The 66,424-nt window shown below is 52.9% G+C and overlaps 1 protein-coding gene across 2 annotated transcripts; it reads left to right on the top strand.

Annotated features, from left to right (window-relative positions):
• The first annotated feature begins 47,343 nt into the window (after positions 1-47,343).
• Positions 47,344-66,177, top strand: CD5 (CD5 molecule). 2 transcript variants are annotated; one of them, XM_053899653.1, is made up of 12 exons: positions 47,350-47,522; positions 56,582-56,620; positions 58,845-59,156; positions 59,656-59,718; positions 59,980-60,312; positions 61,928-61,992; positions 62,152-62,218; positions 62,859-62,984; positions 63,717-63,770; positions 64,645-64,764; positions 65,349-65,440; positions 65,778-66,177. In XM_053899653.1, the coding sequence occupies exons 1-11, from the start codon at positions 47,471-47,473 to the stop codon at positions 65,435-65,437; spliced, it is 1,320 nt and encodes a 439-aa protein (XP_053755628.1). In that variant the 5' UTR covers positions 47,350-47,470; the 3' UTR covers positions 65,438-65,440; positions 65,778-66,177. The 2 variants fall into 2 exon arrangements, with proteins under 2 accessions (XP_053755627.1, XP_053755628.1); XM_053899652.1 differs by having other exon boundaries at positions 47,344-47,522; positions 61,928-62,218.
• The last annotated feature ends 247 nt before the right edge of the window (positions 66,178-66,424 follow it).

The following is a 66,424-nucleotide window of genomic DNA, read 5'->3' as shown; positions in this document are numbered from 1 at the left end:
CCCTCACACGTGGGGCCTGGAAAGAAACCCGAAAGATGCTTCCAGGTCGTCTGGTGCAAAGATCGCATTGTCCAGCAAAAGTGGAAGCTGGGGGGACCAGATGACTTTCCCGGGGCCGCAGAGCTAGTCACAGGCCATCACTCTCTTCCCTTTCAAACAAGCCTGGCGGTGGCAAACGGTGCTGCGTGGCCTGGCACGTGACATGTGCCAAATTAATGCTTGCCTAACTGCCAGAGGGCGGCTCCGGGCGCCTCACACGCCTCTGTTAACCTCGGCCCATTCTGCAGCCGGCGGCGGGAGGCCTCCGAGACTGTGCTGGGCGTGGAAAGCCAACACCGAGCTGTATATGGTAAAAATGTAAGTTGACACTTCCCTTCTTTTGAAATGTGGCAGTGTCTCTCCCCTGTGGGGATATAAAGCTGTCCTCTCACCGTAGGTTCTGGAAGCCCCGAGGCTCAGTACACGTCCTAGGGCCCTGCAGGGCTGAGGGAAATTTAGGGAACATTTAGGGATGATCCCGCCGGCAGGAGCAGGGACTGCTTGGCCCTGAGGAACCCCGGTTGTACAGCTTCTAGCCTTGTGGCCCTCCTTTGGGCCTCTGGAGTGATAGGCATAATCTGGGCACAGTGAGGGGGTCAGGGGCCAGGGTTCCCTGGAGGGGGAACAGTGGCAGAAGCCTCCAAGCTAAAGAAAGTTGATTGGAGAGACCTACTCACTTTATTTAAAGCTCAAGAAAAAGAAAGAAAGAAAGAAAGAAAGAAAGAAAGAAAGAAAGAAAGAAAGCAAGCGGGAAGGGAAATATGAAAAGCAAACAACCTTTAGGCACATCAGAGATAATGCCTTGGAGGGGAGGGGCCCCGGCTTCTGGGAAAGGGCCTAGAAATTTCTGTGCACAGAGCCCCATACAGTGGGGGTGGGTGCCAGTTCTGGTGAAAACAGAAAACACCCTAAACACTATCACGAGGAGATGGCTTACTCAGTTACGGCACACCCCACCGTGGAATGTTCTCTGAAGAACGATTTACTGGTTTAGAGAGGAGACCTCAGCATGTTTTTGAGGGAAAAAATAAATTTAAAAACAGCGTCCTCAGTGAGATCCCATTTATGTAAAGTAGTGTCACACACACACACACACACACACACACACACACACGGGTGTCTGAGAGTTTCTGAAAAATCAGAAAACAGAACCAGGGTCGGCCTCATGTGCAGGACCTGTGCAGGGTCCCACACCCAGAGGGGCGCTAGGCATGCTTTACTGGTCTGCTGCCCCCTTCTTAATTATGTAGCTGGCTCTGCATAGAATGAATTCACTTTTTAAAAAATCAACCTTGCGGAGGTATAATTTACATACCACAGAATGCATGCATTTGAAGCGGACAGGTGAACAAATGTTCACAAATGTATTCACGTAACCACCACCACAGTCAAGACAGAGAACATCTCCATCACCCCCCAGAAAGTTGCCTCCTGGGGCACTTGTCAGGATGAGCACTGGGTGTTGTATGTTACCGATGAATCCCTGGATTCTACTTCTGAAAGCAAGACTGCACTGTATGTTAACTAATTTGAGATAAATAAAATAAATAATAAAGATGGAAAGACGAAAGAAAGAAAGAAAGAAAGAAAGAAAGAAAGAAAGAAAGAAAAGAGAGAGAGAAAGGGAGGGAGAAAGAAAGAAAGAGAGAGGGAGGGAGGGAAGGAAGGAGAAAGACAGAAGAAAGAAAGAAAGAAAGAAAGAAAGAAAGAAAGAAAGAAAGAAGAAAGAAAGAAAGAGAAAAAGAAAGGAGGAAAAGAAAGAAAGAAAGAAACATCCCTCCTGGCCTGCCTGGTCACGCCCTCCATCCCAGACCCAGGCAACCACCCAGAGGCTTTCTGTCCCTCTGGCTGACTTTGTCATTTCCAGACTCCTATAAAAATAGAATTGTACAATATGCACTCCTGCGTCTGCTTTTCCCCCTCAGTGCCATGTTCTGAGGTCCATCCTGCGGTAGTGTTATCGCTGTCTGTCCTTTTTTATTGTTACAATGACGTGTGGATATATACCAGTTCTGTCCCTCTACCTGTTGATGGGCATGTGGGCAGTTTCCAGCTTGGAGCTGTGATGAGCGGTGCTGCTGGGAACATTCATGGACAAGCCGTGTCTGGACGCAGCTTTCATTTCTCCCGGGTAAACACCCAGAAGGGGAATTATTGTGCTGTCTGTCATGTGAGCGTTTAACTGTATGCAACACCGTCAAACTGTCTTCCAAAGTGTGTATTTCCATGTGCATAGTTCCACCAGCGAAAGTCGTTTGTAAACAGCATGTTAAATTTTCAAATACTCTGCTAGATGTCCTCAGGTGCTACAGAGGGTCCAGAAAGTCTCCGAAAGCAAAGCGATTATTTATTGAACTTTTTTTTCCACACTAACGATTGGACACATTGTTTCAAGTTTACAGGTATTTCAGGAGAAAAAGCATCTAGAGGTGGAAGATTGGAAATGTAACTAACAATGGTTTAAAGTAAGTTTATACTGTTTCCTGGGATTGTGAACACCCTGAGCATGCAAAAATCGCTAGGGGCGGTGGGGGGGTCACCTAGACGTTCTAGACGTTCTATAATACCAGCTGTGGTTCACTTCCTGGCCATGAAAGCTACACTTATTTTATAGAAAATTCAGAAAATATAAAAAAGAACAAAAATATAGCTCAAAATCCTCATCATCGACATGCCAGAATTACTTCCTGCGTGTTTTGCTAGACGGCTGTGTGGGCGTTCGATGATGCTAATTGTGCTTTGTTAACTTCCTAAAACAGCTCCTTATTTACAAAAGCACTACCTCCTCCTAGCAAAAATTCAAAAACAAAATACTGGTTGTAAAAGAGAAAGAAGAGGTCTCCCCCAAAGCCAACAACCGGCTGTGCATCTTGCCCACATGTATCACTTCTGTTCAGCCCTTTGCATACACACACGTATAGGAACACTGCGTGCTTTTAAAGACGTATAATTTAAAAATTCATAGGATTTTTACATCCTAACGTTTTCTTCACCTAGTAATATGTCATTAAAATTCCTTAGAAAACAAAGTTTTTAACGTCTACTTAAAGTCCACATACAGATGCACCTTAATTTATTCAACTATTATTCAAATGTTGAGCACCTTGATGAGACCCTTTCTGTGTGTGTGTGTGTGTGTGTGTGTGTGTGTGTGTGTGTGTGACAGAGAGAGAGAGAGAGAGAGAGAGAGAGAGAGAGAGAGAGAGAGAATGCCATAATAATCATCCTTTTCAGTAAATCTTGCCTGCATCTCTGATTCATTCATCTTGCTTAAGATAAAGTCTCAGAGTTAGAATTTCTAGAATTTCACATATTTTTTTAATAATTAAAAAAAACCCTATTATATCTAAAATGTTTTCACCAGTCTCCTCTTCAACAGATCAAAACTCAATTGAATTGTTCTAAAACATTTAAACTATTTTTAGAGTGCAAAGTTATGCCTCGTTGTTGGCTTAACTTGCAGGTTCATGATGCTCAGGCTCGGTGTTTAAAATCTGCTGATCGTCCGTTACTATCTTTTCCTTTGCAAATCGCTTTTATGTTCACCTACTTTTCTGTTAAAGTCTCATCTTTTTCTTATGGAACTATGAAAGTATTTCATGTATTTGTGAATCTCCAGCATTGATAACAATGCCTCAACCATCATAAGCACTCAGTAAATGTGAAGCAAATGAATAAATCCCAGGGATAGTAGTCTTTTTTCCTACATGTTGCAAATATGTGCTCTCAGTTATCAGCCTAAATTTTTGCTCACGATGCTCTTTGGTTGTGCTTTTTGTTTATATTACCTCTCTTATTTTGAAATAGATTGACTCGTTAGCTATTGCCCAAGTAGAGTCCCTGTGGGCCATTCAAGCTCTCCCCAGTAATAGTCTCTTAGATAACCAGGATATGTTGTCAACAGTGGGAAAATATCAGTGCAATATCATTAACTTCAATACAGTGTATGACTACTTTTTATTATCATTGTACAATATCTGACACATAATTAGCTCCACATCGACATTTTAAAATATTGATCGGATGAGAATATGGAGGAATCCTATTTTAATCTAAATGTCTTCGTCTGTGAAAGTCCAAGACTGTTGGACAAAATGCCTCCACTGGTATTTTTCTTTTTTTGATTCCCGTCACCCGTTTCGCCCACCCCCACCCTCACCCCACCCCACCCCCTCCTCTGGCAACTGTTCTCTGTGTTTATGATCTTGGGGGGGTTTTTCTCTTTTTTTTAGATTCCACCTATAAGTGAGATCATACAGTATTTGTCTTTTTCTGCCTGACTCATGTCACTTAGCATAGTGCCCTTAAGGTCCATCCATGTGGTCACAAATGGCCAGATTTCATTCTTTCTTATGGCTGAATAATATTCCATTAGATATATATAGATATATATATATATATATATATATATATTCAGTATATAATGTATATATATTCAGTATATAATGTATATATATTCAGTGTATATATATATATTCAGTATATATATATAATTCAGTATATATATATATACACCATTATTTCTTTATGTTTTCATCCATTGATGACACTTAGATTTTTTTCCACATCCTGGCTGTTATAAATAATCCTGCAATGCACATGGTGGTGCAGGTGCCTATGACACGTAGTGTTTTCATTCTTTGGATGTATACCCTACAGTGGGATTTCTGGATCATGGGGTATTTCTATTGTTAATTCTTTGAAGAACCTCCATAGCAGCATTCCATTACATGTTGCAAATACGTGCTTAGTTATCAGATAGCTTACATTTTTGTCCACAATGCGTATTTATTTACAGAACTTTAAAATCTATTTCCGTTTTCCCTTTGTGTGTTTTCTTTTTCATTATTGGGTGTTTAGCAAGTCTTTGCTTTGTCCTTGAATCAGATAAACATTGCCCTGTATCACCTTCTTCTTCTCTTTTTGTAGAATACTAAAAGCTTAAGAATTAGAAAGGCGAGCTTTCTTTCACCACTCTCATTCTTGAAAAATGTCCCTGGTAACTCTCATCAGTTTATCCTTTACGTGAACTTGAAAACGAGTTAAGTCCACCCTCCCTGCCATCACACACACATCAAGATTGTTTGGGTTTGGGGAGAATTGCCTTGAGCCTGCAAGTTATGACCCTCGGTCTTTCCATCCAATATTTCGGGATGCCTTTGTGACAACCCTCCCTTCATGTCCTTTGATGTTTGTTGGATCAAACTGGAAGGGATGCAGGAGGTCGTGAAGCCGACTGTAGGTACACCCACAGCACCCGGGAGCTCTGCCCTGGCCTCCCGATTTTCAGCCTGCGCAAAGATGACTAATTTAGCAAATATTTTTAAAAGACGGCTCGCAAGTTGGAATGTAAATTGATAGGCGGCTTTTTAAAGCAATTGGGAAATACTTGCCGAGAGTAGAAATGCCTGTGCTTCTGCACAGGAGACCCACGTGTAGGAGCCGCTAAGAACACCGTGTGGATGAACGTATATGCACAGGCATGTCCTTTAGCATCTGTATCGCAAGGAAAAACTAGAACCAGGTGCCCACCATCTAGGAGAACCATTCAGTCAACTCTGGTGTGCAGATCAGATAGAATTTGAGGCCGCTTTCAGAAGTGATTCTTTTTATAAATTCCAGCAAACGATGGACAGCAAACAAGGATTACCCATGATACTCTGGGTGGTAGGGCTGGCTGGGATTCTTGTTTCTTTCTATTTAAAAAAAAAAGTTTTGGGGGCGCGCTGGGTGCCCCAGTTGGTTAAACATCGAACTTCGGCTCTGGTTATGATCTCACAGTTCGTGAGTTCGAGCCCCGCATCGGGCTCTGTGCTGACAGCTCGGAGCCTGGAGCCTGCTTCGGATTCTGTGTCTCCTTCTCTCTCTGCTCCTCCCTGGCCCGCGCTCTGTCTCTCTCTCTCTCTCTCAAAAATAAAATAAAAACACCAAAAAAAAGCCAAAAAACAGTTTTCCAGGGCACCTGGGTGGTTCAGTCAGTTAAGCATCCAACTTGATTTCGACTCAGGTCATGATTTCACAGATCGTGGGTTCAAGCCCCATGTCTGGCTTTGCGCTGACAGTGCAGAGCCTGCTTGGATCCCTCTGTCTCCCTCTCTCTCTCCCTAGCCTGGCTTATACTCTCTTCCTCACTCTCTTAAAATAAATAAACTTAAAAAAAAATAGTTTTCCATGATGTATTTCTTAGATGATTTTTAAAACCTTTTATTGGGGCGCCTGGGTGGCTCAGTCGGTTAAGCGTCCGACTTCGGCTCAGGTCACGATCTCGCGGTCCGCGGGTTCGAGCCCCGCGTCGGGCTCTGGGCTGATGGCTTGGAGCCTGCTTCCAATTCTGTGTTTCCCTCTCTCTCTGCCCCTCCCCCATTCATGCTGTGTCTCTCTCTGTCTGAAAAATAAATAAACATTAAAAAAAAAATTAAAAAAAAAAAAGCTTTTATTTTTTTTGAAGTTTATTCATTTTTGAGAGAGAGAGAGAGAGAGAGAGTGTGAGCAGGGGAGGGGCAGAGAGAGGGAAACACGAATCTGAAGCAGGCTCCAGGCTCCGAGCTGTCAGCACAGAGCCCAACGAGGGGCTCGAACTCATGAACCGTGAGATCGTGACCTGAGCCAAAGTTGGACACTTAACCAACTGAGCCACCCAGGCGTCCCTCAAACCTATTTTAAATGAGCCATTAACGGTTTTCAAAATTAATACACTTTTATCGTAACAAATCTATACATGGGGTACCTGGGTGGCTCAGTTGGTTGAGCACCCGACTTCGGCTCAGGTCATGATCTCACAGTTTGTGAGTTGGAGCCCCATGTCGGGCTCTATGCTGACGGCTCAGAGCCTGGAGCCTGCTTTGGATTCTGTGTCTCCCTCTCTCTCTGCTCCTCTCCTCGCGCTCTGTCTCTCTCTCAAAAAATAAATAAACATTTAAAAAAATCTATACTCATTGAAAGGAAAAAGGCTAAATGCTGCACAAAACTTATAGAAGAAAATGAAAATAATCTAGAATCTTACCACAGGGAGAGACTCACTTCTAACATTTTGTTGTACAATAACAGAGACATACAGACAGATGGATAGATAGATAAATAGATAGACAGATAGATAGACAGGGGTGTCTGGGTGGCTCAACAGGGGAGCCTGCTTCGGATTCTGTGTCTCCCTTTCTGTCTGCCCCTCCCCTGCTCACATTCTGTCTCTCTCAAGAATAAGAAACATTAAAAAATTTTTTTAAATAGATAGATATTACACACACACACACACACACACACACACACACATACACACACACACACACAAATTCTGTTTTGCAAACTGCTTCTTCCGCTCATCAATACATCATGGACATCCTTCCACATCCATAAATGTCAATCTACTTCATTCTTTTTTTGATGGTCTGCATTAAAATGTTCCCACCCAGGCATCTTGTTGGTGAACGTGCCATTATTTATTTCACTAATGCCCCTGCTGATGCACATGCAGGTTGTTGGCAATGTTTCCCTTAGCAATTAGCGTATCAGTAAGTGAGCTGGACTGGGAGTCAGCCTCCGGGCTAGTTTTGTCACATCTACTGTGAATTCACTATCCCCCATCATGTCCTCAGTCTCTCCTTGGCAACACGAAGATGTGGAGGACATCAGATGAATTCTGAGACGCCTCAGCTGCAGCAGTCTGATCTCCTGGGATGGCAGCTGATTTTTCAAGAACACGAAGTGCTCAGTGTAATTTCGAATAAATGGCACAACTCAAAATAGGGTTCCTCTCTCAGATGATACTGTGAAGGGCCCCAGATCCTTGCCAGGCTTACTTCCTGATCCAGAGAGTGGCTGGAAAGTGACTTCCAAAGCCCATCTTGGGCCACAAACCCTCGGGAATGCAGCCCTGTCTTCAACCAGGCAGAAGCCGTGCGACGGTGATACAGCCCCGTGCTGCCCGCCCCGTCACCCGCAGACCCCTCTCAGTCCCCCTCTTCTTCCCTGCATCTCTCCCTGAACCTCAAAAATGCACGCATTAGGGTGCCTTGAGTTCGGTGTTTGCTCTGCAGCAAATCTCTCAATAATCCCCCTGCCAGCATCACCAGACCCTCTCCAGACGCTCTCGAAATGAGCCTCTCCTTTGCAAAGAGCTTCTGATGTTGCATAGCAAGCACGAGAGTGCTCTTCGACTGGGCACGACCGCGCTGGCCCAACGGCAACAGCGGAACAGCCTAACTGAGCACCTACTACGCGCCAGACACTGCTCTAAGCACAGCTCATGCATCACTTTATTTCTGAGGCCTGGGCAGTTCCTGAGACCCTGAGGGAAAACCCTCGCCAAGAATCCCAGCTTTACACAGTGTCTCTGACCCTCAAAACCAAGCCTTAACAATAATCAAGGCCTCTTCTGAGAGCATGTGTTTGCTTTGGCCCCTGACGAATTGCTTTCACCGAATTGTGCTTTGGGGCAGACCTTTCGGCCTTGAGGGAGTTCATGAGAAAGAGCCCCATGAAACTTCCTGTCCACTGCTCATGTTGGCTATGAGAACTTCTTTAAAGGCAGTAGAGATGGCCCTCAGGCCACTGGGTTTACCTCTTTGCTTTGGCCACCAGAAAACTCAGAAGCAAACAAATGGTTCCCCACCTGTCAGATGGACAGACCTTTCAGCACTGGTGGATCATGGGGACAAATTCATCTTATGTTCTAGCCTTCTTTTCCTATCATGCAGGTTTTTATTTTTCTTTTTTTTTAATTTTTTAATGTTTTTATTTATTTTGAGACAGAGAGAGACAGAGCATGAGCAGGGGAGGGACAGAGAGAGAGGGAGACACAGAATCCGAAACAGGCTCCGGGCTCCGAGCTGTCAGCACAGAGCCCGACACGGGGCTCAAACTCACAGACTGTGAGATCATGACCTGAGCCAAAGTCGGACGTTCAACCGACTGAGCCACCCAGGTGCCCTATGCAGGTTTTTCTAATTTTTCATCCCATTCCCTTTTATCCACTGCTGCCTCATATTCTTGGGGGAACGAGAAGGGAAGTAACTGAATGTCAGAAGTCAGGGGCAGGACAGAGGACCGGTCACCCCATGATTGACTCAATGATTGGGTCACCCGAGGAGGAGGGTGTCCTCTTATCAGTCATACACTGATCTGAGTCACAACTAGTCGATAACTTCAGAACAAAGGGCGTCACCGGCCCTTTCTACGGTTTCTTCAGCCATCCAAACAGACCTGCTCTCCTTGCCCACCAGGTAAAGCCACAAAGTCAGGCAATCAAAATTGCCCTTGAAGGGCCACCTGTGGCTCCAGAACTCTAAACCAGTGACCTACCTGGTTCTAAGGTGGCTGAGAAAAAGTCTCAGTTAAAAACACAAAAGAGGAGCGCCTGGGTGGCTCAGTCGGTTTGAGCGTCCGACTTTGGCTCAGGTCATGATCTCACCGTTCGTGGGTTCGAGCCCCACGTCGGGCTCTGTGCTCACAGCTCGGAGCCTGGAGCCTGCTTCAGATTCTGTGTCTCCCTCTCTCTCTGCCCCTCCCCGACTCACTCTCTCTCTCTCTCAAATAAATACACATTAAAAATTCTTTTAAATAAATAAAAAATAAAAACACAAAACAAAAGGAACAACACCCTTTCCCCTCTAAAGCTCCCGCACTTCTGCAGAAGAGCAAGTAAGACACTCAACTCAGGGTGGACGTCTGCCCGGCCCCGAACAAACAGCCCCCTCCTGGCGCTCGTTAAGCTGTCCTGCTGGCTGTCTCCCGAACCTGGCATGCCCTCCCTCGGGCCCAGCCACCAGGTGAGGCCCCAGAGTGCGCCCTCCTCCCCCACGAAGCCTCCCCGACCCCTCCAGGCCCCGTGGGCCCTCTCTTTTTTCTTCCACCTATTGTAGGCTCAGCACAGTTGAGCAGGTCATTGCTTCCAACTCCCAACCTCGAACTCCAGGCAGCCAGGGCTGGTGGGGGCGGGGGGGGGGGGTCGCTTTTTCTGGAACCCAGCAGCTGCCTGATCTTAAAATGCTAGCATGGTTTGAAGTGACTTCATAGAAAGCTACCTGCCTGGCTCATTGCCACCTGTTCTTTGTATCTAAATCTCAAAGCTGTCCTTAAGACCTGGCCTCGGCAAAGAGGGAGTCAATGCTCCACACTGCAGGGTCTGTCGGGGTCGAGGTTGGGACGAACCCCAACACGCAGCCAAGCATCACAGAACAGTGCTTCTAAAGAAACGCTCCACACTACCACATGTCCCCGGCCACACACTCATTCACTCATGCCACCGACGGGACAGCCAGAGCACCTCTGACCTTGAGCTATGGCTTTGCCCGCTTGGGCTTCTAACTTCTCACCCAGTGAAACATGGGTAATCATGGCGCCCACCTCACATGACTAACTGGCAGTTTACTTCCCTTCTCGGTCTGTTTCCTCAGCTCCCTGGGAGGTTGTGCTTCTAAGTGAGCTGGGGCGTGAGAGGCCCTCAAGGACAGCGCTTGCATCCAGCAGTGACGGTGACAGCGGCCATCTGGGACAATGTGGCAGCTCAGTGCCCGGCAGATAGTAAGTGCTCAATAAATCCTAGCTGTTGGTGCTCGGCGGTTATTACTACTTCTAAGTTTTCAAAGCCCTTGAAATGTGTTTTTCACACACTCTCACAGCCCGTTCAGCTGAATTCTGTTTTCTTTGAATAACCAACCACCGCAGTTTCACCCCCGGGGGAAGAGGATGCTTTTCTTCACTAGTCTTTTATATTTGTTAATGAAACAGGGCTTTGTGATGGAAAATCATTCCTTTAATTTGATTTTCTTTGTTGTCCTTTTTAAAATGAATTGACGGAGGCTCTTCCGAGTTTTACAGCCACGGTGAGGCCTGCGCCGCAGGAGTCCAAAGCAGAGAGAAGCCACCGAAGCCCGCTCTGTGTCCCCCAGAGGCCACTTCGCCCTGAGCCTGGTCCCTCTGGTGCTGCTCCGTGGAACTCTTTCCCCACACGGCCCCACTGGGTTCTGCCTCATGTCGCATCCTGTCACATCCCAGGACCTTCCCCGGCTGCCTTACCACCACCCAGCTGTCTTGTTCTTGTTAATCTTTTAAATGTTGATTTATTTTTTGAGAGGGAGACAGAGCACCCGCAGGGAAGGGGCAGAGAGAGACACACACACACAGAATCCGAAGCAGGGTCCAGGCTCTGAACTGTCAGCACAGAGCCAACGTGGGGCTCGAACTCACGAACCGTGAGATCACGACCTGAGCTGAAGTCAGACGCTTAACCGACTGAGCCACCCAGCACCCCAGCCTGTTGTTTTTAATGGCTGCTTAATCTGAGCGGCTTTTCAGGCCTTCCATTAGTCACATGTTAAGGGGCACGTTGGTTTTCCTACCCGGTAGGCAAGTCCATTGTGGACATTTAAACACATGGATCTTTCTCTTTTGGATCGCGTCCTTAAAGTTAGCACATTTAGGGGCGCCTGGGTGGCGCAGTCGGTTAAGCGTCCGACTTCAGCCAGGTCACGATCTCGCGGTCCGTGAGTTCGAGCCCCGCGTCAGGCTCTGGGCTGATGGCTCGGAGCCTGGAGCCTGTTTCCGATTCTGTGTCTCCCTCTCTCTCTGCCCCTCCCCCGTTCATGCTCTGTCTCTCTCTGTCCCAAAAATAAATAAAAAACGTTGAAAAAAAAAATTAAAAAAAAAAAAAAGCACATTTAAAACAAGAAATGTAACCACATGTATCCTGATTTAAAGGTAATATAGGGGCACCTGGGTGGCTCAGTCGGTTAAGCATCCCACTTTGGCTCAGGTCGTGATCTCATGGTCTGTGAGTTTGAGTCCCCACGTCGGGCTCTGTGCAGACAGCTCAGAGCCTGGAGCCTGCTTTGGACTCTGTGTCTCCCTCTCTCTGCCCCTCCCCTGCTTGTACTCTATCTCTCTCTCAAAAGTAAACATTTTTAAAATTTTTTAAAAATAAAGGTAATATACGGTAAAGGGAGATGGGAGCATACCTCCCCAAAGTAAGCCACTTTGGCGTAAGGATCATTTTGAGCTGAAAGCAATTGTCTCCCCGCCCTCCACTTTTCTGTCTGAAAGCAGGGCATACATTTCCTGTTGTAGAGGTAACATAAATTCCCACCTGTAAAGGTGTCTCCCTCTCCCATACAGGGAAGAGGACGGTGACTCTTAATCACCAGAGACGGGTCTTATCAACGACAAAGCCACCAACTTGACCCCGGATTACAAACCTTACTAAGTAATCCTTATCTTCCATTAGTTTCCCTCATAGACTTACCTTCCCACAGCTAACCTCCCTAGAAGCCCTTCCTTTTGTCTAGTTACTTCTCCGCAGTTTATCACCTTTTGTCAAAATGGTGTATAAGCTCCTGAGTCTAACTTCTGTGGGTTTTCACCTCTTTCCTGTCAAGCCCTCAGATCCATGCAAAATAAACCTTCTCTCCTATTAATCTTTCTTTTCTCCTGATTCACATGCCTCCGGGACAGAACCTAAGAGGGTAAAGGAAAGTTTTTGTTGTTGTTTTTTTTTTTTTTTTGCCTCCCCTGCATAGTCTTATGTTGACATTTAGAAGGTGCACAAACATCTAAAACCAAAACCAAAATTGCCCATAAGGAACCTCTCCACCGCTGAGACAATGAGTGCTCCCACATAGACATCGCTTTTTTCTAGCCTTCCCACCCCCTTTCTGCATCAACGCACATGAAAGTGTGTGTCTATAGAACAGCGTCAAGATCAGGGGAGTTGGAGTCGCAGAGACCCGGGCACTACTGCTCCTGTGACATCACCTCCTAGCCATGCGACCTTGGGCGTCTCCTCACCTTCTTAAAGCTCATGTTCTCATCCGTGAGATGGGGCAGAGAAGATTTGCCTCACAAGGTTGCGAGGATTGTACAAGACAGGACGCAGCTTCAAGGGCTGATTAACAGCGCCTGGCACACGGTGAGGGCCCCCTACGAAGGCTGTTTCCCACCCAGGCTCCCTTCAGCCTCATTAAAGTCTTGACGAAAGTGGCTTTCCGCGCATTTGGGCCCTTGATTTATAATCACCAGCTAAAATGAACAAACCATCCCCTAGAGGAAATAACACAAATTTCAGCACCAACTGCTTACACAGAACTGTCCTCCTCCTCTTCTTCCTCCGGGCCCTGCAGGCACCCACAGTTACCATTTCCTGGGGCCTGGGATAGAACCCCCCCAAAACGAGAGGCCCAGGCAGGCCACACTGCAATCATGAAATGTCTCAGGCTCGAGCGGGCCGGGTGCTCGAAACTCCCTGGGGCGTTGGTTCCCATTCTACAGGTGTGGACGCTGAGGCTCAGAAGGGTGAACTACTTGGACCCGGGTCACGAGGGCAGCGACAGAGCCAGGATTCCACGAGATCTGGCCAGGCACCCTGTCCTATGCCCTCCCCTACCCCACGAAGAGATGAATATCCTCCCAAGAGAGCTTTGAGACAGGAGCTCGGTACAGCCAGTGCACGGAGGTCAGGGCTTGAGAGCCCTCGTCAACACCCACACTGCTGATCCTGACCGGGGCCCTCCCTGCCAAGACCGCAAAGCCAACACTCAAACACCAGGTGGAACCGCACGTTGGACCGTTGGACCGTCTCTCATCTGGGGGTGGCTCCAGGCAGGCCCTTGTTCCCACCCAATCCTGCCTCCCTGGAACAGATCTTCCAACCCTGGGGGGATGAGGCGAGCCTAGGCTTTGCCCCCCAGGGATCTGGGCCGAATGGCGGACCCACAGATGGGGACCCCTGCTCTGCCCCATCTCCCCAGCCGTGGCCTGATCCCTGGACCCCGGAAGGGTCCTGCCCTGGGGGGCCAGAGACCTGGGTAGGTAGATGTCCTGGGCGCAGTGCTGGCACGAGCAGTCAGTCCCCAGCATGGCCAGCACGACGCCCCCAACACCGTGGAAGGGGAAACAGAGACCCGAAAATGCCGTCCATATGCCCTAAAGCGGCTCGCTTCTGGGTTTAGTTTCTCAGCACCTGAGAGCTTTACAGATGAACACCAAAGAGCCGCAGTGTCTCGTGCGCTTCTCGCTCTCCTACCTGGGGGAGCTGGGTCAAGCCCCAGCCACACATCACCGTCCCCCTTCCCGCTGCAGGAAATGAGCTCTGTCTCTCTGCAGGGAGGGAACCGCTATTCAATTGAAATTGATTTCCAGGCCTCAGCAACCTCAGGAAATGGCTGGCCTGGCCGAGGCTGCCCCTGGTGGCAAAGTTAGGGGGGAGGAGGAGGGGAAGGGGGGGAAGAGGGGGAGGAGGGGGAGAGAGAGGAGCGGGAGAGGAGGAGAGGGAGGGGAGGAGGGGGAGAGGGAGGAGGGGGAGGAGGAAGGAGAGGAGAGGGAGAGGAGGAGGGGGGAGGAAAGGAGGGGGAGGAGAGGAGGAGGAGGAGGGGGAGGAGAGGGAGGGGAGGAGGGGAAGGAGGAGGGAGGAGGAGGAGAGGGAGGAGGGGGAGAGGGAGGAGGGGGAGAGGGGGAGAGGGAGGAGCGGGAGAGGAGGAGAGGGAGTGGAGGAGGGGGAGAAGGAGGAGGGGGAGGAGGAAGGAGAAGAGAGGGAGGGGAAGAGGGGAAGGAGAGGAGGGGGAGGAGAGGAGGGGGAGGAGGAGGGAGAGGAGAGGGAGGGGAGGAGGGGGAAGAGGAGGGAGAGGAGAGGGAGGGGAGGAGGAAGGAGAAGAGAGGGAGGGGAAGAGGGGGAGGAGAGGAGGGGGAGGAGAGGAGGGGGAGGAGAGGAGGGGGGAGGAGGAGGGAGAGGAGAGGGAGGGGAGGAGGGGGAGGAGGGGGAGGGGAGGAGGAGGAGGGAGAGGGGGAGGAGGGAGAAGAGGAAGGAGAGGAGGAAGAGGGGGAGAAGGAGGGGGAGGAGGAGGGGGAGGGGAGGAGGGAGGGGAGGAGGGGGAGAGGGGAAAGGACTTTGAAAATCAAATGGGGAAACAGCTGCGAGGCTTGCTGCTGGAGCGAGGGGTTTTCGGAACGGGTTCAGCACTGGGCCGACAGATTTCGAGTCCGGCTCTGACACTTCTACCAGGTTAGCCAGCAAGACTTCAGCTGTACAATTGGGACAGTCACAACCCTTGGCCCTCAGCTTCCTCTGCGGAGGAATGTCATGGTGACAGAGAGGGAAACTGGTGGCAAGATTGGATCGGTGGCGGCCTGGAGCCGGTGGGCACAAGGGATCTTCTGGGGGTGACGGAGACGCCGTGAACCTGGATCGTGGCGATGGCGGCACAGCCTTGCAAGTTTGCTGAAGTTTATTGAATTGTGCAGGTAACGCAAGTGGGTTTTGTACCACACTCGTCAGACCTCAGTAGAGCGGTTTTTAAAAAGCGCCCGGGGATAGAGCGTCAGAAGGTAAGGATTCAGTTCGGAGACCGAGACCGCGTTCAGAAGTGCGGTGAGACTGTACCGCGCCGTGGAGATGCCGGTCCTGTTGTAGCAATAAGACCGCAGCAGAGTGAGTCTAACCACAGCAGACCGGGACCCCGCGCGGGGGGCTTACGAGCCGGGCCTCCGCTCCTTCGTGTCTAGAACGAGGACAGGAGCAGTTTCGGGGGCTGACGGGCCGATGAAATGAGCGCAAGGTGAAAGTACGCGGCTGGCAAATGGCCACGTGCTCAGGAACTGGCAGCTCATGACCACCTCATCCTCGCTCTTAGGATCCCAGCCGCTCAGAGGAGGCCCCCCAGGACCAGGGCTCGAGACAAGTTCCCTTCCTCGCAGCGTCCCTGCTGCAGCTCATGGCCACTTGCCCCGTCCCTTGGGCTTGGGATTAGACTCGGTCCTTCATCCCGAACTTCCTCACGGCCACACATCAGCCCAGAGCCAGGCTCTGCTCACCACAGTACTGTTCCCCAAGGGCTGGCCATGTGGGGTCTCCGGGGGTGGAGGGGGGTGGGGGGAGGGTGGGGTCCCTGGGAGGGTGCGGAGGCTGGCTCGGACACCAGGGAGAAGCCTCAGGCCGAGTGGCCTGGAGCCCAGGTAGGCACACAGAAATGTCCCCGTACCTGAGCAGTCGCCCTACAGTCAAGAAAACCGGGGTTCAGAGGGATAGGACACCTGCGAGACAGCGGTAAGCATGGGTCACACCTGCTCTGTTTACACCAAAGCCCAAGTACCAACGCCCAAAAGAGATGGAAAATACGAAGGGAAGGAAAGGAGGGAGTGGGGGCTCCGCTCGCCTCCCCTGCCATACACTGAGCTGTAGAAATCATTCAGAGAACACTCGTGCGAATGCAGGTTCCCGGGCCCCACCCCCAGCTAACTGAAACACAGAACCGGCGTTTTAAAAAGCGTCCCCAGGCAATGCGGATGAGGAGAACCACCAGCCGCAAATAATACAGGGAAACAGAAATGCAAATAGAGAAAGATCCATAAGTCAGCAGAGCGCGAGTTCTCTGTGGCAACGGTAATAAAGGCTTTGGAGGCATGCAGCTCAGATGCTGCAAAGTGCATGGCCGAGCAGAAGCCTTGCACCGACCCCTCACGCTGGCAGGCGCGCAGATCCCCAAGCGCAAAGGAGGAAACTGAGGCCTGGACTGGGGAAGCCACATGGCTGGCGGCCGACAGCCCTGAGCCGTGGGCCACGTGAAGCCAGTCACCACACCCTTGGGCTGCAAGTTCGAGCCAGTGCAAACCCCAAACCCCAGACCAGCATCACGAAGACCCCAAAAGTGCTTTTCCTCATCTCATCGAGGTTCCATTACCCCCACGTGTGACCAGACGCAGGGGAGCAAATACACGATGAGTAAACACGGAGGCAGGGTGCCCGGTTAGGCTCATTTGTCAAACGAGCGCTGCCCTGAGGTCCTGGAGGCTGCACAGACGGACCGACCTCATGCCTGCACGGCCCCTGGTGGCTCACACCGTGCTTTTCCAGCGTTATCCGCATGTGCTCGCAATAAGAATTCACAGTCCCGGTACGAATGGGGTTGGACCCTAATTTGCAGAATGGGGGCTGAGCTCCTAGCGCCCCGGACCCTGATGTCTGTGGTCACGCAGGAATGCTGACTTAGCTGGTCTAGGGTGCAGCCTGGACAGAGGGGTTTTTAAGCTCTTGGCAGGGTTCTGGGTACTTGGCCCTGGGCTGCTTGGAGAACTCCCTCCAACCCGCACATCCCATGGGCCCTGAGGCCCTGGCAAGCCCCCCTGCTCCCGCCCTTCCTTGCCCCCCGCCCCTCCTGTCCTGTCTGTGCCCTGACAGTGACAGCGGTCCTTGGGGAAACACATCATCGCTGGATCCCAAAGTGTGCCCCAGTCAATTCTCCGCCTCCTGCTGCAACAGTGAAAGTCGAAACCTGCCTCCTTAGGGAGACAAGCAGCGTCACAAAGATCTGCGTGGGCCTCTCGCCTCCCCCACTGCACCCAGCGCCCAAGGATGTGGGGCAGCGCAGGGCTTCAGGCCCCAAAAGCAGATCAGGCCGTCACTCCTCACCACCGGGCGGTGACGGATTTGGCCATGAACTGCACCAACACTTGTCGACAGCCCCGTAGTAATTAATGATGTCACCGCAAGCCACGAGCTGAGCGGTTTCCATGCATCCTGTCAGTTAATCTCCAGCCCGAGGCTGTGAAGTAGCCGTTATTGTCAGCCCCCTTTTACAGATGTGGAAACTGAGGCTTGTGCAGGTAAGTAGCAGAATCTGGATTCGAACCCGGGTCAGACAGGGGCCAGGGTGGGCGCTGTTCTTAACAGCTGCACTGCCCCGCCTCTCCCCAGGGTTCATATCAGCACCCACATCACTGTCCCCCTGCTGTGGAGACGGCAGAGGAGAGAGCTCCAGACAGGAATCAGGACTGCTTGGCCAGGTGCTGGCCATGTTGTCTCAGAAGGTCAAGGAAAATGGCCAAGTCCATAGCCCACGGGGACCTTACGGCTAGTGCGTGATTAATCCCCTGAGTCAGGGCACTTTGTGGAGTAAAAGGGGCTATTCATGATGACAGTGGGACAATAACGATGGTCAGGACTGTCCGGTGCAAGCAGGGCTTAACGGTCACCCAACATGGAACCGAAGTTGGCTACTCTGCACTTCAGTCCCCTCACATTTAAAGTGAGGATGTTACGGGGCGTCTGGGTGGCTCAGACGGTTAGGCGTCCGACCTTGGCTCAGGTCATGATCTCACAGCTCTTGGATTCCAGCCCCACGTCAGGCTCTGTGCCGACAGCTCCGAGCCTGTAGCCTGCTTCGGATTCTGTCTCCCTCTCTCTCTGCCCCTCCCCTGCTCATGCTCTGTCTCTCTCCCTCTCTCAAAAATAAATAAACACTAAAAATGTTGTAAAAAAATAAAGTGAGAATATTATGAGGACGCATTAAAATAATTTGTGTGACCACACTCAATACCTTATGTGCAGTGAAGGTGTTTTGTTTTGTTTTGTTTTAGTTTGCAAGACAACGCTTGTGTTCGTGAATTTATTTGTGGTCTGCCCCTAAAGACCTCCCTCCCCCTGGTGGTGTAGTGAAGAGGTCTGGCCACATTCGAGCTGTGGACCGATGACACATGAGCCAAACGTGCTCCGTGTGACAAGTTTTGTTCGGTCAGCGCAAGGTACTGACGTTTTTGAATTCGAACCCCACAGCCCTGCCAGTCCCTGTTGGCTTATTCCTGGCCTGATTCCCGTGGCGTGGCCACCTGCCCAGCCCCTGTGGGCATCTGAGTTTGCCAGCCTGGGACTGGACACATCCAGGAGCCCGTTCCGGTCCTGACATTCTAGGTCCTTCCTCACCTGGGTCTCTAGCACGGATATAAACTCTAATGGAAGCTCTGTAGGTAGGCTGATTGCCGCTGACATCCGACATTACCCTACTGGACAGGCAATGTGCAGCATTAATCAGAATATAAGAAGACCGCCCCTCACACCATGCCAAATGCTTAAGCCAACCGTCAACTGGGAAAAAGAGAATCGCAAAATCAAAGGGGCAGTCACCACGTCTCACGTGGGCAGTTTGGTTTTCCACCACTTGAACCACTGCCAACCTCTTCGGGTTAACCGTGAGCCAGACAATGGCGGAGAGAGGGGGAGGGGAGGGGAGCGCCCCTGAGTTCAGTCTCCTGTTTCCCCCCCTGGAGAGTAATGGGCTCCCGGGTGGGCTGAGAGGACGTGGTGACCCCACCAGGCACGGAGCGCGGCACACAAGCCCCCACAGTAGGTAGTTAAAGCGGGGTCACTCTCTAGAAAGAGCAGGTCCTGGTCAGCAAATCCCCCCTGGTCTTTCGTAGGTGCAGCTTCCTGGAGAAGCAACAAGGCAGCAGGTGAAAACCCTGTATTTGGAGTTTCGATAACGCATTTGAATGTTGCTATGCTTCTCAGCGGCAGCGTGACCTTGAAAGAGCTCCTTGACCCCTTTTGGTGTGTTTGTGCACCTGCTAAAAGGGAATAATGACCCCTGTCCTGCCCACCTCACGGCCCCCTGAAACCCTACCTGTGAGGTCTGTCACTGGGCCACGTGTGTGTTAATAGTCACTGTCAGCAGACAAACTCCTCAGGGAGAACCAGACCCTGCACACCTCCTACCCTCTCCACCACTGAGCTAAAGGAGTATCATGTCCAGCCTCTCACTTTCCAGCCAGGACTGTCCGCCATTATTATTGACACAGGTTGGCTGGTCCCCGGGGCTCTGATTCTCCTTTGGGGTATTAAGTAAGTACTTTTCATAACAACCACAGACAAGATGCACAAAGAGGTCAGTAGCTGGATCCCTATCTACAGATGAGGCCAAGATTCTAACACAGAGACAACAGACACCATCCTGCGTTATTCGTGTCCCGGGATCAGGGATGGACCCAGGTTTTCTTGGGCCTGAAGTTTACACAGTTTGGGAGGGCCCTCTTTGAAAAGGATCCAACAGCACACAAATAAAATCAGGTAAAAGGCCGTGGAAGAATCGGGAGCCAGCCCCGAGGCTGACCTTCCCCAGCTTCTATGGGCTGAGCTGCCTGGAGAGTGGGGAGGGACTCAAGGGCATCAGTGATGGCAACCACACTTCACCCTCTCCGTCCCAGAACCCCTCTGCACATCGGCCCTCTAATTTCTTCCCACTGGTCCTGTATCACACGCGCATTATTATTTTTTTTATAAAATGTTTTTAATGTTTATTTATTTTTGAGAGACAGAGCACAAGCCGGGGAGGGACAGAGAAAGAGGGAGACACACACAGGATCCGAAGCAGACTCCGGGCTCTGAGCTGTGAGCACAGAGCCGGATGTGGGGCTTGAACCCACGAACTGGGAGATCATGACCCGAGCCGAGGTCGGACGCTTAACCCACTGAGCCACCCAGGCGCCCCTACACGTGCATTATTAAAGATACAGACTCAAGCTCCGGGAGGTCGTCCAGGAAGAACCAGACCCCACATCCCATGTTCTTTCAGCCACACCACACAGCTCCGGAACACATATTTCCCACATGGTGTGGGTAACAGGCCACCATGAATGGAACACAAATTTGGGGCAAGTTTCAAGTTCAGCCCATCCATCCCTCACCCGACTCCTACCAGAACTCCTGAATATCACAGACATTCAGCCAGCACCCCCCCACACCCCCCCACAAAAAAAAGTCCCGGGTCATAACCGTATCAGAGTCATGGAAAATGAGACAATGGAAAACCTCCATCATTCCCAGCAAAGACCTGACCGTGCCCTCACAGGGCTCCACCTCGTCCCCACTGAGGCAGCTTCCGGCAAGTGCCTGTTTGTACGAGCAGCGAGAAACAGAACTTGTGCTGATCTGAATGTCTTACCCCCACTCGCTTGGCTCTCCTGTGACAGACAGCTCGGCTGAGTTTCGCAGCATCCCCGAAACGTGCCAGAGTGGGCTGGGCGAGACTCTCGGGGCTCAGAGTCTGTCATCACATCTTGGTTGCGACCACAGAGGGGTTTTTGTTTTTTGTTGTTTTTTTTTTTTCTTTTAGACGCCAGCTCAAGGGCAGAAGAATTAGTCACGGCTCAGAGGTTGAGGAACGCTACTGTATGGGACCATAACATCACCGTCAGGCCCCACAGCTGGGAGCCCAGAAAACTCCCAGGTACTTTACCAGACCCAGATAGCAACGTCCTGTTTGGGACACAGTCATCTGGCGCTAAAAGTTCTCAACCCATGGTAACAGTGCTTCACACTTTTGAAACTGAAAGATGCATCCAAAAAATCTCGATGGCACACCATGACTCCCCATGCACCGCCCCCCCACCCGGAAGGGGGAGGCTCAGTCCCTTTCATTCACGTCTGAAGTGAAACCAAGTTGGTCAGCGTCTGTCAATTTCACTTCCTGTTTCCTGGCTTCCACCAGCGAGTGAGGGGAGGGGGGTACTGGGGGGATGGTGTCACATCACCCAGGGGCCACACAAGCCCACCTGCCGTGCCCCCAGAAGAAGCACATCCTTGGCCCAGCACTCAAGGACAACGTTCCCCCAGGGGAAGACGGAGAAGGCAGAGAGGCCGACAGACCGTCAGTGCAGCGAGATGGGATGGGGTGGGGGCCACGGGCGCTACAGGATCCAGGCGGGTGGGGATGTCTGTCCCTGGGGAGTCCTCGAAGATGTCTCCGACAAGACCGCCAAGAGAAGGATGATCGATTAATGACGATGACAATGTTAGCGGACACTGGCTTAGCACCTATAACACGCCAAGCACTTTCTAACACGTGGCGTTCATCAGCTCACGCAGTCTTCCTTCCCAGGGAGCCTTTGAGACAGCTCCCATGATACGTTTACCTTACGGAGGAGGGAACAGAGGAACCAAGATGTTAAGTCACTGGCCCAAAGTCCCACCTCTGGCATGAGGACAAGTTGACCTGCCAGACAGAGCAGGGATCGGGACGCGGGAAGTCGCAGAGATGAAAGAACGTGACATTTAGGGACCGCCACCGACGTCTTGTGAACGTGTAGCGATAGGGCAAAGGTCACAACACGTGGGTATCCGGCCCACAGAAAATGCTTTGTGAGTGGCCCACGTGGCACTTTTTAAAAAGTATAGGGGCGCCTGGGTGGCTCAGTCGGTTAAGCGTCTGGCTTCTGTTCCGGTCATGATCTCACGGTTGGTGGGTTCGAGTCCCACGTCGGGCTCGGTGCTGACAGTTCAGAGCCCGGAGCCTGCTTCGGATTTCTCTCTGCCCCTCCCCAGCTCAAGCTCTGTCTCTCTCTCTCTCCTTCAAAAATAAATAAAAACATTAAAAAAAATTAAAAAGTGTAAAGCAACCTTTGAAAATTGGGAGATTTCACATAAACACCCAGATTTCCCAGGTTGTGTCGAGAAATCGGGACCTGGGAACACGGAGCCCGTATTCTTCTATGACAACAGAGTTGGGATGGTCCCCCTTAGATGGGGTGCGGCCACCCTCCTCCATCCAGTTCACTGCAGCCCCCCCACACACACCCCCTTGTGTCTCCCCTGCCCGGCATTACCTGCGTGCTGACCAAGGGGCTCAAGATCTGGGGAATAAAGATCTGGGAATAAGTCGGGGGGAAGGCAGGGTGCCTGGGTGGCTCAGTCGGTTGAGCATCTGATTTCAGCTCAGGGCATGATCTCATGGTTTGTGGGTTTGAGGAGCCAGCTTTGGATTCTGTCTCTCTCTCTCTCTCTCTCTGCCCCTCCCTCACTTGTGCACACACGCTCTCTCTCTCTCTCTCTGTCTCTCTCTCTCCTTCCCTCTCTCTCTCAAAAATAAACATTAAATATTTAATGTAAATAAACATTAAATATTCCCTGTAAATAAATAAACATTAAAGAAGGTTTAAGTCGGGGGAGGGCACAGTGGCATGACCAGATTTCTGTCATCCAGAGAGCACTCCAGCGGCTCTGGGGAAAAGGGATTGGTCGAGCACCTGATGGGAGGTAGGCAGAGGATTCGTGAGCCTAGTGCTGCCCACACAGGATCCAGATCAGGAGAGGTGTTAATAGAGGTCCTGCCCCTCTGCTGAACTCGTCTGGGGAGAATCTCTGCTGAGAACCTTTTCTCTGTCTTCTCCCTGGGGGCTCAGGATATAAGTCTCATTTCGAAAGCAATGTATTCCCGTATGGAAGCCTGAGGTCCACAGAGTACCTACCAAAATAACTCAAAGTCAAATGGGGAAATAAGGAGGGTGCTCTGGGGAGCTAAGCCCAAGGGAACTGCAGCATTTAATAAGGTGACTGTCCCCAGGGCTAAAGCAAACCAGCGGCAGAGGCCAGGTCGACCGCGTGCTTCACTCCCAAGCCCCAACACCTCTCCTGCCTATGTTTTCAACTTGAAGCAGCATGTAACCAGGGAGCAGGGTCTGGAAAGCCAGGGGTAAACGGAGGAGAGGATCCCAAGTCACTTCCCACAAGAAGGACGATGAGGGGTGCCAGGGGAGGGGGAGGGGCGCTCAGTCGGTCAAGTGTCCAACTTCGGCTCAGGTCATGATCTCATTGTTTGTGAGTTTGGGCCCCGTGTCGGGCTCTCTGCTGTCAGCGCAAAGCCTGCTTTGGATCCTCTGTCCCCCTCTCTCTCTCTGCCCCTCCCCTGCTCATTCTCTCTCTCTCTCTCTCTCTCTCTCTCAAAAATAAACAAAATAAAACAAAATGAGGACAGTGATACTTTTCGGGGTGGATGGAGTTAGTGTCCGGGAGAGCCCCTCATGACTATAACATGACCTACAGACTCAAAAGGCACATGGCCGTTGTGACGTACATCATCGCTGGCACCTGTGGGTTCGTGAATCCCCAGCTCGCTCCGACTCAAGGGAAGGATGCCAAGACAGTCAAGCCCTCCGCCTTTCTTCCTCTCCCTTCCCGAAGTCCCCACCTCTGATGTCCCAAGACCCTAGATCCTCCCCCTTTCTGGAGTGGTCCTGTGTGTGCTGTGCATTTGCTACCAGTGTAGACGGAATACGTAGCCTCTTCATTGGGACTCACCCAGGTGTTCAGACCGCGTCGAGCCAGCCTTGGTGCATGAAGGCAGAAGGTCTGGGGCCTGCGGGAAGAACCCTCCCCTGCACAGAGGGCCTGGTTGTAACAACCCGCCGAACATTTACTCCATCATCCACCGCACTTTGTTTTCTATTGAAAGCACCCTGTCATCTTTCATGTTTCCACCCAGGAAACAGCGACCACGGAGCAGAAAATCGAGATCCCATTCACCTTGATGGATTCATTTCGATACAACTTCACTCAACAGCTAGCCGCTTCCTGATTTCACATTTCACCATCAAAGACGACGGCCAGGGCCGGGCGGGGAGGGGGGTGGGGGGGGCACGGTCTTATCGGCAGCACACCCTGGCCGAACAACAGCTTCCCGCCTGGAGGATTCTGGGACAGCGGCTTTGGACCCCAGAGGCCAACAGAGCTGAAACGTCCCCACTTGTCCCACCCTGCAGGCTGCCACAGCCAAGCGGGGCAGCAGTGGACGGAGGTCCCGAGAGAACCCAGAACGAGGCACAGTCAGGCTGCCCGTACAAATGAAGGAAGCAAGGCCCAGAGAGGGTACTGGTGTGGCCGCGGTCACACAGCAAGGCCTCAGCAGCCAGTCTCCTCACACTGGCTTAGATATGTCACCGGGGCAGCACGCATTGCCTCAGGGATGTAGGGATGGGTCTCCACCCCCCACCTTGGGGACCAAGGGATCACATCAGGGGCTCACGCGACCTCAGAACCAGGATCGTAATGAGGTGGTGGTCTGCTATGGGCTTGATGGAGGAGAGGACATGCCCTCCATAGCATAGTGTGGGGAGGGACGACGACTGTGGACTCTGGGTCCTCCCCAGAGGTTTTCCTGAGCAACTACTTGGCCCCTGATAGGTAACCCAGCACGGCTGAGAGACCATCCAAGGCTGAGGCGACCACGCACTGTGTGGCTCGCGTGCAGACCTGTCTAACGTCCCCCGAAGAGAATGGTGATCCGTTCGCTTATCGGACTAACTCGGTGCCAGGCTGTGTGCCTACGAGGCTGAAACGGACACAGCGTCTAGGGCCTCACGCTGCTTAGAGCAAAACCATCGACCCGAAACAAAATCGGTATTCGAACGGCGGAATGCAACGCGGCAACACAAAGGCACAACCGGCTGCTGCGCTCAGGCCCGTGGATGGATTTCACGGGCAGAACGATGAGTGAAAGAGACCAGACACACTCGGATTCCGTTTACGGGACGCCCCAGGGGAGGCAGAGCTAATTGCTAGTGACGCAAGTCAGGACCGGGCTTGGTCCTTGCTGGGAGGCAGCTGCTGTGGGCAAGAGGCACCGAGCAGCCTTCCAGGGCGGATGGAAACGCTCCACATCCTGAGCTGGGCAGCGGCCACATGGGCGCGTGCGCGCGCGTGGGTGGGTGTCGTGCCTCACTGTACGTTTTTTTTCAAATGTCTGTTTAGCCATCTGTTTCAGAGCTAACCCGCTATCTGCTATAGGCTTGATCAAAAGGGAAAAGGCTCAGCCAAAGACAGTCTTGCCTGAGCCTGGATCCTTCCTGTGAAATAGGACACCAGGGGCGCAGCCGCCCTCCTGCTCCTTCCGGGGAGCAAGTCTGGCCGCGGAACTGCAATGAACACAAGGCCTCTTCCCACGGCAGACGTTTGGAACCCGCCTTCTGAGCTCCAGTGAGGCGGCCCGAGCCCAGACGGCACTTGCTGGGAGCGGGGCCACACGAGTCTCGGATCGCTGACAGATATGGCTGGGGCCCAGGGCGTGGAGGCCCCGGGCTCCGCAGTGACCTCGTTTTGGAGCGAGCTGGGTCTGGCATTGATGTCCTCGGAAGCTCTTTGCTCTGTGGGGTGGGGGTGGAGGGAACCCAAAATAGCAACCCCCTCCACAACCCACACAGAGACAGCAGGTGCCTGAAAAAAGAAGTGTCGGGTGAGGAGTGGCTGACGGGCACGGCCAGGGGGGCACCAGGTGGGACTTCGGGCTCCCTTCTCTGAGGCACAAATGAGGGGTAGAGGAAGGCCGGGCAATGGCTTCACGTGACCGCTGCCCTCCCCCTCACAACCACGGCGATGACACGGGTATGTCCCCAGCCTGGACCTCTCTTAGGCCCCACATTCAAACCTCCCACGTCCCACTGCCCACTCAGCAACCCCATGTGGGGGCTCGACGCCATCTCCAAAGCAAACCCCTGAGAGTCCCCAGCTCAGAACAGGACTCCTCCAGCCTTCCGGAAGCCCTGGCCAAAACCCCACGGTGTCACTCCTGGCTCCTCTTTCTCTCACGTCCTACGTGCAAGCCACCCAGAAATCCTGCCGTTTCCACCTGCAACGAGTAGGCAAACCCTGACCACTTCTCTTACCCCCTCGGCGACCAGCCTGGGCCACGCCCCCATCATGTCTCACCTCCTCCCCTGTTCCCTGCCTTTACGACCTTCAGGACATTCTCCCGGCGCCCCAATACCCTGGCTTTTTAACTGTACATCCCTGTGGCCCCATAATCCCACACCTAGAGATCTACCTGAGGACATCACACTGGGACTGCACAGGGGTACAGTCCCGGAAAATGGGAACCGTCTGAGTGTCCCCAGCAGGGGATGGGAGCAATAAATCATGACTTCCTGAAAACAGTCAGTGGGATCTACGTCTCCTGACTGGGAGAGACAGCCGTGCCACGAAGCGGGAAACCATGTGTCACAAGAGCCCATTCTTGTTTCCTAAAACGGACACGCGTTTGCACAGAAAAGTATCTAGAATGTATCTAGAAGAGTACCTGTGAATGTATGCACAGAAAAGTATCTAGAAAGACGTGTACCAAGAGCAACAACAGCTGTGGTCTCTAGGTAGCGAGCCCAGGGGTAGCCTACTCTTTTTTTAATTCTCTTCTGTATTCTATGAATAATTTACAATTAGCACATATCAATATCCTTACTAGGTAAGACAGGAAAAAGTGTATCCATTTTAGGGAACAAGAGCACTAAAAACTCCAAAAGCTTCCCCCAAGTGCCCAGCACATCGGCGTCACCTCTGCGGCTGGACCTGGGCACCCACCGGTGCAGGGCGATCCGAGCAGAGACCCTGTCCCGCTGGCCCCCGCTTCTCCTCCCCATGGCGCTAAGCCCCTGCGTGTGACTGAAGAGGGGGAAGCAGAGAGAAAAGAACCACTTCCTGCAGAGCTGGTGGTGGGAGCAGCTCTGGGGGGGAGGAGAGTTGTCCACCTTAGGTGAGAACCAGAAGCTCGCTTAGGAAATGCTGAACATGACCCTGGGGGCCGCCCTGATTCACGAGGGCAGTGCAGCTCTCCGGGGGCGACCACAGGCCGAGCAGATCATAGGTAAGAGGTGGCCGGCAGCACTGTGGGTCCCGTGGAGACACTGCGCCCAGCCGTGCCGTAGGGAATATGGTCTGAAGCCAGTGCGAGCCCAAGGCCACAGGCAATGGAAGCCCCCACTGGTCTCCAGAGCCTCCGGGTGGGATGCTGACTCCAAAGAGCACTTGGGCTTGTCCCCGGCAGCCTGGGGGGAAGCTGACCAAACCCCCTCCTGCCACCAGCAAGGGGAAAGCATTCATCCAGGTGGGATCCGAATTGGTGAATTTGACTGTGTTCCATCCACCTTCATAGACAGGGTGCCCAGCCCAGGCCAGCTGCTTGGTGCATACTTATTCAATGAAGGTATGAATGAATGAATGAATGAATAGAATGAGCCATCCACAAAGACATCACTGCTTGGAAAATAAACATCTCAGTTCACGAGCTTCTCAGGGTTGGAAGTGCATCTATGTCGTGAAGAAAAAAGCTGCCTTTAAAGAGAGAGAAGATTAAGGACCCAGACCTGGAGTCACGGGGCCCGGTTACAGGAATGGGGCCAGAGGACTTCACCTACCTCACCGTGGAGGGGGAGTGGGAGTCGGCTTCTGGGAAAAAATGGGGCCTCACCTGGGGCAGTCCCAGAGGAGGGAGGTGATGATGACAGAGCAAGGCCCCAGCTTCCTGCCTTTAGCGGGTGAGGGACAGTCCACGGGGCTTCAGGATAATTAAGCCCAAGCCCCATTCTCCGTAGGCCATCCACCCAGCACCCAGCCCAGCAGACTCTGGGCTCCTCTGCCTAGACTTGGGAGTGGGGGCTTTCAGGCTTTCTGTGAGCCCTTGCCCGGGGCGGAAGGGGCAGCGATTGAACTCAGGTGGTCTTTCCCTGCGTTGGGAATCAGAGAGGCAGATTCCAGAGAGCTTGGTGCCATCGGGGAGATGGGCCACCTGGTGCATCGAGATGGCCTCTCCGTGACCGTGAGTGTGCGGCTGTCACAACCCTCCGACCCCAAATGTCATCAACACACCAGTACCTACTTCGGTCACTGCCCCCCACCGTCCCCCAGCACACACGGCCTGACCTCCGTCACACTCAGGCCAGCAGGATGGGTACACAGAGTCGCAGACCCCAGCTATGGTAGAGACGCTGAAGAATACAGAAAAGCCAGCCCCAGGCCCCCGAGGGAAACCCACAGAGCCTTCCCCGGATTCTCCTGGCTCCAGTTAACTGTGGGACTCCGGCCGAGTCCCTTCCCCTCTCTGGGACTTTTCCTGGTCAACGTGATAAAGATGTTGGTCTCTGAGGTCCCATCTGATTCTGAGAAGCTGTGAGTGTCCGAGCCTGGACACATGCTTCCTGTGTCCGAGCAAAACAGCCCGTCACAAACCAGCTGGTTACTAAAAGCAGAAAGGTACCCAAACAGGTAGGCAGGTGCCTGGAAACTTAGATACAGGCACCACTGCTAATTTTTTTTTTTTTTTTTTTGCCTGAAATATCGCTAAAAATAGTGGACATTTGCGCCATAGGCAAAACATTCCCAAGGGGGTTATCGACCAGTGGAGTCCACAGCTCCCTCCATCCGTGTATTTATTTTTTTTCTTTTATTGACTTTTGTCCGTGAATCTAGAATGCATTAATTTCGCCTCCTGCCCGTAATTTCTTGCGCCTGCTGAACCTCCCCTTCGGTGAAAAGCCCCCGGAGGAACAGGATTTTGTCCCCTCCATCTTTGTGGGCCCTGGTGCCCAGCGTGACACTTTAGGCTCTAAAAATGCTATTATCACTGTTGCTGTTTCCAGTTACAGAACATGAAGAAACCTTCACCTCTAACCCAATCTTCTCTCTACAAACGGACAGCCTGAGGACCAGCGCATAAACTTGACTTAGTCTAACACCAGAGCCTCGACAGGGCGAGGGCCACGTTATTATGCTAATTCTACTTCAATCAATGCGTACGTTCACTGAAATTTAAGCCTAGTGGGATTTCTCAGGGGTGGGAGACTTGACACGTGTATTTGAAAATGAGGGAGGATAAGAAACGTTTGAGAAGGAGAACGTCCTTCCACATACCGAGAGAATGTGTATCTACAGATTTGCAGGCATTAAAACTGTGTGTATCATTTTGGGAAATAGATCAATTGATGGGAAATAAGAAAGAACTCCCCCCTCCCTCAAAAGACCCAAATTTATAAGGAAATTCAAGAACACAGTAGTGTTTCTCATCAGTTGGGGGGAACACGCAGTTTTCTTTTTTAATTTTTTTTTATGTTTTTATTTTATTATTGACAGAGAGAGAGAGAGCAAGCAGGGGAGGGGCAGAGAGAGAGGGAGACACAGACTCCAAAGCAGGTTCCAGGCTCTGAGCTGTCAGTGCAGGGCCCGATGCGGGGCTTGAACGCACGAACCCGAGAGATCATGACCTGAGCCGAAATCGGACGCTTCACCGACTGAGCCACCTCGGGGCCCCTGTAATTTTCAAACAGTAGTGACAACAACTGCTTTTCTTCGGGGGGGAAAAATAAAATGTAAAACCTTTCAAGATGATTTTGAATAATTAAAACCAAACTCAAAACCAATGCAGGTGGGCTAAAGGTGTCGGCATAATAAAACAAAACAATACCGGAAGGAAATATAGAGGAAAATTTTTATAAGTTCAGTGTGGAAAAAGTTCTTTCTCAGCACGACCTAAAAACCAGACACCATAAAGAGAAAGAAAAAGAGTTTTGACCACATAAAAACTTAAAGTTATGAATAGTCTAAGATACCATAGAACTAAATTGTTGCAAACAAAAGAGCAGGCTGGGACACAATACTTGCAACATGTGTAACAAACAAAGAATTAATATCCATTATATTAAAGAGCTCCTAAGAATCAACCAGGAAAAGGCAGACAACCCTGAAGAAAACCAGGCCAAGAATATGAATAGATAAATAAGCAATGAAGAAATACAAATGTTCACAAAACATATGAAAAAGGGTTCACTTTCCCTGATAATTAAAGACATCAAATTGTAAAACCCAATCAGACATTTTATACCTGTCATCGCCGTAAAAGTTAAAACAGGTCAATAGCATCCAGAGCTGAGGATGTCAGGGGTGATGAGAGTTTCTACCTGGACAGTAATCGTGTATGTCCACCTGTTCTGCTGTCTTAAAGGAACCCCTTGGGCATTGGCTTTCAAAATTGTAAATGTTCATGTGCACGAAGGAATGCCGCCTCTGGAAATCCATCCTAAAAAATAACTAACACCCGCCTAAAGATGTGTTTGCTGTGCTCTCCTTGTAGCAGGGGACCAGACAGATGTTGATGGAGAGAAGGATAAGAGAAATCATGGCACGTTCCGATGGCAGAGGACTGAGCAGATGTTACTGAGAATGACACAATCCGCGTGTCCTGTCGTGGAAAGTCACTCACAATTTATTGGGGAGGAAAAGGAAGCAATTTTATAGTCGTAAGTAGATTGTGACCCCGTTTGGTAAAGTAAACAAATGAATAAAGATTCAGACCAAACTTCTAGCCCTGGTGACACGTGGGCAGCGGGCTTGGTGGAAAATGATAGAGCTGACCATGAATGTTGTTTTTTAAAAATTTAGGGGCTCCTGGGTGGCTCAGCTGAGTGTCCAACTTCAGCTCAGGTCATGATCTCACAGCTCGTGAGTTCGAGCCCCGCATCAGGCTCTGTGCTGACAGCTCAGAGCCTGGAGCCTGCTTCGGATTCTGGGTCTCCCTCTCTGTCTCTGCCCCTCCCCTGCTTGCACTCTGTCTCTCTCTGTCTCTCAAATATAAATAAACACTAAAACACATTTTTTTTTTTTTAAGAAAAATTATGTTGGTGCTCTTTGAATGTGTTTCAGTGGTACGTGTGACTTTGCACATATGTGTACTGTGTGTGTGTGTATGTGTGCATGTGTGTGTGAGAGAGAGAGAGAGACAGAGAGAAAGAGAGGGCTTATTTATTTATTTTGAGAGAGAAAGCAAGCACAAAGGGGGGAGGGGCCGAGAGAAGGAGAGACAGAATCCCAAGCAGGCTCCTTGCCACCAGTGCCGAGCCCGATGGGTGGCTCAGACTCACCAACTGTGAAATCATGACCTGAGCCCAGATCAAGAGTTGGATGCTTAACCGACTGAGCCACTTAGGCACCCCCAGTTTTTATTTTAGAGATGAGAAAACAGCTCTGGGCTATGTCACAAGCTACGAATGCTATAAAGGAGTTCGCTCCCAGCTTGTGTGAACCGAGAGCCAGGGAGGACCCTTTCCCCACCAGTGCCCACCCATCCTCAACCAGACCATGTGAATTTTGTCTTGGCAGACGGAGGCTGCGGTAGCTAGAGGCGGCAAATGGTGGCACATTGTTTCTTCAAGTGTTGTATTTAACGTTTCTTTAAAAAAAATTTTTTTTAATATTTATTTCTGAGAGAGAGACAGAGCATAGTGGGGGAGGGGCAGAGCGAGAGGGAGACACAGAATCCGAAGCAGGCTCCAGGCTCTGAGCTGTCAGCACAGACCCCCACTCGGGGCTCGAACTCACGGACCGTGAGATTATGACCTGAGCCAAAGTTGGTCGCTCAACCGACTGAGCCACCCAGGTGCCCCTGTATATAACATTTCTGACCATTCAAGTAGTGGAGTCAGTACTTGGTATAGAAATGTTAAGAAGCAGAAAACAAAACAAAAAAAAAAAAAACAAAAAAAAAAAAACAAAAAACAAAAAACAACCACCAGTAATTGTTATCAATATTTTGTAATATTTCTTCCAAAACGTTCACCCTACCTTTTAAAAACATAGTTGATATTACATTGTAGGTTATGATTTTGTATCTTTCCTAGAAAATAACATTGTATCAGAGGCATTTTCTTATGTCACTAAGATCTTCATAAACATCACAATCTAAAAACATATCAATGTTTTAAATAGCGGTGTTTTACCCACTATTTAATTTCACCCTGCTAAAACCTAACCCCCACCCACCCAACCTAACTTACAGGCACCAGAGTGCCTCATCTGAGATAAAATGTATTGAGTATATATTCTACGCCAGGCACAGAGATGACTAAAACACACCATACCACATAACACACAGGCAAAATTATTCTGGGTGGATTAAAGAGCTAAAGGAAAAAAAAATCACAGAAAGACTTGAATAAATTTGATGAGAGAATTTATCAAACCTTCGTGAGGGGGAGGACTTTCAAAGCCTAAAGCTATGGAGAAACCACAAAAGAAAAAGATCACGAGATTTGGCTACCTAACATTTTGATACTCTGTAAACAATATGAACAAAAAAGTAAATGTCAAGTAGCAACCTGGGGAAATTATCTGCAACAAAAACAACAAAAGATTAATAGCCGTAATATATAAAGAGCTCATACAAATCAATACAAAACATCCACTGGGACTCCAGTATATAACTAGGGAAAGGCTTAGATCTGTGCTATCCAATATGGTAGCCACTAACCACATGTGGTTATTTAAATTTAGATTTAAAGTAATTTAGATTTAAATGAAGTCCTTAAACTAAATTAAATCTAGATTTCGATTACATTAAATTAAAAACTCAGTTTCTCAGTCAAGGTAGCCTCACGTCAAGGGCTCAGTACCCACTTTTGGCTAGTGGGTATCCCACTGGACACTGCAGATAATGTCCATTTCTATCCTCATGCAAAAAAAGTTCGATGGCAAAGCACTTAGACAATTCACAAAAGAAGACATACAAGTGGCCAACCAACACATGAAAAAAATTCAACTTCATCAGGAAGAAAAGGAAAGCAAAGTAAACAAAAGTAGTATTTTATGTCATTTGTCTAGAAGTGGATGCTGTTAATTGAAGAGAGACCACCTGTAAAATAATTTGGTATAGAAATTAGGAGTGATAAAAACCCTTGCACCCAGTAATTCAGTTTCCGGGACTGTATCCTAAAAACATAGAAATGCAGGAACCGTTTTATGCAGAAAGTTAGTTATCTCTGGGCTCTAGGTAAATTCAGAAAGAGAACCCAACCTGTAAGTCCAGCTTCCAGGAAGTGATTACATCCACTAAAGCCCTCACTCAAGGGGTACCTGGGTGGCTCAGTCGGTTAAACGTTTGACTCTTGATTTCAGCTCAGGTCATGATCTAACGATCACGATCACGGGGCTCTGCGCTGACAGCAGGGCGCCTGCTTGGGATCGTTTCGCTTCCTCTCTCTCTCTCTCCCCCTCCCCTGCTCACACACACACTCTCTCTCTCTGTCAAAATAAATAAATTAATAAACTTTAAAAGACCCCCACTCGATGGACTGATAGGCATCAATAAAATTTTGCTTTTTTCAAGAGGGTCTGATGACTTGGGAAACTCAAGATTTTTTTTTTTTTAATCCTTCAAAACTGGCCAGCTAGGATAATATCTGTTATAAAAATACGGGGACTATATAGGCACCAAATGCTGACAGATGTCAGAAGTAAACATTACAGTGCGATGGGATTCTGAATATTTTTTATGCTGTTCAGAAATTTCTGACTCGTTAACGAGGATCATTTGCTGCTTTTCTATAGAACTAGAAACATTATTAAAAATTTAGAGGAAGAGACAGAATGTAGTGATTAAGAACACAGACCTCGGGGCAGGGGGGCTAGCTCTCTAGCCTCAGACAAGGTCACCTCCGTCTCCTCCTCTGAAATTAACAACAGCCCCTGCCTCAAAAGGTCATGAGAAAATTAAGCGAGCTGTTGCCTGCACGTGCTGGGCAAAGTCTGAGCACACAACAGAGCACATAAGCCACTGCTTTTATTAACATGAGAAACGGTTATTCACACTGCTGCAGGACAGACCTGGACCTAAAATCTTCTACATAACACGCTCTCAGCTGCAGAAACATACACCTTCAACACATGCTTTTAAAAATATCCAAAAAGATGAGAAGGAGCTATTCCAGACAAATAGCGGTCACATCGGGGCGGTGGGATTATGAGTTTTCTTTCTTTGCTAAAGAAGCAAAAAAAAAAAAAAAAAATATATATATATATGCATATATATGTGTGTATGTATATATATATATTTACTTTCTGTGCTTCTCAGATTTTCCTCAATGAGCATGCAAATTTTACAATAATAAAAATGCCCTAAGAACAAAGAGCAACACTGAAATAAATACGTTTAACTAGCTATGCTAAGGGGGTCAGATTTAAGATTTAAGCTGGGGGTGGTCAAGTGCACAGAAATGACAGCTTGGGCCAGGGGGCATGGGGGGGGGGTCTGCTGCCACTGGAGGGGACCATGGGGGTCTCTGAGAGATGGGATTCTGGGAGGTGATTTAAAGTTGCTTTCTATGTATTTCATGCGTCTTCCAATCTTTGTAGAAGGGGTCTTGAATGTAGGAAGTTTTCTGATCACATAAAAAGGTAGTTAAAAAAAGAAAACCAAGTTCTCTGACCTCAATTGGGGAAGGAAACTGAGTCAGAAAGAGACTGGTGCTGAGGGGTGGGGCTTGAGTGTTAGGAGGGAGGGTGGCACAGGGACCAGGGACACTCGAGAGGGTCCCATGCTGCTGGGTCTGCGGCTGGGGGCTGGACCTTGGACCCTGGAACACCGCACAGCTGCAGACACGCCCAGGTGGTGTCCCCGGGTTACAAGGACTGGGAAATGATCCCTTTTTATTTCCAAAGCTCCCCATAAAACGTCTGTGAGTTTTTCCACTGCGGGAGTTTTTCACCGCATAGGAAAGGAACGTGCATTTCACAGTCCCGGTAGCTGATCACAGATCTATCACATTTCTGTCACTTAGCCTTCCCGCCCCACCCCCAGCACCTGGAAGTGGCCGTCCCCACCTTGCCCCCATGACCCCTCCAGAGCTGGACCTAGTCATCCCAAGGGCTACCAAACGCACCCACACGTCCCAGGCCACACACACAGGTGAAGAGGAAAAAAAAAAACAAAAACAAAACAAAAAAAACCACTTTTAACTTGCAAAAGGGCCACTACAGGAACAGGGTCAAACTCCTTCTCCCGACGTGGGGTCCGGCCGCTCCCTGTTATGTGAGTCCCTCTCCTGATCCCCGAGCTCCCCAAATTCCACAGGGCCTCCTGCAAAGTGTGGGAGGGCTCTTTGTCAACCAAGAGTGGGGACCACCTGGCTTGGTGTCGAATCTGCTGGGCCTGCATGCTTCTCAGACACTGAAGGTAGAATTTGGCTTGAGATGAGTGGGCAGAGAAGCCCGTGCTGGTGCAGAACAAGGTCACAAAAATGCAAGGCAGCCGCACGGTTTTGTGGGACACGCAGGGGCTCCGGGCTCAGAGAATGGCACCGAAGCCTGGTTACCCATCCACGCTGAGCAGTGACCATAAAGTGGGGACGAGATCCGGGCTTGCAGGACTGTGGTGAGCAGAGGATGCCTGGAAAGTGCTCGTAAATATTAACTCCCTCGGCCTCTGGTCTCCTGTTGTCATGGCAACGTGGAAGGCAGCGAGGTTGGGAAATAATGGGATGAAAGGGCCGGGACGCACAACATCAAGTCCCAGATGCCATCTTGGACCGGCTGTGCGGGCCTGTGCTGGCCGCTTGACCTTGGGGGCCTTCTCTGTACAAGGGGGTTCATTTCTCTTCTGAGCCCCGGCGGCCTTCTAGAACCATGCAGGGGCTCCTCAGCGCAGGAGTCAGGGAGGCGACGGAAATGCAGGCGAGCTGAGCTATCGTCTCTGGCGGAAAGATCGATGCACACAGAGCCCAGCAATAGAGACAGAGCACACAAAGCCTGGGTCCCCAGGCGGTGGTTTGCCAGGTGGGGGAGAAGGTACGTTCTCTGCAGCAAAACCCAGCAAATCAACAAAACACGAAACCACACTTCCATGTTGCAAGGCTTGTCCTGCGCTAGAGGTTCTAGGACCTTATGAGGTGCAAGGGAGGCATCAAGACTCAGACTAAACGTATGGCCTTTTGCCCCGAAAAAGGCGCAAATGCACGCACGTGACATCCAGCAGCTGGTGGGACCCAGAAACGCAAGCCCGGGCCCCGTGGTCAGGACCCTTGCCCCACCCTGGGCTCAGGGTGCCCTAGACAGTCTCCCCAGCCTGGGGCAGCCCCCGGAGGAGGCAGAAACTAGGCGGGAGGCCCAGCAGCTCTCTGTGATACGCCTGGGCAGGGAGCTTCATCCCCTGGCCGCCCTGACCGGGGCCCTGACCGCCCATCCTGGGGCGTCCCTGTCCCAGGACCACCCAGACCCCAGGCAGAGCAAAGACAGATCCTCAGCTGGGCCCCAAAGGCCCCCTCTTTAGATTCACTTACCACTAGAAATCAGTGGGTAGCAGGATCCCGAAAAGCTCGGGCTGAAAGACCCTGCCTCTAGCTGTGTGTCCTACCCCATTCTGGACCTCAGCGTGCTGGGCAAGCCCCTCTGCTCCCTGATGACCCCAGCAGGCAGCCTCCCTCTTCAGAGACCCAGGCACCAGGAGGAAACCCAGCTGACACTGGAGCTCTTGTGAAAAATGCTCCTCTGTGTTTTAAATACCCCACTGTCTCCACAAATCCTGCTATCCGATTTGACCCCAGAACTCCATACGTCCTATGCCTTTCGCAGAGCCTGCAAAGAAATGAGCTCTCAGGATCACAGAATGTGACTTTTAGCTTTCTTTTATCAAAGAGGGGAAGTCGGAAGGGAGCTGAGAGGAGAAAAGAAGACGGAGGGAGATGCGGCAGGCCAAGTGGGAACCAAGGAGGGCTTCCTGGAGGAGGCAGCCTTGGGCCCAGGCCTGGCTGAGAGGGAGCGTAGGAGGCAGGACCAGCTCCAGCTTCCTTCCGCCCCCGCACACTCCTTCCCGCGCCCCGCCCAGACCTCGCCCCTGGGTGCGTGGCCCCGGCAGCGAGCCCCTTTGTGCCTGTCTGGTCAAGGGCTTGGCCAGCCCTGTGCATGGATCAGACCAACCTCCCAGGGGCACAGAGCAGCCCCCTCAAGGGCAGGACCCAGTCCCCGGAGACGCACGCAGCCCAGACAAGGGTCTTCCCTGAAGCCACCACCCCCCAGTGCAAGCCCACAGCCGGGGGCCGGTTTATATGCCACGAGAGCCCATTTTACGTTCCAGCCTAGTGGAGTGGCCCCGTCACAGAATCAGGGAGAAGCACTTCCTGGTCACAGTTCGTGCGCCAGCTCGGTCTGTCCCTGACACTCACAGACACCTTCCCTGTTGGAATATTGGGGAGGGGGTGTGTGCCATCCTGAGCCACCCTCATCAGCGGAGTCGGGGCGGGTGGGGGAGGGGGGCACCGTGCCCGGAGCTTTGCCTCATTTAATCCTCCAGAAAATCCAGAAAATACTTTTATTATTCTCACCTTACGGAGGCTACTCAGCTGGCTACTCTGTCTTGGGGTTCTCTGTGACCCTCATGTCCCAGGCTTTCCACCCCGGCCCCATCCTGCAGGCGGTGGGGTGCAGGTGGGCTCTCATCGGGCCTGATCCTTCTTGTAGTGTATCCCGAGGCAGCCCCCTACCCTCACTGGGCCCCTACGTCCCTGTGTTTCAGGCCCCAAGGCCCCCAGTGTGGGCTATGAACTAAAAGCAGGGCTCCCCTAGAGACAAGGCCCAGTACAGCAGGGAAGGGAGTATCCCCTTGGGCCCTGGGTCCCTGTAAATTCTTCACTCGGCCCTGTGACTGTGGGTGAGTCACCGCACCTCTCTGAAAAATGGGGCAAATGTTATATGTGCTGCCTTCCTCCCAGGGTGGTTATGAGATCCACCACGACAATGAATGTGAAAGTTCACCGCTCTGCTCTGTGAGGGCGGCAATCGGGCGTTGTGGGTCACGGGCGACCACGGCCCTCCCCGGGGAGGGGGCAGGGACCCTCCCCCTGTTTTGCAAACAAAATAAAATCAGGCTCAAAGGAAGGCAGCTTCTCACTCCACGAAGCCAGGGACCCGTTTTGGCTTTGAATCCTTCTCGGGTCTCTATGGGCTCACCAGCTCCCCCCCGCACCCCTCCCTTCCTCATTTCCTCACTGATAGCATGGGGGCGACCCCCCCCCCTCCGCCGCTCCCCGCCCTGCCTGACAGGACTGTGAGATGCTGCTGGGAACGGCATGTTATAAAGTGCAATGCCACAAGACAAGCATTAAGATCGTCCAAACCGCTCACCACGCCGGCCACCTCAAGGCCACTCTGCACCGAAGAAAGCCCCAGCTCTGTAATAGTGGGCTGGTGTGTTTCACCCCTTCCTTGGTCTCTAGCTCCTCAAGAAAGGCCTGCTTGCTGGGTGTTGTGCAGGTATCTGTGGGGGGCAGCAGAGCATCAAGCTTTGCACAACCCAAATGGCCATCCTGGTAGGATGGGTCAATAAATTGTGGTATCAGCACGCAGTGGAATACTATACTGCAACGAAGAACACACAGTTGCTATACATGCGCCATAACGTGGATGAATCTCCCGAGCACGATGTTGACTGAAAAAAAAAAAAAGTCGGACACGAACAAGTACACGCTGTGTGATACCGTTGAGATAAAGTTCAAGCACGGGCAAATGCGGTCTGTGATGATAGAAGTCAGGATGGTGGGTGCCTGGGGACCAGGTGGTGGGGAGCTGGAAGGAGGCACAAGAGGAAACCTTCTGGATCCTGGTGGGGGTCTGTTTGTGGGCCTGGGTGCTGGTTACCACCCAATGAACAATGCCTGTGTTCAAGTTGTAAAGTCACTGAAGCTATGCATTTATGATACATGCACCTTTCTGTGTGTATCCTGTATTTAAATAAAACCTTTTCGAAATTTGACATCTGGGTCCAAGACCTAGCTCTATCATTTGCATATTGTGTGAGCTCTCGCCAGTTAAACTCTCTCTACTCTGACCTCTGCAAAACAGGGATAATGATGGCATCTGCCTCTAATGGTCCCCAATGTCAACTATGTAAACTCCACCTTCATGGTGACCTTATCCAAGCACCAAGTATTAATATTGTTTCTTTAAATCAACTCAACAGTGTTACCTAATTTAAAAATAAGATTTTATATCACTCTCATAAATCATGGATTTGGTATGCTAATTATCTACTTTCTAGTACATTCTAGTTTATGCTAAACACCTAACTATTAAGATAGTGATGGTCATCTGTGGGCCACCTCAAATCGCCTTCCGTATCTAGTGATGGTTGCTTACCCACATTGGAAAAAAACGAGATAATGAGTTACTCAGAGCTCCTAGCACGGGGCAGGCCCTTGGTAAGTGGTAACCATCATCACCAACATCACCATCACCATTAGGATCACACGCAGAAGCAGCCAACACTCGCTTCCAGACCCTCTCCTCCGGCCAACTCAACATGGCCCTGACCTCAGCAGAGCTTAAAGAGCTCAGGACATGGAATCCATTCTGAAGTTTGGGGACCTGCTGGGTTGCACATCCAGGTAAAGGTTCCACGTGGGTACAGAGTGGATGGAGGGCACCCTCCCTCCCTCCCCACCCAGACCAGAACCAGTCTCTCTCCAGAGGCCTGTGTTGACCTGCCTCTTCCTGAAGGCCAAGGCTGAGCACCCCCACACCCCATCCCTCGTCTCTACAACATAGCCAGCTCCTCAGAGCCTCCCACCAATGGGGCCCAGATCACTAGACAAGCAGAAGTCGTCATAGGAGAGCTCTGGACGCTCAGCAAGTCATCAAAAATGTGTCAGTGTTATTTCACATTTGCCCTCCCGGGTGCCCCTGGGACGCTCCTTCACCGACTGTCAGGGGGCACCCAGAGTGGCCACCCTCACCCCAAAAGTTGTTGACTACCTATTTGTGTATGCCTCTTGGTATGTAAAGTCAGCTGATCAGCATTCAGATTTACTAAGCTGGCGTGGAGGTCACCAATTCAATTTTTTTTTAAGTTTTTTTCTATGTTTATTTATTTTTGAGAGAGAGAGCGTGAGTGGGGGAGGGGCAGAGAGAGAGGGAGACACAGAATCCGAAGCAGGCTCCAGGCTCCGAGCTGTCAGCACAGACCCCCCACTCGGGGCTCGAACTCATGGACTGTGAGATCATGACCTGAGCAGAAGTCGGACGCTTAACCGACTGAGCCACCCAGATGCCCCACTAATTCGATTTTTTTCAAAGGCTTTTGGTATTTAAAATGGCCAGGGGCACCTGGGTGGCTCAGTCGGTTAAGCCCCTGACTTCCACTCAGGTCATGATCTCAGGGTGAGTCTGAGCCGCTCATTGGGCTTTTTGCTGTCACAGAGCTAGCTTTGGATCCTCTGTCTACCTCTCTCTCTGCCCCTCCCCTGTGTGTGCACGCTCCTGTTCTCTCTCTCTCTCTCTCCCTGTCTCTCTCTCTCTCAAAAATAAATAAACATTAAAAAAATTAAAATAAAAAATAAGATAACATAAAATGGCCATGGGGCACCTGCTTGATAGGCCAACTCTTGCTTTCAGCTCAGTTCATGATCCCAGGGTCGTGGAATTGAACCCCAAGTCAGGCTCCACACGGAGCCTGCTTGGGATTCTCTCTCTCCCTCAGCCCCTCTCCCCCACTCACACATTCTCTCTCTAAAATAAAAAAAATTTTTTTAAATTTAAATAAATAAATTGGCCATAATCTTTGATCCAAATAATTCTACTTAAACGGAGTAAGGATATTTTTTAAAGAAGCTTGCACAGAAATGTTCAGCACATAGTTACTTTTAATAGTAACAAGAAAAAAATGGTAAACAATGCAAATGTCCAGTTAATAGAGATTAAAGATGTATCAAGACTTTTATATCTTGGTTATTATAGGCCATTTCAAAAAATCATGTTATATAAGTCTATGACAAGGGAAGATACTCAAGAAGAGAAACTATATACTAGAAGAGAAAAAACAGGTTACAAATATAAACCTACGTGTGCATGTGTGTGTGTGTATATCTATTTATCTATCTATATATATATCTTTGTGTGCTTGTGTGCATATATATCTTAATATATACACATATACATATTTTTATAATACAAAAATATTTATCATATATATGATATTAATTTTGAAACAGAGTATAATTATTATAATAATAAAAATAATGTAAATATATGTTCTAATACATTAACAGTGGCATATTAGATGGCAAAATTATGGGAGGTTTTAGTTTTCTCTATACTCTGTGGTACTTGCTGACTTTTCTCAATAAGCACCCAGTGTTTTTATTATTAAGGAAAATGGAAAATGATATTAAAATGTTATATGTGATATACAATCCTACATGGGACTTTTCGCTTTAAAAGTTTTTCTGCAAATCCCTCTTACGTTATTTTTTAATTTGTCACAAAATCATAATACACGTCCTTCAATAATAGCTAAACTACACAGAAGTGCATAAAATGAAAACGAAAGCCCAATCCAACCCCCCGCCCCCGTCTCCATTGAATCCCGTCCCCAACAATTAACCTCGGTTCGCATTACTTCAATGAATATTCTGCAAAACCTTTTTCTGGTAGCGTAGAAACATTCTGTCCGGCTACTGAACTCACTCATATTTTTTATCTTATGAAAATAAGATGGCAAGACGCAGATTGTCCTGAAATGAGCGTTTTCACTGAGCAGAATGGCCGTCTCTGCGAGTCATATGCTGTGGTCTAGGTCCCCTTTCTTGCTGGCCGTATCACATTCCAGACTGGAGTTGGGTGGAACTTAGTTGCCCTCGGCCCTGTCTTCCCATGTTTTCATTATCCCTAGGGGACCTAAACACCCTTGTGTATATTGCCTTCCATCCTGGGGAGTGTAGGAGAGCTCTCTAAAAATAACACTGCGTATGAGGTGTTTTTTTTAATGTTGTGGCTTTTGCAACTCTGTCTTTCAAAAAAAAAGGGGGGGGCCTGTATCGGTTTTTTTAGGTTCTCGTGAATGACAACCTTTACACAAGATCTCAAGCCTTAACTCACAGCTTAAGAAATCTTGGGGACCATCTGGTGCAGCCCCTTTATGTCATCAATAAACTGAGGCCTGGGGGGAGACAATCCACCCCGGGCACAGAGCCAGTGAGGGGCTGAGCCGGGACTGACCCCCAGGACCCCCAACTTCGAGACCCTTCTTACTTGTAGTTATTGTAGTTAGTATGCTAACAGGACCCAGAAGCTTCCATCCTCAGCCTGAAAAACTGATCCCACTGCCAAACTGGCAAACTCCTACTCGCCCTTCAGGTCTCAGCCTGGATGTCACCCCCTCCGGGGAGCCTTCTTTGACTTTCCCAGAGATTGAACTAGGGATATCACCTCTTGCATGCCCCCTCGGGCCAGGCCTTCTGGTGTTCTGTCCCAGCTGCCTGTCGGGTCGTGGCCCCACTAGGCTAGAAGCTCAGGGCTGAGGGTTGTCAGTCTGTTTCATGAGCCCATGCTGAAAGCCCCCCTGTCGTTCATTCATTCACTTGTTCAAGAAATAGCTTGGTGTCGGGTGCTTGATGCTGAGGAGAGAAGGCTTGGGTTGGAGAATGAAAAAAAAGAGAGACGGGAGAGCTTCCTACAGGTGCCAGAAACTTGAGAAGGCTGAGTGTTGCTTCTCGGGTCCGGAGAGTCGGGTGCTCTAAAGCCGACGACACTGACAACCCCCTGTGTGCCTTTTCCACGAATGACCCCAACCAGTCCTCAGCAACCCTCCGGGCAGCTTCTGATCCAACATTTCATGGAAGGGAGGCTCTGAGAGCAGAGGCTGCGGGCCAAGGACACACAGCTGTGTCTGTCGGCCTCCTGTGCCCCCCACAATCTCCACTGTAACACAGCAAAACCCTCACAGGGCAGGGGAAGTCCAAGATTCAAGAGAGGCTGTGCCAGGAAAGAGTGGCTCATAGGCCAGGAGACCCGGGGGTCCGGTCCAAACCTCACTGCCAGTTGGCTGTGTGCCTCGGGGAATTCACCGTGGCTCTCTGATCCTCAGTTACTTCATCTGAAAAATGGGCTTGGTTAACACTTGCCCTACTCTCTCTACTCGGTGGTCTTATTTTCTTCAGCAAAACGACGCCCCGTGGTCGAACAAATCCAGTCTTACTTACAGGAGCAACAGAAGAGAAACCATGAACGCTGAGTCCCCGAGATACGTGATTCACACCCGCCAGGGGGCCAGGGACTGGGGATGTGTCTCTTGCACACACACCACTGGAACGCCTGCAGCAGACTCGCGTGGGGGTAGGGGGTCAGAGAGAAAGGGGAGGTCGGTTCATTCAAGGTCATCTTCTGGGCCTGCATGCACAGAGCCCCAGCAAGGAAGTATGAAGAGTCCCTGGGGTCCGCTGGGCTAGACAAGGCCTCAGCTGACCGGCCCTCACACCCAAGAGATTGCACTAGAGTTTGCAAACCCTTCGTGTCTTTGTGATGGAAACTTCTAGAAGCCCTGCAACGTAGGGATCATCCCCTACTCCATCTTATAAAGGAAGTCTCGAAAGAGGGAAATCAGTTGCCCAAAGATCATTCACCTGGTCAGAAGGGAAAGTCAGCTTCCAGACCCCCAAACCTTCTAGTCCCCACCCTGATATGCTTGTCACGATATAATCAAGGTTCCCGGAGCCACGATTGTGTTTTGCCCTTTACACAGATGATTCTGTTTCATCTTCAAGCCATCATGATGTATAGATGAGGAGTCTAGGTAACTTGCTTGAGTCATACACCCAAGATTTCACTACCAGGAAATGAGCCCAGGAATGTCAGGGAGCAAAACTCAGCTCCCAGGAGGGGCTGGGAAAGATTTGGGGGGAAGGTGCCCTGACCTGTCCCTGCAGGCTGGACAGGCCCTCGAGGGCAGCCCCACCTACCTGGGACTCGGGGAAGTGCACACACCGAGCCACCTCACAGAGCCAGCACACCCCTCTCCAGCATAACCTCCAATCTTCTGCCCTCTGCCCTTTCGCCAAAAACCCAGCACTTGACGCCTTGTCACACAAAAGAAAGAGTCAAACCCTTCAGGTCCCAGGACAGAAAACCAACTGACGCAGCCCTGGGGAGTTCCTAGAACAAGAGAGCCGGCCTCAGGATCATGGAACCCCATATTTTACAGATAAGTCATCCGAGGCCCTCAGCACCCACCTGACAATCTGGGGCAATCTGCACGCTGGCACCTGCCCGGGCCAGGGCCCCTCCACCATACCTGCGTGCCCCTCAGCTGCCCATCCAGAACCGGAATCTGATCTTATCATGCCCCACTTTCTCCCTCCTCCAGCCCCAACCCCCCACCAATGATCTGACTGAGCAGGAGCACAGCCGGAGGGAAAGGATGTACTTCCTGGTGTGGGGGGCGGGGTGTCCTTCTGCAAAGCCTGATCCTCTCAGTGGGACCCCCTTCTCCAAGCTGCCAACTACAGGTTTTCAAGGATTCAGGTCACCGGGTCATTTCACAAATAAATGCTTGGAGAGCTCGTCCCACCATCACCGGGCAGAGGCATCTCCCTTGGCCACCAGGCCATCCCAAGGTCTTTGGCAACCATTGCACAGATTCATTCATTCATTCATTCATTCAACAAACACTGAGGTCCTACTAGGTACCACGCACATTCCTGGGCCTCCTTCCTCTCCTCCAGCCACCCCTCTCTGCCTCCCAGGGCTCAGCTCCTCCCCCTTCCCCAGGCGACCCCAGTGGCCCCTTTGCACTGGCAAGAGGGCAAATCCTGGGGGCGCTGGGGAGTCGCAGAGCCCGGCTGACAGACGCATGCGCACCCCCGGGGGTTACCTGGTGTGGGCCAGGACGGCACAGGCAGGCGCCTCTCTGGCAGAGGCCGAGGAGGTACTGATACCGGGCTCTGAGGGCTGCTAACCCCCTCCCTGCCCCTTCGGCCTCCACGCCCGCCCGCCTGGCTGGGCTGCTTGGAAAACCCAGCCCCAGCTCAGCTGACTTCCTCTTGTGTCATGGAAAGTTCGATGCTGAGAACAGGAAACTCCCACCTGGGATCTGGGGTCTGATGGGGGACTGTGAGCCTGGGAGGCAGGAGGGGCAACTCTCAGGGGCTGGGCACCCAGAGGGAGGGCGAGAGGAGGGCAGGGGAGGTGGCCCACTGGGCTGGGTGGAGGTGCCCTTTCACTGGGATGGGTCAGGAACCGAGCCTCAGGGGCCCCGGAGTTGCCTCCAACCTTCCAGAAACAAACAGAAGGGATTAGAACCCACGGACTTGTCTGTAATGAAGACTCAGGGATCACATAAAAAGTCAAATTTTCTGTTTGTTTCCTTTGCTTTTGATACGTGGGGGTGGTGGGGAGTAGCAAAAGTTTTGAAGACGGAGAAACGTGGGTTCAGATCTTAAGTTTGACCTCCTGAGGCCAAGTGCATGGCTTTCTGAGCCTCAGTTTCCTCCTCTGTGAAATGGAAAACTCCACCCACTTCCCCGTGAAGGCCGGGAAGACTAAAAGAGACCACACCCGGGCTCACTTAGATGCTCAGTAAAATCCCTTGTCCCTTTCAAAGTGCAGTTATGTAAGCGGAGTGTGGTAACCCAGGGTGTGAAGGGCCACTTAAGACGTGAAGCTAGTGTGACCAATAAAAACTTTCTTTCTTTCTTTCTTTCTTTCTTTCTTTCTTTCTTTCTTTCTTTCTTTTTTCAGTTTTATTTTTGAGAGAGAGAGCAAGCACAAGCAGGAGAGGGGCAGAGAAAGAAAGAGAGAATCCCAAGCAGACTCCGAGCCATCAGCACGGAGCCCGATGCGGGGCCCAAACTCACGAACTGTGAGATCATGACCTGAGCCGACACCAAGAGTTGGACGCTCGACCGACTGAGCCCCCCCAGGCGCCCCACCAATAAAAGCTTTCTAAACATGGAGTCTTTAAGAGAAAAATTCTCCAGAAGGGCCCTCGGACTCCCCGGTGGGCAGAGTGGGGCCCATCTCTGTCTCCTTCACCTCTGCGTCCCTGGTGGGTAGCGCGGGGCAAAATTTTGCCGAATGAAATGAATAAAAGTTCTGGGATTTCCAGAGTCACAGGACAGGAAGGAAGGATGTGAGGGCAGGGGGCAGGCCCTGGAAGGGTTAGCTGATGCTAATGCAGAGTCACCTCTGAGGAGGGGAAGGGGTCCCTCTGAATCCTGTATGAGGTGGTCAGTGTGTCCCCCACATCACGACTATCTTGGGGGTCCTCAGCCTTTGACCCGGGCCTCAATTCTTGCCTCCGATGAGCGGATACAAAGCACCTGAAATGCTCCGAGAGGAGACAGGACGGTGTTGAATGAGGGACGGTGGGGGGCGGGGGAACAGGCAGGTGTCGAGCAGCTGCTGGGGCAATCTTAGGGCGCAGAGAAGGAGGGGGCCCAGCAGGAGCAGGGTGGAACGGGTGTGGAGGGGAGGCCACACTTCTTCACGGTCAACCGTGTTGTGTCTCTGAACCTTGTCAGAGGGCTCAGGTACAAGAAACCCCAAGGAGCCTGGGTCTGGGTCTATCCCGCCCTGGAGTGCAGAGGGACTGAACCCGGTCCAGGCCCCTGGGGTTGGGGTGGGGTGGGGGTGCTGCGGCCCTTCCCCTGCGCCCGGTCCCGCCGCCCCTCTCCCCCCTCCCCCCTCCCCCCCCCACCCGGATAATTTGCAGAAACCCAGCCACCCTGCCTCTTCCCCAACAGGCCAAAGGTTGACCCCAGCACTTGCGGGAGCCACATCGCAACATGAAAATGACGCGTACTGACCTAGCGATCGCACACGCACGCACACACACGCACGCACGCTGACGTGGAGATCACACGCACCGACACGGCGGTCACTCACATGCACACGCACGCCGCCCGACGCGAGCCCAGCATCCGTGGAGGGACTCGCTTCTTGCGGGGGAGTCACCTCAAATTCCCACCTCATCCCCAGGAAGGGGAGGCCGAGGGCCTCTTCTGGTTTTTCACCGCTGTGCCTGCGGTTGGAACCGATGTGGGGCCCTCCCCCCCACCTCCCCCCCACCTCCCCTGCTCACCACCTAGCGCAGCTCAGTGCCATTTCAGTGCGACCCCTGCCTCGGGGACTGGTCCCCTGCCCCCTCAGTCCCCCCTCGGGCCTCCCCTCTGTGGGGGCCAGGCCTCCTCCCTCTCCGCAGCCCGGCCGAGAGCTCCCCAACGCCGTGGCACCCCCGCCAGGCGGTGTGGCCCGCAGCCTGGCCCGGCGTCCTGCGGTCGGGTGGGGGGACGCGGCCCCAGCCCGGCGCGCCTCAGGCAGGAAGCTGGCAGGGGCCAGGGCCGCCATTCGAACTGGGGCAGATGGTTTTGCCAGGAGGAAGTTGACAGTTCAACTTCAAACACGGATGACGCAGGCCCCACGCTGCCTGCTCCCCTGTCCCACCCCTGCCCGCGCCGGCCCGCCCCACCCCTCCTCCCTGAGAGGGAGACACGGGAACCAGACACCCTGCGCCCACAGGTGCCGAGCTTGGCGAGGCTGAGGCAGGAGGAGGCCGCGCCCATGGGGTCTCAGCAACCACCACTAGCCGCCCTGTACCTGCTGGGGGTGCTGGGTGAGTACCCCGCCTGGGGCATGTACCGGGTACTGGGACTCAGGGGTGCAAGGGAGAAGATGCCAGTTGTTGTTCTGGTCTGACTCAGGCCCACATGGCACCTCTCTGGACCATCAGGGAGGGCTGAGGCTGCGCTGCTGGTCCCCCCCACCCCATCCCTTCACCGCACGTCCCCCATTCTGCTTCGCTCCCGCACCCTTCCAGGTGAGACCCGTGCCCCCATCAGACTCTCAGCCCAGAAATCAAGTCGTCCAGCGCCCGTCTGGCCCCAGCGTCCTCTGCAGCTGGACCGCCACCCCTCCCCCAACCTTGAGTGCCCACCTTTTACCTGGATGCACCAGGGACGGGGACTCACGGCCTCCTGGGCAGTTCTGATGATGCTCCGAGCACAGTGGGCCCAGGCAGGGTGGGGGCCGCCTCTGAGAACACAGCTGGGCGCATGTCAGACATGCACCCTTAGGTGCCAGTCTCCCTCGCTCTGTCCCTGGGGAGCCCCAGCCAGGCCCACCAACCAGGGCGTGAGCACGCACTTGGGTCCGCTCTCGGGCCACCGTGAAAGCCCCCCGGGGCCTCTGAGGAGCTGAGGGGTGGGTGAGTCTGGGGCCTCCTGTTTGCTGGGAGGGAGTGGATGGAAGCTGGTAGTCTCCCCATTTATGAAAAGCAGGGGGTAAACTGGACGAGGTCTGCCCCCCTTCTCAAGGGTTTGGGGGTTACCGTGGGGCGAGAGAGATGCTTGCCTACGGGATGGGTGGGAACTGGAGGGGGCTGCGGTTTCCCAGTTTGGAGGGAGAGGACGCGGGGACCATGGCCTGCCTGAGCAGGGAGCCTCAGGCCCTCCCAGACAGGCCGGGGCGTAGCGTTTGAGTATATGTGTGTGAGTAGGTACAAATGTGTGTGTGTGTGTGTGTGTGTGTGTGTCTTCACGGGCCAGACATGGTCTCCAAATGTAGGTTTACCTCCCCCCGCACACGGACGGTGGCCCATGTGCACACACACAGGCTCACATGGCACTTTTTAACATGAAACTGCAAGAGATCCATCCCTTCTGTCCCCAGGGCAGATGTCCCCAGGGAGGTGGGACCCTCCTGAGGAGCTGCTGGGGCTTCCTTGGCCCTGAGGATTCCTAGGATGGACCCCGAGGTCCCTCAGCTGTCCCTGACCTGAGGCCTCTGACCCGACTGGAGCAGGGAGGCTGGCCGGGCTCCCAGCTGGGGCTGGGGGAGGGACCCTGCTCCATGGGTCTCCCATCCGAATGCCATCAAGGGGCCAGGTCCTGGCAGGATCGGGCAGCTCCCTGAGCCCAGTGGAGCCCAGTGGAGCCCAGAGCCAGGGAGACTTAGAGGCAGCCCCATCACAGGGAGTATGGGAACCATCTGGAACCCCAGGAGCTCATGGTTCCCGGTGTGTGTTTGTGTGAACTGGTGGGTAATAAACATTCCCATCGTTTGGTGGGTCACAGCTTACAAAAGACGCGTAAAGCCGTTTTCTTCTGTAAGCGTCACAACAGCCTATGAGGTAGGCGGGCCCATTGCCCCCATTTTACAGTCAGGAAAACTGAGTTCCGGAAAAGCCGAGAGGCAAGCCTGGGGCACGGCGCTAGTGAGCAGCAGAGCCGACCCCGGCCCAGCACTCCTGCTGTCACGGAGGCTCCCTGTCCCCGAAGAGCACAGACACCCCAAAGCCACTCCCACAAGTAGGAAAATGGCGGCAAAACACAACTGCCACCTGCGGATATGAGCACCAAGGGCAGGGGACCCCGAGGGCCAGAGCTGGGGCTGGGGGCAAACAGCACGCATACCCTTTGAGCCATTCCAGGAGGAGACGCCCCACCACCAGACCCCTGGGGGTGCTGCGTCTCCTGGCTGGCCTTCAAGGTTGTGCCAGCAACTTGGGGACCTTTGGGGCATGAAGATGCCCGCGGTACACCTGGGGTGACAGTGACAGCCGCTCCCTCCTGTCGTTGTCCTTAACCCCAAACTGCCTGGGGCTCACCTAGAAGGGGGAGAAGGGCGGAGGCAGCCCTGAGGGTCCGGCCCAGCCACCAGCACTGAAGCATGGCAAGGTCACGGGCTCTGCCGTTTGAATTCTGGTCCGCCACTTGCCAGCTGGGTGGCCTCGGACCACTCTGTCAGCTTCAGTTTCCTCCTCTGCAAAATGGGAATAATAAAAGAGCAGGGGTCCCATAGAGACTTATCAGGATTAAACAAATCAATGAACGTACGGCTTTTGGTAGGAAGGTCGGTTAGAGGGTAGTAGGTGCTCAGCAAACACTGATGGTCGTAGTAATCATGACCATCATCATCATCAGGGTCGAGTCAGCAGGAAACAAGGTGACGGAGGACCTGGGGAAGCAGAGTCTTGCCAGAAGCTAGCCTGGCCATCGATCTTTCTGTTCCCCAGTCCCTTTGCACAGACTATTCACGCCTTCGTTTCTCCATCTACGAATATTCATGGAGCATCCAGCATGTGTCCAGCTCTGTGTAAACGCACTAGGGACAGCCAGCCCTGGACAAGGGCACCCAAACACTCCCGAGTTCCTAGAGCTCGTGCTAAGTACAATGAAGGAAACAACAACAGCTGAGACTCAGTGGCCAAGCAGATGCAGGAAAGAGCCAGCCGGGCAGAGAAAAGAGGGAAGTGTCCCCAGGGGTTGGCGAGGGCACAGGCAATGGTCAGGACAGGCCCAAGAGGGGCTGGGCATCCATGGGAGAGGAGGGGAAAGGGGCTCTAGCTGCGAGCAGGCTGCCCAGCCCGCGGTTCCACGATGTGGAGGCTGAGGGTCTTGCTGGTTCTGGGAGCAAAGAAAACAGCCAGCTTTTCCCAGGGAATAGAGGAACCTGGGGGCTCAGGGGCTGTCCCTGGCCCTTCCGGTCACTCTGTCCAGCACCAACACCTCAGCAGGGTTTTCCCCACAGAGACCGAGGAGGAACCTCAACTCCACCTGATAAAATTGATGGGTCACCTACTCCGTGTGTGCGCACGCATTGTGGGTGCGTGTATGAACCGTGCGAGTGTGCTGTGTGCGTCCTTGTGTGCATATGGGTTGTGTGCACGCGCGCGTGTGTGAAGGCCTGTGGGACTTTGGAGTAACGCGGACTGGAGTTTGATTTCTCTCGGGCCACTCACAGATGACAAGAACACGAGAATCTTAGCCTCCTCATCTCAAAATTGGGGGTGACGACCGTGCCCACCTTAAGGGACAATGCAATTGTTAAAGGTGGCTCATCCATTCATTTAGACAGCAAGGCTTTATTGAGCACCTACTATATGCCGGCCACTATTCTAAGTGCTGTGGACACAACTGAACAATCGAGATCCCTCCCCTGGTGGATCCAAGATAGTAGTCGGGGTGTAATGGGAAGACCAGTGATGGCCCGGGTGCTGGGAGGTCATGCGTGGGGTGGGGCTGGGGGATTGAGAGTGCTGCGGGGTCAGGGGGGGTGTTGTGCTTACCCAGGGAGGGGGCAGTGCATCTCACAAGGAGATAATATTTGGGCAAATGCTTGTAGGAAGTGAGTGTTCACACTGGGTGGGACTGGTGAGGACGATCCAGGCAGACGGGCCTGTGGGCACCCAGCTGGGTGGGGGAGGGGCCGTGCAGGCAGAGTAGAAGGGGAAGTGGGATAAGTGCCCTCGAAAGGAACAGTCCCCCTCACCTTCCCAGGTCCACACACCTTATCCCGAGCCTCGGGCCAGATCTTTTGGGAACTCAGAATTTTCCAGATTACAGGTCATACCGTGTATGTGCTGGGCGCTCGTTGCACGCCAACAAGGTGTCGGGCAACACCCATGTCCCCATTCAGTGAAACACGAATTCGCACTAAGAGAGACCCATGAAGGCTGCAAATGCCTTCCCACCAAATGCACCAGAAAAAGACTTCTGGTTTGGGGTTTTGAGGGATGATGAGAGATGATGGCCCTGAATCGCTTCCTCCCTAGCTACCACCACCACCATCATCATCACATCCGGTTCCCACAGGGACACTGAGACTCCCTTTTCCCTTGGGGTACAGCTGGGACAGGTGCGGTGGGACAGGGTAGGGAATTGGTGGTGGTTGGCAGAGGCTACAAGGGTCCTGCACCACCACAGACTCCCATGGAGGTATCTAGAGTGAGCCCTTCCCTCACTGGCCTCAGTTTCCCCTATCTGTACGCCAGGGGTAAGCAGGCTCCCTGTTCTCCCGGTGGCAGATTCCCATAGGGCCTTATCACGCGAAGATGATGGTATTTCTTGTCCTGACCCCACCATCTGCAAGCTGTGTGCCCTTGGGCAAGTCGCTCGACCTCTCTGAACCTCAGTTTCCCGATCTGAAAAATGAGAACGAGCATGGGCCCGTCCTCACGGGGCTGTGGGTACAAAAAAACTTCGGGATGTGCAAAGCTCTGAACAAAACGGAGGGCTTGTCGCTGTCACCTTGGAGACGCACGTGTGGCATGAAATTCAGGCAAATTCAGTCGGACAGAGCAGGCCACCAGCGAGAGAGCGATCACAGTGTAGACCGTGCCCGTCGTCCTGCCGGCGATCAGCCGGCATCCGCCGGGTGGGACGGCGTAGGCCCCTTGCACGGGATTAGAGGCCCGAATCTGCTGTCTCTTCTGCGGGAAGCGTCCCTCAGGCTTCTTCTCCACGTTCTGCACATAAAAAGACTCCTGATCAAAAACCAACCACTTTGGTGCTCGATGGAGAAACGGAATCGGGGGCCTCTGTGATCTCTGTTTCCCTGAAGCCTTGATACAGACTCGGGTTAGACACGGCTCCGCTGATTAGCGTCATTTCAGAAAAGGGGGGCTTCTGACCTTCCAAGTGAGCTTCTCATCAGAGGACAAAAGGAAGAAAAATCCAGAACGCCCCCAGAAGGCAGCCCGACGTGTGGTGTTTGCTGTAAATCGGTGAGACGTGTGTGGACTATTCGAGGGAATCGTTGTTTATGGCAAAATGGAGCCTCGGACCTCCAGGCCCCACGAAGCCCGTCCGCTGGCTGATCCGGGAAACCGGGTGGTGACGGCCCCCTTCAGTGAGGCTGTCGAGAGGAGGTGGGGTCTGCCATGAAGAAAGCTCGCCCTGGGGTCTGCTCGAGGTCAGAGCTCCATCGGCGTTCGCTGTCACTGTGACTGTCCGTGGTGTCCCAGCCCCTCCCTGGGACCCTGCCGCCATGCCTCCACTGCTTTGCCAGCGTATGGTGGCTGCAAAGACAAATGTGCGTGGGTCCCCGCCGGGCCTGTGAGTGAGCCCGGGGCTGGCCAGCCTGGGCCCAGTCCCAGCTCTGCTGAGTACCGCCAAGTGGAACCGCTAACACGGGCCCACGAACGTGCATCTGCGATTCCAACCCCCCCCCCAAAAAAACGTTTGTAGATTTCTGGAAAACGCCCTTGGGGCAAATCCTGACCTGAACAAATGGGGGGCTATTTATAATCTCGCGCGTCCCACCTAGTGTGAAAATTCATGTGCTTCGCTGCAGAGCCCATCATGTGTTTGAAGCGGGGGCCCTCCAGACACGGGGTGACAGTAGGGTGCCTCGCTCTGCAAATGCGGAGATGAAGAGAGGGGCCAGGAGAGCGAAAACGCGGCCTGTCTCTCTCTCTCTCTCTCTCTCTCTCTCTCTCTCTGTCTCGGGCTTTCTCAGCCTTGCGCTCTGCCTGGGCTCGGCCACTCCAAGCCCGAAATAGTGGGGCTCCGGAGGGAAGGCTGACAGGGGAGGGAAGGGGCCTCTGGAAGATTCTCATTCCTGGCCCCAGCTGCTCGGCCGTAGTTGTGGATGGCGGATTAGGAAATGACACCACGCGTCCATGCCTCGCGTCCCTCATGGTCTCCCGGGGCTCCAGGCTTCAGTTTGCAGATTCTGCAGCCATAGAGCCTTGGGCCTCAGGCTGCAGGCGGGGGGCCGGCTAAGCCGCAGCCCCAGAAGGTCTCAGAGAGAACCTGAGCGCAGTCTGCAGGGTCCCAGGGAAGGAGGTTGTTGGTCGGACCCCTGTGAGAAGCAGCTAAAAGAATGAGAAAAAATGTCATGGACAATGATAAACCTGAACCTGTCTCTGGACACACAGAATCTCAGCGTCCGCTTCTGCCTGGCCCCCTGCCAGCCACTGATACACCAGGAACTAAAGATTATAGATCAGAGAGGTGTGAACCGAGAGGAAGGTGAAGGATCATGGAGTCTAACTTCCTCATTTTACAGTGAGGAAGCCAAGTCCAGAGAGGCTGGCCAAGGTCACAGAGCAAGTTCGTGGACAAGCCTCCCCATGGCACGTTTCACTAACTGAACGGAATTTCAAGTCCATTCCCTCTCATCAGGTTTGCACATCCCGAAGCATGCAGGATGTTGGTGAAACACAGGGCAGGCTGTCACAGCCTTCCCTCTGAAGGGAGGGGAGGCAGCATGACCCAGCAGTCAAGAGCGCAGAGTCTGTGACAGATGGCCTGGCTTGGAGAACCGGCCCCAACGGTCATCAGCGGCTTGGCAAGTTGGCCAATCTTTCTCCATTTCTTCACGCATAAGATGGGGATCAAAACGATAATGCCTACTGCATAGAGCTATGGTGAAGTTTGAGAGAATTAATGTATACAGATGCCCGGATGAGGGACGAGCCAGGAAATGCTGCCCTACTGAGAACATCAGGCACCCAGAGAGAGACAAAGCCCTGGGCTACCTAGAAACCCTTCCTCCACAGAGCATTTAGGGACTTTACTTGGTTCTCTAGCTTGTTCAGTCTTGCCCAAGAATGTTCTCTAAGCAGGGCCTGGGCCATTCTGTGTGAGATCTGCAAGAATGGTCTGGTCCACCCCCCGCCCGCAGAGGATTCAATGTCTGAGGGTTCCAGCGCCTCGGGGTCAGGGCCTCGGGCACGTTCATCTCCGCATCCCCAAACGCGGCACTTTGGAGACACAACTAGGTGACAGAGAGCATGGGTTCGGAAGGCAAACTCACAGTTTGAATCCAGTCGTTGGCAGTGTCTGCCTGGACAGAGCATTTTCCCCTCTCCCAGTATCTACACCATGATTGGATTCAACTCACATCATGGAGCCGTATGGGAGATTAATAATGATGTCCGTAAGGAACCGCCCTGAGTGCTGAGTACACAGTAGGTGCTCAATAATTGCTCGCTTCTATTAATAATGAATGTTGACTGTGGTGACCTTGGGAATATGATGGTGTCCAGGGGGAGAGAGAAGTGGTGAGTCCCCTTTTCTCTGGCTCTCCAAGCATCCCAGACAGGCAGCCATTCTTCCCCGGGAGGCCCGCCGTCCTCCCCAGGCCTGACCAGCTCCACCAGCAGTGACACCAGCCCTGAGCATCACGGTGCCGTGACGGCTTTATCACAAGGGGTCTTGGTTGCGGGGAGACGGCTGGCTGGCTGGGGCATGTCTTCCCTTAAAATGCTACCACCGCCTCCAGAACACTCAGGCAAAAACAGGCTTTTTTAAACACACCTATGTTTCTTTTTCGTCTTGACTTATTTTTGAGAAAGAGAGAAAGGATCTGTGGAGAGAGGAGGACAGAGGATCTCAAGCAGGCTCTGCACCGACAAAGCAGTGAGCCCAGACACGGGGCTCAAACTCACAACTGTGAGATCGCGACCTGAGCCTAAGTCAAGAGCCAGACGGTTAACCGACTGAGCCACCCAGGCGCCCAAAACACATTTTTAACACCCGACAGTAATTTCCCCAGAGCAACTTAAACGGAACTATTTGCTCTGTAAAGTAGTGACCCTCGTTCCCAGTCGAGAAAGCAAGTCCGGGAGTCAGGCAGATGGAAATCAAAGCACCTACTTCATGCCTGACAAACCTGAGTGGCAAACCCGGGGGGTGGGCTCTGAGGCCACACGAGCATGCCCCCCGCCCCGTCCCTTGCCGGCCCAAATCAAACCTCCACGGCAGCCACAGATGAACTGGCCACAGGCTGCTCCGTGAGCTTCCCACTCTGCAGTCAGAAGGGGCTGGGAGAAGGCCCGACGTCCCAACTGGCCCACGTTACCGTCGAACGTGCCTGGGCAGGAGCCACGCCAGAGGGGAGGCCAGATCCCTAAGACCCGTGTTCGCTGGGACAGTGGCCCTGACCCCTTTGTGCCTTACGTTGAGCCAGCCCCAACCTCTCTGAGCTTCGACTTCCTCCTCTAGGAGCTGGGAGCTGTTAAAAATAAATCGCTGCCATTCCTATCCCGCCATGGGGAGACTAAGAAGTAACAAATGTTGCCCGGGTTGCCCATTCTGGGTCATTTCTCTGGTTCTCTACAACCAGGAAGTTCAAGCTTTTTTTTTTTTTTAATTATTTTTTAACGGCTTTATTTACTTTTGAGAGAGAGAGAGAGAAAGAGCAAGTGCGCGAACGAGCACCAACAGGGGAGGGGCAGAGAGAGAGGGAGAGAGTCCCAAGCAGGCTCCACACTGTCAGCGCAGAGCCCGATGCGGGGCCTGAACCCACGAACTGTGAGACCACGACCTGAGCCGAAACTGAGTCGGACGCTTAGCCGACTGAGCCGCCCAGGCGCCCCTGAATTTCGAACTTTTTTTTTTTTTAGATTGAAAGCAACGCCCGCGACAGTTTTACGTTGCAGCCGAATGCACTAAGAAGTGATCCCTATCTTCACAGCCGTTCTCTGTTCTAGTTCATTTCAGTCTGTCAAGATTTGATGGTTGCTATTAGTAAATAATTTTTAAGAGATTAATGGTTGTAAGCCTGCACGTCGCTACAAGGGGATAGCCCGCGGAAACGTTGGGAGGCAATGGAAATATTACCTTGACCAGGAGGGTGATCAGACGGATCTATGTATGTGTTAACATTTATAGATCTGTGCGCTAAAGGCAAATCAATGTTACTGACGTTCGTTTTAAAAGAAAAGTTTAAAAACAGGAAAAAAAATTGACCGTTGCAACCCACGAAATTGGTTTTACGACCCTCCTAGGGGTTCTGACGTGTAGTATGAAACTCCCTGCCTCTGGACCCCATATTGGGGGGCGCAGAAGAGGCCACTGCTCAGGCTGTGTGCTCAGGGTGTAAGGGGGGGGGTGGGTTGGCAGGAAGGAGGTTCCACCTCCTGATCTTCCTCTCTCCTTTCTGCAGTCACTTCCTGCCTGGGAGGGCCCAACTTGGAAAACTCAGGTAAGGAAGGGCCATACAGAGGCCTGGAGCAGGGGGTGACGGGGGGTGGGGCGGGACTGTGATTCCATCAGGCTGTAGGGGGACCTGCCAGGGTGAACCCCACCCCACAGAGGGAGCGAGCCCCAACACACACACACACACACACACACACACACACACACACACACTTAGATGCCCATGTGCGGACGGATGCCCTCGATGGCCGTAAGGCACCATACAAAATGCCAGTCCTCATGATAATTATCATTATAACCCACTCACCATACAGAGAAAACATACTGGCCCATAAATGCACCCTGCAGAGTCCTGTTTCCTTCTCAGTCCTGCCGGATCTCCCTGGTCAAATGTATTTGCAGCCGAGGCCGCACAGAAAGGCGGCACAAGATTGTAAAGTAGATCGAATGCCCTGCCTTCGAGGTTGGACTTTAAGAGGCTAGTGTATCCCAAACAAGGTTCCATGGAACATGTTGGATAAAAGGTAGGCAACATCATGTCACTCACTGGAGACTGAACCAGTGTGCCGGCTAGGAAAGCCCCTGAGAAGTCCTGCAGGGAAGAAACCTGTTAAATGTTTTTGTTTTTGTTTTTTAACTCAGCAGTTCTCAGATTCACTTCACCCCAGACCTCACGTTTTCACATCTCCTAAGATAACATCATGCTGAATGTATTTTGGGATAAACGTGGCTAGAGTCTCACGAAGCCATGTGCAACCAGAAGGGGCCGCAGGGGCCTTGGCGGGCCTACAGAGGCATCCTAGCTGTGAGTTCTGGCAAGTGGCTTGTCCTCTATAAGCCCCAATTTCCCCACCTATAAAATGGGGAGAAAAATCTGTTCCCTGGTGGGGATTCAGTTAGTCTGCTCGCTGGAGGGAAAGCTTCAGAATATCTTGCCAATGTCAGGTGTTGGAACAAGTCCCCTTCGTCTCTAACTAGTCTAGTGACCTTGGCAAGCCCTAGCGAGCCCCGTGCTTCTGCTCCCCAAGCCTAGAAGAAAAAGGCAGCCTGACCATAAGTTTCCAACCAGGGAAAATCTCTACCTCCCAATCACTTGGAAAAATCTTTTTACATTAAAAAAAAAAAAAAAAAGTCTTGAATAGGGTAATACAGTTGCCTGGCTTAAAACTTTAAAAATATAAAAAGACCTACAGTGAAGAATCTCATTTCCATTTCTGTTTCCCATCTGCCCAGTCCTTCCCTCACCCTAACACCCCAGGTGACGGCCACATGGATTCCTTTCTTGTCTCCCTTTTCAGAATCTACGCAGAAGCAAATATATACCCTTATTCTCCCTCTCACGGAGCTTTATAAAATCACACCCTCCGTGTTCCTACCTATCATCCAACGATTCCACTCCTAGGTATTCACCCAAGAGAAACGGAACACGTGCCCCTACAGACAGACATCCGTTCAGGAATGTTCCGTGCGGCTTTGTTCACCGCAACCAAATGGCAGCTCGATGCACAGACAGTGGCCTGGCCACGCAGTGAGACACTATTCCACAATAGAAAGGAAGGTGAGACATGTCAGGATGCAGAGAAACCGCAAACACGGAGAGAAAGAAGCCAGACAAAAAACACAGAACGGCAAAAGCAAAAACACACGGTAACGAGTCCACTTACATAACGTCTGAGAAGAGGCAAAACTCCTCTTTCGCGACAGAAAGCAGATCGGTGGTCGCCTGAGGCGGGATTCAGGGAAACTGACTGCACAAGAGACACCAGGGAACTTTCCGGGTGACGGAGACGGGCTGCAACTCGAGCGTGGTGGTGCTTACACGTGGCTGTACCTCTGTCAAATTCCATTGAGCAAGTGCCCTTAAAATGAGTGCGTTTCACTGTGTATAAGTCGTGCTCACAAAATTGATTTAAAAGTTAGAAAAATCCAAACGGGTGCCAGGCCCTATTTCTATGGAAACAGAATTTGCAGGAGTGGGGCGATCCCGCTGGAGAACGGGGGCTGAGAACCTGCCATTCCGAGCTCCCGTCGGCTCCGAGGTCTCGAGCCCCTTCCTCTGGGGTCCGGTTTCGGGGGACCGCCCCAGTGTGTGGGAAGTCCCCACAGCGCCCCAGAGCTCCCAGGATCGAGGCAGGCAGCCGGGGGCAGGGGGTTGGTCAGAAGACAGCCTGGCTGGGCATGGGAACCCGGTGGAGTGAAGGCCGTGAGGGGTCCCCCACGGAGGGCCCTTCCCATCCTGACCCACCCGCATACACCTCTTTGACCCCCAGGGTTCCAGGTGAGACTGACAAGCTCCAACTCGCACTGCCAGGGCCAGCTGGAGGTCTCCTTCAAGAAGAACGAACCGTGGCACACGGTGTCTAGCCGGAGCTGGGGGAAGAACCCGAACCACTGGGAGGACCCCAAGCAGGCCTCGAATCTCTGCCGCCTGCTGTCCTGCGGGAAGGCCGTGGCCTTTGCCCACTTCCCTGACTTCAACAGTCCCAAGAACCAGATCACCTGCCACGGACTCGTGGGGTCCTTCTCCAACTGCAGCTTCAGCAACGCAAACCAGAGGGACCCTCTGGGCCTGATCTGCCTGGGTGGGTAACTAGCCGGCCACACAGTGTGCTCGGCCTGCGTACCAGCCCCGAGGAGGCTGCCCCGGGGCCTGGGATCTGGGGCCTGAGCAGGCAGGTGGAAGGGAGCTCCTGATTGACAGCAACCTCCCCCGCCAAAGAAACACACACCATTGGGGAACTGGAGGGGGAGGGCTTGGGGGAGGGAGCACCTGTCTGGTGGGAGGGAAGAGGCCCAAAAGCGGATTCTGCCAATTGCTAACATTAAGGTCTCCTCTTAACCTTCATTGTACCCACCGCGAAATGGGCTGGTGCTGCCCGCCCCACAGGAGGCCTAGAGACAACGTGTGGGGCAAGTGGGCTTCACGGGGCCAGTGGCACTTAAATCCTGACTTCCAGGTCTTTCTCAAAACTGCCAGGGGCTCCCAGCGCTCCCCCCGATCCCACATTCTCTCCCTGAAACCTCCAGTCCTCCCTCCCCAGGGCTCTTGTCCCTCCTTCACCAGAGTGTGTTTTATTGCAGAGCCGCCCAGGACAGCACCTCCTCCCACGACCCCCCCACCCACAACCACTCCGCAGCCCACAGGTAAGAGGATTCCGAGGTCCCTGGGGGCAGGGTGCTGTATTTAGCCAATGAAAACACAGGATGCCCAGTTGCCTTTGAGTTTCAGACGAACGTGGAAAGGCTTCGTGTTTGTCCCGTGCAATATGGGGCCTCACCACCTCCCACGGCTGTCGGCCAGTCTTCCATTTGTCCCTGTGTTAGAGCCAAAGGGCCGGGAGCAAGGAAGCCCCCACTGCCAGCCCCGCCGAGCTCAGGCCTGCTGCCCTCTGTCTCCCCCCGCAGCCCCTCCCAGGCTGCAGCTGGTGGCAGGGCCCGGGGGCCTGCGGTGTGCCGGCGTCGTGGAGTTCTACTGGGGCAGCCGGGGTGGTGCCATCAGCTACGAGGCGCAGGACAAGACCCAGGACCTGGAGAACCGTATCTGTGAGGCCCTCCAGTGCGGCTCCTTCCTGAAGCATCTGCCAGAGGAGGACACCGCCAGGGCCCAAGACCCAGAGGAGAGCAGGCCCTTGCCAATTCGATGGAAGATCCAGAACACAAGCTGTGCCTCCCTGGAGCAGTGCTTCAGTAAAGTCCAGCCCCGTGAGGGCGGCCAAGCTCTGGCCATCGTCTGTTCTGGTGAGTGAGGCCCGGTGAGGACCGGACGGGGCGCCCCCAGACGGTCAGTCAACGCCTGTGTCTGGAAACCCCTGCATGTAGCACAGGGCACTGGGCACTATGAACGGGAGGGCAACCAGAAGCCTGGGTATCCGACATGGCTGAGGGGAGGAGGCCAAAGAGGGAGGCCTAGGGGACCCCAAAACCAGGACCGCAGGTCAGATTGAGAATAATCCTAGCACGCCTTGGGAAGCGGTGGGTTCCCATCCCCGGAGGGTTCTAGTGGAGTCCAGACTGTAAGAAGTCATACCTCCCCGGGACTCACATGGGGCCAGGGACGCTCCCAGGACATTCGTTCATTTTCACAACAACCCAAGGAAGTGGCTGCTATTATGCCCACGTTACAGATGAGGAAGCTGAGGCTCAGAGAAGTTAAATGTCTTGCCCAGCATCCCAGAGCACTAGCTGGGATTTCTACTCCAGCGGTGTCACTCCAGGCCCCCACCTGTCTCAGCCTTGGCTGCCTAAAGTGTGGTCCTGGACTGACCCGGATCTGCATTTCAGCAGGGTCCTGGGCGGGGCGGGAGGTGCATGCATGAATCTAGGAAGCTTTGCCCCGGACCACTGGGCTATCCCATTAGCAGACCTGCTCCCACCCCCACTCCTCCCCTCCCCATCCGCCAACCTCCCCACCCCCAGCCCAGGTGGATACTTATGGTGAATGAGTGAAAACACTGCCCCTCCAGGTAGAAGCAGCCCCCTCCACGCCCCCCACCCCCACCCCAGGCCCAGGGTTTCCTGGCCTGATGAGGGAAAAAAAACGTTCTGGCTCTCAGCCCCACCCACCCCTGCCCTCCAGCAGGCTACAGCCTGCAAAACAGACCCAGAGGCCTTGCCTTTGAATGGCTTTTCTAAATAGAACACTTACTAGGGCCTTGAAGACGGATGTTGCTATGGAAACTGGCCAAGCCGGTGAGATCACAAGTCACTCTACCCTGAGCCTCCGCTCAGGGGGGGCCTCAGCTGAGGACCCCAGCCATGGACCCCAGGCCCCACCCTGACAAGCAGAAATGGATTCGGTGTCTCTCTCTGAAAGGACCAGGCCCTTTCATGAAAGCCCACCCCTCGAGGCTGGGCAGAGGATTCCTGGGTTCTGTCCCATCCCGGGCCTCAGTTTCTCCTTTCGGGAAAAGCACTCCCACCCGGCCCCCTCCCCCAAGGAGCAGCAGGAAAATGAGAATGGTTCCCAGAGGGAAGTGGACCCAGGAGGAGCCTGTTTCTCGCTGCTCCTCTCTTACCTCCACCTGCTCGGGCGCCGACTCCCTCCCGCGGTTGCCGGGGGCGTCTCCCCTCCGCCAGATTCTCCCCTGAAAGCGCCGGTGCCCGCAGGCCTCCAGATAGCTACCGGCCGCTGCCCAGAGGTGCCAGGGAAAGAGCTTGATGGGGGAAATGCCAGAAGATGCAAGAAGGAGGGAAGGACAGGAAGAAAGGTGCTCCCAGCCGCCCATGAGCTGGGCTCTGCCGGGGCCCCCTCTTGGCCGGCGACCTGGGGCCCCCGTGGCGGGGCGTGTAGGCCAGGGGCCGAGGGAGCTCCCTCCAAACCTCCCACCTGACCTCCATTGCGTCCCCTCTCCAGATTTCCAGCCCAAGGTGCAGAGCCGCCTGGTGGGACGCCGCAGCCTGTGTGAGGGGTCCGTGGAGGTGCGCCAGGGCAAGCAGTGGGAAGTCCTGTGCGACAGCCCCCGGCCCAAGGGCACGGCGCGGTGGGAGGAGGTGTGCCAGGAGCTGCAGTGCGGCAGCGTCGACTCCTACCGGGTGCTGGATGCCATCGAGACCTCCCATGGGCTCTTCTGTCCCCAGGAGAAGCTGTCCCAGTGCTATCAGCTTCAAGAGAAAAAAGCCTACTGTAGGAGGGTGTTTGTCACATGTGAGTTGGCCACAGCCCACGGTGGGTTTTCTCTCTAGAACCTAGTCAGTGAGCATGTTGCTGAAGGACAGGATCCAGGAGCCCCGGAGCCCTAGAAAAGGATGGAGAGGTGGCAAATGGGGGAGAAGGGGCGACTGTGCTCAGCAGTGAACGTGAACGGCACATAGGAGACTGACCACAATGAACTAGGGAATTTTCATCCTATCTTCTACTCTTCCAGGATGGAAGATAGAAAAGCAAGAGAGAAATGGTAATAGAATAATGCGTGAAAGAGAGGGAGGGATGGACGGATGGACGGATGGCAATTAGAATATGATGGCAAGGTGCTCCCTTATAAGCAAGGGGCAAGGGTAGGAAGTTAAATAGTTGATAACAAGAGTGGCAAATGATAGCTGGATGATGAATTGCTGGATGACAGATGGGGGACAGATGAATGGGTAACAGAGAATTCGAGAAAGTGGGGAGAGGAGGAGGAGGAGATAACTGCCTTCCGGACAAGCTGGTGAATTACTGCGAGGAGCAAGAGGGAAGGGCAGGGGTACAGATGGGGCGGGGGGAGCCAACTGGCCAGTAGCTTCTCTCTGAGCCTACAGTTCCGATACCCCGGGCAGGACCGCCCTGACGTCTCTGTCTCCCCCAGGCCATGACCCAAACCCAGCAGGCCCGGGCGCAGGCACCGTGATGAGCATCATCCTGGGCCTTGTGCTCCTGGCCGTGCTGCTGGTCGTGTGCGGCCCTCATGCCTACCGAAAACTGGTGAAGAAATGTAGGTGCGGGCGCCCCAAACGCCCTCCCTTTCAAGCCCCTTTAAGAGGAGCCGGGTGGGCGGGAGGGCACCTCTGCTTCGCCACCCAGCCCCGCCCAGCCCCACCCCTCTCCTGCCCGTAGGAACAGAAAGAGAAAGTCAGGAACATGGTAAGAAGTGCCGATTGGCGCACACCGGGGGAGGGCGTGGCCATTCTTCAGACTGGGGCACGCCCCCAGCTTCCGGGGATACGTCCCAGGCCTGGCTCCACCCCCTAGCGGCCACAGGATGCTGATTGTGCCGCTTCCTCTCTGAGCCTCAGTTTGTTCATCCATCTAATGGGCGATTGTCGTGAATATAGGGGGCTGTTATCCTAGCCTTGCAGAACTCTGGAGAAAATTCTTCAGGGACAGGAAGGGAGATTAGAGAGGCTGAAAAGAGAAGGCCTGGAGGGGTACAGTGTTGGCCAGGTCCCCAGCGCCCTCCTAGGTTCTGGTTCTAAAGCCCTGTGGTTGTTTCTCTTGGAGAAGCAGCCCCTAGACCAGCTCCTTCGGCATGAGATTGGTCCAGGTACCGTCCTGAGCAAGTCAGAAAACTGAGACCCTGAAAGACTTCAGGGGGCAAAGTTCAGCAGTCCTGCCTTCAGCTGCACCTGCCTCCCTTCTCCAGTCCCTCACCCCCTACTCCCCCCCATCCTTCCCTCCCACGATCCCTGCCCAGCCCTTGTCCTCACGTGCCTTTCCTGTCGCCCAGTCCGCCAGAAGAAGCAGCGCCAGTGGATTGGCCCGACAGGAATGAACCAGAACAGTAAGTGTCCCCAGAGGCAAAGTCCTCCCTCAGCCCCAGCCAGTGTCCACAGGGGTCACGGCTCACTGCTGACCACAGATGGAGGAGCCAGCAGCTACTTGAGGCCTCTGACCTCCACCGTGCTCACCTAAGGTGGGGCTGTGGTCACCAGGTGTCCTCAGGTGGGACTGTGGTCAACAGGTGTGAACAGGTGGTGCTCCGAAAGGAGGACTCCATGATCACATAGGTTTAGACGTGGAGGAGTTAAGCAAAATTAGAGTTGGTTCTTTATTTCAGGACTTATCAGAACCTTAACGGGCATTTCTGCAAGAAAGGTTGGCCAAGCTAGCTTTATCACGGAACAACTTTAAAAGGCCAGTGTTAAAACATTTTGAAGCAGCTAGCCCGTCCTCTACCCTCGTTCTTCATCCTCTCTCCTAGACCGCCCTAACGGATGGAATTATGGCCCCCTCCCATTTTCCATGCCACGTTCTTCCTTCCCTTTTGCAAGTCAAGGGTCAGATCCTTCAAGAAGGCTCCGTGTTGTGGAGGGTTTTTGTCCTGTTCTGTTTTGTTTTACAAGACAAAGCCCTCAGTTCCAGGAGAGGAGGGACTGCATCTGCCCCTATCACTTGTGTTCCAATTCCCTGCTTAATACGTGTTTGATGAATCACTAACTGACCAGCTGAAGGCCCATCCCGCCAATCAGATTGCTGGTCAACCCCCAGCTGCTCTAAAAGTCTGACCCCTGCAAGCGTGAGCCTGCCCTGGAAGAAAGGAGTAGAGGGATGCATCCCAGGAGTTGTGGGTGCCATGGAAATTCTGGGCCCCTGTGGGGAAGGAGGAAGAGGACAGAGCAGTCAGGCTAATGACACCATCTCCTGCACCTGTTCAGTGTCTTTCCATCGCAACCACACGGCCACCGTCCGGTCCCAGGTTGAGAACCCCACAGTGTCACACGTGGAGAATGAATACAGTCACCCTCCTAGGAACTCCCACATCTCTGCTTGCCCAGGTGAGCAGCGGCCGATGCTTCCGGGGATGAAGGCAGGTGGGAGCACAGGTCACGCGATGGCCCAGAGAAGCGATGCCCCCGGGGACGGGAGGTGGGGGGCTTTCCGATTGCCCTTTGACAGCGGTCACAGCAGGGTACGGAAGGGATACGGCCTTAACAGGCCTGGGCTGTCCCCCCGGAGACCATGAGCCACTCAACTAGAGAGAAGAAGAAGCTGGGGATGCCATTAACCGCGGCACCGCTGTGACCTAACAGGCCTGTTTCTCTGCGGGGCCTTGAGGGCCGGATGGTAAACGAGGCCCCTCGGATTCCTTGGAGGCAGAACAGAGCTATCTGCGGCCTGCAGGAGCCCTGTATCGAATGCTCCCTGACTGGCACTAACAATTAAGCCCCAGGGAGCCTGGAGTTCAGTATCATTAGTGAATGCTGGCTGATTTGATCAAAACAGATCCGGGACTGTCCAGCCACCAGCTCATAGAGCCCCTGTGATCTTCAAACCCCCACGGGCTTCTGGGCTTTCTCTCTTTCTCTCTGTGGCCTGGGGGGATAGAGCCTGCTGCAAATGGCCTCTGTTCTTTCTGCAGCTCTGGAAGGGGCCTTGCATCGTGTTTCCACCCAGCCCGATAACTCCTCCGACAGTGACTACGATTTGCACGGGGCTCAGAGGCTGTGAAAGGTGAGCCCGGCTCCCCGGCCCTCCGTTCCTCCCCTCCTGCCCACCCTGCCCGTCCAGAGCGGGGGACTCGGCACATCTTGACTCCTGTGGAGAGAGAGGATAACGCTAACAATTTAGGGGATGGGCGCTGATTTGGCAATTATGGCAGAAGGATCGTCGACCTTAACACCTCCTCCTAAAGTCCATCTGAGAAGGCCACCCAAAGGAGCCCCTGTGAACTTCCTGATGGACCTACACCCCTCTGTCCCTGCCATCAGATCGGGGGCTTGGGGCCTGTCCCCCCACCTCCCTGAACCATCTCCAGGGTGTGAGGTTTCCTTCCCTTCTCACCCCACAGAACCAGCACCAGGCACAGCACGGCAAGAGCCCGACCTTTTTCCGGAACACTCTGCATTCGCCCCTTGGAAATTATTTCTGTCCCAAACCAGGAAATGGACCGAGGCAAGGGTGCCTTCAGACATGTCCTACGTCCCTGCCGCCGAATGCCGCGGGAGCCTGGCCCAGTGAGGACCCCTCAAACAGCTCGGCTGCGCCTCTGAGTGCGGGGGCCGTGAAAGGCAGAGCCCAGAGACAGACACGCGGGGAGCAGCACCGAGAGGAATCAGTTCTGTCCTCAGACTCTGCCCCCAGTGAGGACAAACAAGGAAGAGCCTCTCTGCCGTGGGGGTGGGGGCTCAGTTCTCCAGTGGATGTTTAATATGTTCTTTGTAAATAACAGCTTTTCTACTTCCTGAGAACTAGGGGGCCTCACATCCTCTGTCCAGGGTCCGGCCCCCGGACCCCTCTGGGGACATCGGTGTGGCTGTTGTGGTCAGAGGACTTCACACCCTAAACGAAGCCACTGTGTGGCCCGCAACTACCACCTGCCTCGGAGCCCATCGCCACCCTCCCTCTGCGGCCACCCTTCGCCCCCCCTTCGCCCCCCCACCCCCGCTCCAAGACGTCGTCTCTAACAGAGAACACTAGATCTCTGGGGCCGCTGGC

This window comes from Panthera pardus, unplaced genomic scaffold (assembly GCF_024362965.1).
Source record: "Panthera pardus isolate Hobbes unplaced genomic scaffold, ASM2436296v1 HiC_scaffold_12, whole genome shotgun sequence".
Lineage (NCBI taxonomy): Eukaryota > Metazoa > Chordata > Mammalia > Carnivora > Felidae > Panthera > Panthera pardus.
The sequence above is the reverse complement of the archived record's forward strand: the minus strand, read 5'-3'. Positions and strand labels throughout refer to the sequence as shown.

Excerpts from the sequence above, each read along its gene's own strand:
- CD5 (XM_053899652.1), top strand. The coding sequence starts at position 47,471 with ATGGGGTCTCAGCAACCACCACTAGCCGCCCTGTACCTGCTGGGGGTG. Across the intron at positions 47,523-56,581 it reads GTACCTGCTGGGGGTGCTGG|TCACTTCCTGCCTGGGAGGG; the intron begins GTGAGTACCCCG and ends TCCTTTCTGCAG. Across the intron at positions 63,771-64,644 it reads GACAGGAATGAACCAGAACA|TGTCTTTCCATCGCAACCAC; the intron begins GTAAGTGTCCCC and ends GCACCTGTTCAG.